The following is a 72,089-nucleotide window of genomic DNA, read 5'->3' as shown; positions in this document are numbered from 1 at the left end:
TTTATTATTTTTTATTAAAAAAAAAAATTATTTTTAGTTTTTTCAATTTTTTGATTTTTTTTATTTTTTTTATTTTTTTAAATAGAATTTTTGGACTCATCTTTTAAACAAAAATTCTTCTCCCGCCTCCCGAATTATGAGTTTAGGAGTCGAAAAAAGTAGGGGGTCCCCATTCCTAGTGAGGAATGGGGCGTGTGTTGTGGACACCACAACAAAGCCCAGCTGGAATGGACACATTAATGGCCATTATAAATGTCCAACACAATTGTTTCATCGATTATATAAGATAATTTTTTTTTTTGATGAATAGTCTTATTCTATTAAAAAATATACTTAGAATACAATTCACAAAAAAGGGGTCGGGGGATACATGATCACCCCGTGAGAGAGTTCAAGTGGCCAAAGCCGAAACTAAACACATGACATCAACTGAAAGAAGCAACTATTCATCAAAAAAAAAACATATAAAGCAACCTTAGGCTGCCAAAGCAGTGGCAGCCGAGGGGGGAGGATCATCTTTATCATTGAAATCCCAATCATTTCTGGGATTGGGGGGTGAGTTGGGCATAGACTAGCAATCATCAGGAGCTACAACAGTAGGGGGATCAGTGGTAGCCTCTACATCTTTGACCTCAGGCCATGGAGGGGAAATTACTAGCACCAGGAAGGGCCATTTGCCAACAGTATCTCGACGAGCACCAAGAGTAGGACGCGGGGACTAGCCAAAGCCACCACAGGGTGGAGAGGTAGAGCGGCACCGCCAGCTACCAGCCCCACCACTAGGAGAACGGTGGCGGGAGGCCTGCAAGCGCAGAGTGTGTGAGTGGCGGCCTGAGGAGTGGTGCCGCTATCAGTTGCCACAAGGCGTCGAGTTGTCTGCTAAGGCATCTAGAGGTACTCAAGCCATAATGCAAGGGGCATTGCCCCAGTGGTTGAGCAGCTCCTATAGGTGAGCAACTTCTAGCATCTGTATCTACATAATAACATTGTTACAAATACAAGCTTTAGTGTACATTGCAATGTTAACATCCAAAAAGTTGTGTGTGAATAAAACAACATTTCTATCTTTCCACAGAGTAAACTCAATTTCCATCCTGAATGTATGCCAGATCTAGGAGTACTTTTTGGGAATTCTTGGTGAATCACCCAGTAGGATCATGTGCCATGAAAATGGTTCAGACCTAAAGGGCTTGAAAAAATCATAAATCTAGTGCTAGTAATTTTGCACATGTTTACAAAGCCAAAAAATATGCAGAAAGGACTCAGGCTGGCCACAGAAGGGGCATCTAGGATCAGGAACCCCTATGTGCTTGAGCCAAGGCCCTAGGGGAAGACCTTGGAAAGCAAGGCACCAAGCAAAGTGTGCAATCTTGGGTTCAGTAATAGTGCACTAGATGGTATCGAAGCATTTTTCGCCATTGAGAAAGCAAAGATTGCAAATGCCATCTCTTGTTGAGCGTGTCTACCATCGAAAGATGGGGTGAAAGCCATCGTTATCCCTGATTGGGCTTGTAGTTGGCAAAAGGAGTGTTAGGATACCACTTCCAATCATGCCACCAAGGACAACCAAACTAAATTCCAACCTTGTGCACCAGATGTACAGGGATGGAGGAAAGCAATAGGTCAAAAGTTTGCCAATCTGCACGGACAAGACGGTACTGAACCTGCATGTCTTCCTAGGTCCTGAAACTCATAGTGGCCCTAGAAAAGAGATCTTTGATAGTTTTGATGCCACGTTTGAAAAAATGAAGAGCACTTGCACCTTGGGTCTTAGCAAGAGGGTTACCCTGAATGGAAAATAGGGGAGACCACCAAATATTCTGTTGATTCAAGGAGAGACCATTACGAAAGTCGTCCCCAGCCCAATGAAGCTAGGGCTTGATAGACTCCTAGGATTTCCAGATGCTCTTGATAAAAAATGAGCCCTAGATGACAACAAGATCATGCATGATGAGAAGGGTTTGAAAACCAATCCCCTTCCACGTAGGTCTGTTAACAGGGAAGCTAGAAGAAATACAATGGCGAACCAAAATCTTCCAAGCTTCATCTAGAGTAATAGCTTGAATGATCCATTTGGCACAAAGCACAAGGCCTTTTTTGTGAGTGGAAAGAAGATCGAGGCCACCAGATTCTTTAGGGAGGCAACAAAATTCCCAGGCGATTCTATGAAATCCATGATGATCGGAACCAAAAGTCCAGAGGAAATCTCTGAGCAGGCATTCCAACTTAAGATAGGAAGCTTTGGAAGGAGCCCAATAGGAAGAATAATAAACATGGGTGGCCACCAGACTCTTAGAAAAAATTTGGAATTTACCAGCAAGAGAGTGGCTTGGTAATCCAGTAATCAAGCTTTTTGACAATCTTAGCAAGGACAACATTCCAAAGCTCCAGAGGGAAAGCCTAAAAGGTAAAGGGGATGCCAAGAAAATGAAAAACTTCACTGTGAGTGACCCATTTCCACTCAAACTGGCTGAGCTAGTGTGGTGCTGGCGAGAAAGACTAGTAGTAGTAGAGCATTTTATGCCATTGAATGGTAGAGCCAAAAGCTTGACAAAAAGTCTATAGACAAGAAAGTGCATTGTTGATGATTTCCTCCTCCTCAAGGAGAATAAGGAAGGAATCATCAGCAAAATGCCCATTGACAAGTTGGGAAGTAGAATCAGGAAAGGTAATGCCACGAACTAATTCTGAGGAAATAGAATGAGCAAGCAGGTACCCAAACCCTTCAGTAGCAAGAACGTAAAGTGTTGGAGCTAAGGGGCAACCTTGCCTGATGGAGCAAAAGAACCCAAAGGCCTCAGACTATGAATTATTAATGGTAATGCAAGCATTAGCATCACCAAAAAGCATCTCCATGGATTGAATAAAGTTGGGACCAAATCCCAGGGCTTGGAGCATAGCTAGGATGAAGGGCCATTCAATGCGGTCATAAGCTTTGGCAAAATCTATCTTCAAAAAGATAGCCTTCTGTTTGGACTTGTGAGCCCATTCCATCCCTTAACAGATGGCAATAATGTTATCAAGAATGTATCTAGACACTATGAAGCTATTTTTCTCAGGCCACACAATTAGAGGTAGCATGTGCCTAATTTTGAGAGAGAGTGCTTTGGCAATTATCTTATAAGCCACATTCAGAAGGGTGATGGGCTTCCAATTGCATATGTCCTCCGGATCACCAGCCTTAGGTATGAATTTAATATTTCCTTTATTTATAATGGCTCCTAAGCTTTTAGAATGATATGCTTCAAGATAGACTCTATATAGATCAGGGCCAATTTTCTCCCAGAGGTGCTTGTAAAACTCACATGGAAATCCATCACACCCAGGGGACTTGTCATCTGCCATAAAAAAGGTAGCCTCTTTAAGATCACTAAGGGAAAGAAGTTGCTCATAGAAAGCACATTGTTCTCCCACAAGGTAGTTGGGAGTAACAAAGATGCATTTTTGGAGAGCATCTCCTAGGCAACCGAATTTCCCTATGAAGCAAAGATGTTCTCATAATGATGAACGAACACTTGCAGGATGTCAGGGAGACTAGACAGAATAGTCATGCCCTGTTTGAGCTTCTGAATCCCAACTTTGGTATGATAGGCTCGAAGAGCATGAAAAAATTCCTTTGAGGCTTTGTCTCCAACATTCAACCAGTGGAGATGAGCCTTGAGTTGAGCTCCACGGGCACCATAGTTGTCAGCAACTTGCTTGTTATGATGAATCTTGGCAAGATGAACTTGCAGATCCGTATCAAAGGGGTTAAGAGTGAGAGCCTTAGAGGCTTTCCTGAGGGCAAGGCTGTTAGCTACATAAGCCCTTTTTCTGAAAATGGTTGTTAGAATGCCTTCTTTGTCAGATGCCACTTCAACCATATTGAAGTCCCCACACATGACTGAAGTAGCTAGAGGCAAATTGTTAGTCAGTCGGGCCCACAAATGGACTCTTTCAACAGCATCATTGGGAGCATAAACATTAATGATGCCAAAAGAGTGATTTTTAATGGAAAGTAAAAGCCAAACAATTCTATGTGCAGGGTCAGAATTGTGCGAAATAATAGAAGAATGAAGGTGAGGTGATAGGAGAGTAACTACACCACCTCAGCTAGCATCATGGTGTGAGGAAAACATAATGCCATCCAGCCAAATGACGTGTCAAGTAGCATCAAGCATGAAACCAGAGATCTTAACTTCTTGCAAACACAAAAAATCCAAATTACCAAGTCTATGACGGGTATCCCGGACATAGTACTTTCTGGTGAGGTCTGTAAGACCTCTAACATTCCATGAAAGGCAGTTCATGAGAACTCTTCCATGTCATTTCTAGTATTGGGAGAAGACCCAAGTTTGATGTTCCCACATTTTTGGGAAATCAACCTAGAGGAATTGATTGAATAAATAAATGAATTGGAAAAGTACTTTGAATATGAAGATGTTGGAGATTTGGATATGGTCAAGTTTGTGAAGGCTAAACTAAAGGGTCATGTAAAGATCTATTGGCAAGTGATCCAAGTGGATTGAAAAAGCAAGAAAGGACAAAATCATCAAATAGGATCGGATGGTAGCTAAAATGAAGTGATAGCTCATTCCTGTGGATTATGAGCTTGATCTGTTGAAGAAAATGAAAGGGTTGAAGCAAGTGGGAAAATTTTTTCAAGAGTATACCAAAGAGTTCTACTAAGTTCTCATTACAACTAGCCATGCAAAAGCTAATAAGGAGAAAGTGGCTAGTTATCTTAATGTATTAAGGCCAAGTATTTAAGAGGAGACGAGTCTTGTTTGAGTGACCACTATTGAGAAGGCATAATAGTTTTCCCTAAGAGTTGAGGAGAAGCTAAGAAAATTTTTTGATAACAAGAATAATGGTAGAGGTTGCGGTGGACGATTCTATGGATGGTCTTATGGAGGCCAAAATGATGATGAGAAGAACAAGGATGAGCCCTAAAGTAGTAGCCAAAACAAGAGGGGAAACAATTCTAATCATTTCCATGATAAAAAAAATAGATATTAGAGATGAAGAGACAAAGAAAAAGGATGTGGAAGAGGAGGCTTCTATGGGAAATGTTTTCATTGTGGAGAAGAAGGACATATAGAATTTAAATGTTCCCAATGCCAAGGAAGGATAGATCAAAGAAAAGAAGAATAGTCTAGAGTTGCACATGTTGATGAAGATGCCAAATCATCATATTCTGAAGATGGTGAAAGAGGAGAAGTCCTAGTTAACAGAAGAGTCCTGCTGAGTGATGAGAATGAACCTAACCAAAGAAGGAGCTTGTTTCACACAAGGTGTAGATATGAAGATAAGTGTTTTGATGTGATCATTGATGGTGGAAGTACTAAATGTCTAGTTTTAGAAATGAAGGTCACAAAGTTGAAGCTGAAGAGGAAAAAACATGTGTCCATACCATATTGCTTGTGTGCAAGATGACCATAAGGTCATGGTCAATGAGAAATGCTTAGTGAAGTTCAAGATTGGAAGCTACCAAGATGAGGTGCTTTGTAACATCACACTGATGGGCATATGTCATATATTGATGGGTAGGATGTGGCTAATTGATAGACATGTTGTACACAATGTATGAGAAAATACCTACAGTCTGACCAAGGATGGAGTGAAACATAAATTTAAGCTATTGAAGGAGAAAGAAGAAAAGGTATGTAGTGCTGATAGAATATGTTTTGGTGATGGAAAGGAATTGCTATAATGTATGAAGTGTGAGCATGTGTATTTTTCTATAATTTTAGAAGACGGTAAAGAAGAAGTAGAGGAAGTACGCACAAAAGTTGTATATATGTTGGGAGAGTATTCTGATATTGTGTTAGATAGAGTACCTGATGGATTACCCCTAGTGAGGAAGATGTGTCACCAAATGGATTTAATTCTAGGAGCCAGCTTGCCAAATAAGGCAACACACAAAATGACAATAGAAAAAAGTGAAAAGTTGAATAGACAAGTTCATGAGTTGTTACAAAGGGGGTTAATTTGAGAGAGTCCAAGTCCATGTGTTATACCAAAAATATTAGAACCAGAGAAGAATAGATAATAGATGATTTGCATATATTCTCACACTATTAACAAGATCACAATCAAGTACAAATTTTCATTGCCAAGGATGGATGATATTATGGACTATTTGAGTGGAGCTATGTATTTCACAAAGATAGATATGAAGAGTGGATATAATCAGATTTCCATCAGAGAAGGAGTTGAATAGAAGACTTCTTTCAAGACAAGGGAATGATTGTATGAATGGTTAGTCATGCCTTTTGGGCTGACTAATGCACCAAGAACTTTCATGTGGCTCATGAATGAAGTACTAAATGAGTTTCTAGGTAAGTTTGTCATTTTTACCTAGATGATATTTTGATCCTTAGTAAGAAATTGGAGGAGAATTTGATGCATAATTTAAAGGTGTTTGGTAAGTCGACGCAAGAAAAGTAGCTTATAAACCTAAAGAAGTGTTGTTTTGTGAAGGAGTTTGTGTACCTAAGATTTGTAGTCTCAATAGAAGGTTTGAAAATTGACCCAAAGAAAATGAAGGCTATCCCTGAATGACCTACTCCAAAGAGTGCTATAGATGTAAGATCTTTTTATGGACTAGCTATTTTTTTACTAAATTTCATGAGGTTTTAGCAGTATTTGTTGACCCTTGATAGAAACAATGAGGGGCAATAGGAAATAATTTTAGTGGATTGTAGGAACAGATAAGAGTTTTAATCTATTTTAGCACTTCTAGCTTTCATAAAGGTGTTTCAAGTAGATTGTGATGCTAGTAGTGTATAATAGGAGTTGTTTTGAGCCAAGTAGGTAGACTTATTTCTTATTTCAGTGAGAAATTGAATGATGCAAAAATAAAATAAAAAATTTATGATCTAGAATTTTATGCTATATATAGTTTAGGCATTGAAGAAGTGGATACACTATCTTCTTCCTAAGGAGTTTCTTTTGTATACTGATCATCAAGCATTGCAATATTTGAATAGTCAATGAAAATTGAAACCAAATGTACTTGAAGTGGGTTGATAGATTTGTTTTGAAGCACATGAGTGGGAAGTCTAATAGAGCTATAGATGCTCTTATTAGAAGACAACTTTTACTAGCAGACATTTAGATTGAGGTGGTTGGGTTCAAGGAACTTAGTAATTTTTATCTAGAGGATCCTAATTTTGGTAAAGCGTGGAAGGATTGTACACAACTTATTACGCTTGACAATAAAATGTGGTTGGATTTCATAATGCAAGATGGTATGTTGCTCAAAGGAAGCTAGTTGTGCATTCCAAGAAGTTCAATGAGAAAGAATCTCATCAAGGAGAAGCATAGTGGAGGATTAGTAGGACACTTTGGTAGAGATAAAATCATTTCTTTGGTTGCTAAGAACTATTATTGGCCATAGTTGCAGCAAGATGTGAAGAAGTTTGTACATAGTTATAGAGCATGTTAGATAGAAAAAGGTGTAAATAAAAATATAGGGTTATGTTAGCAATTACATGTACTAGAGAAGCCATGGGAGGATGTGAGCATAGATTTTTTTTCTTGGATTACTAAGGAATAAGTGAGGTTGTGATTCTATTTTTGTGATGGTTGATAGATTTTCAAAGATGACACATTTCATTCCCTGCAAGAAGACTAGCAATGTTGTTTATGTGGCAGAGTTATTTTTCAAAGAATTGGTGAGACTACATGGTTTGCCCAAGAGTATAGTTTCAGATCAAAATACCAAGTTTGTTGGGTATTTCTAGCATACATTATGGAAGAGATTGAAGATATATTTGAAGTTCAGTTCATCACATCATCCACAGACTAATGGTTAGATAGAAGTTGTGAATCATATTTTGGGAAACTTACTGAGATGTTTGGTTGGAGATAAACCAAAAGGATGGGATCTAATTTTACCACAAGCACAATTTGCATATAATAATTATGCAACAAGAGTATTGGTATATCACTATTCTAGATTATATATGTGAGTAATCCCAAAAATGCTTCTGAATTGAGGTAGTTGGATAAAGGAGAGATAAGTAGTGCCAAAGTAGAAGAATTTTTTGAATATTTGAAGAACATCCATGCGAAGGCTAGGAAGTACATTACAAAGATGAATACACAGTACAAGGCTAAGTTAGATATGAAAAGGAGTTATAAGGAATTTTAGATTAGATATGAAGTCATGGTTCATTTGAGAAAGGAGCATTTTCTAGTTGGTACGTATAATAAGCTAAAAATGAAGAAGTTTGAACCATGAAAGCTAGTGAAAAGGCATGATTCTAAAAATGCCTATGAAGTCGAGTTGCCTACTAAATTGAATATTTCACTTGTACTCAATATCTCATATTTAATAGAGTATTATGAAGGAGATTTAGGAATTACAAGTGTAAAGAATAAACTTCAGGGGTGGGGGTGAATCAATAGTTTAAACATGGTCCCATAAAACTTTCACCATTCATTCAACATATGCATTAGAAGGCAAGTTGAAATAAAATATAAAGCATATGCATCTAAATCATGTAAACATGAAATCAATCACACACACAACACTAGATATGATTACTCAAAAACCCTCCAAGTGAGAAGGTAAATCTGGGGTGGGAATGACATCCATAAACCTTGACTGCTATAGCAATAAAGTGTATCCCACGAAGGTTACAATGATTTGAGGCTCCTCCCATGAATCATGGTCTACCCTATGAAAGGTTTTCCCTATTAAAGGCTTACAAAGACTATTACATCTCACCTTTTGAGAGGATTTCAACACCCTATTAGAAGTGTGCCTAGTCAAAGGACTTCAACTTAAAACTAAGTAAGCATCTTACCAAAGGTTTTCATACAACCTATTAGGACTACTCTATTAAGAAATTTAACTAAAATCTCTTGTTAAAATTTCTTAGCATGGATCATGTGATTGGCACTTTCTTGACTGATGATAGATCACCTCTACACAATGTCTAATTGATCCTTCATGATTAGATCTCTCAATGTTGTATCTTTCTCTGTATCCTCTATTCTTCTCTAACTAATTTTACAATTCTCTCTTAATTCTAAGTCACCTTGAATGCTCTATAAACTATCTTGTTCACTCTTCCAATTTGATTACTCACTCATTGCAAATAGTTTAGGGATTCATCCTCCTTAAGAAGACTTAGGTGGATTAGGGTTAGATATGAATCTATGGCTGAGATTCATCCATATTGTCACTTAAACCATCCCATTTTCTGATTGTCTGCATGCAATTGCATAGCAAATCCAAATATAGAATTTTTCTTATCTCCAAAAGATCATAATCTATCCTAAAGTCAGCTAAAAAATAGTTTACATAGCTTTTTTTTCCATTACAAATAAATATGTCAAAACTATGTCACTCCACATATGAAGCCTCTGATGCTCAGCATGCATTTTTTTGTATACTATAACTTGGCACCTACATTACTAAGCATCCACTATTTACTTAGATCCTAAATGGTCTATCTTCTTGGCACCTGAGTGACTTAGCACATGAGTGAATTGATACTAATTACAACTTGAAATGGTTTAACATTTACATGTTGTGCTTGTCATCTATTACTAGTTTGGCATGAACTAAGTAAATGGCTTAAGTGTGTTGACACTCACTTGTCAAAACCAATTTGAGATCAATAATCTACCCCCTTGGCATGAGTGTCAACAACACTTGAATTTACATAATCAACCTTAATCTTCTTGAGCATAACATATCCACGACTTGGCTTATATACAAAACTTTCAAAATTTCCAAATTCTACAATAACCTATATACCTCACAATTGATAACTCCCCCTAAGTTAATGTGTATGTTTTGTATCCAAAATATGTGCTCCCTTTGACTTAAATGCACTGTATCTAATACTCTTTCATTTGATATGCTCTATCTTAACTAATATATGCATTTGTTTTCTTGTTTCTTTATTCACTGATGTATCTCCCCCATTCTTTATCTTCCTCTATTTCTATCTCCCCCTTTCTTTACTCTCCCCCATTTATTGTTATATATCCCTTTTTCTTTGTTCTCCTCCTCTTTGAAACTTATGTCAAATGGGCTATACATGTATAGTTTGTTTGTCCAATAAAGATTTATGGACATCCATTATGATCTTGAGGGCTACATCCAAGTTGTCACATGCAACATCCAATGACCTAATTTTGATTGCAAGCTTGTAAGCAAGGTGCACTAGGCCATCTAAAATAGAAAGATTTGGGTCTTTCTTCAATAGGGTCTCGACATAACATAGTTACTTATGGAGTATCTCCATGTGCGGGGTAAGGGATGCTTGTATACATGTCAATTTGTCTCTTATGCTAGCCTCATCTACTATCAGCACATCTAATTGACTTTGTTTCTAAAGAAATGTTATGAAATGATTCTCACTTTGAGTTGGGTTCTGAGGTAGCTTAGTACCTGATATGTTAAGGTTTCTCTCTAGACTTAAAATATGACTCCTAATCTCTTGAGTGAAGAGTGTAGGATCACACAACTTTTTGTATAGTGAGAATATATTCTCAACTACCTTCTTCACCTTTTTAACCTTAGTTGCCAATGCAACTTGAGTTAGTGCCATCTCACTCAATATTTTCTCATTCACCTTTCCTTGAAACTTATTCTTAGACCATTCTAAAAAAAATTTAGTTGTATCAATGTGTTCATTACTGACCTTTTCCACTATATCTATCAGTTGTTCTATTAGTGGTTTGGTCTCTTCAGGAGTTGGCAAGCTGAATGCATCTAAAAAGATGTCCTTTATATCTTAGAGTGTCGGCATCTATCTATGTTCTCTACTAAGAATTTCTTGATGCTTTTTCTTCTGTAAGGCTTGTTGTAATATGCCTATTTGCTCCAATGTCATAGTATCATAGTCATACTTTGGAATAACAATCTCTTCATCAAGGTTTATGTCTCCAGAGTAAATTACCTTATGAACCTTTGATGAGCTAGGGCTTAGCACCAAGATTTGTAATGGAATTGCTTATGTGCCCAGCTTTTGAAGAGCTTGTGCAGAAGGAGTGCCAAATACTAGTAAGGCTACCAGTGCTTGGATGGCTTCATGTTCCTTCACCTTAGGTGTTGACTTATGATCTTTAGGCTTGCCCTGATCTATCACTATGAATTGACTAGTACCTTGTTCCTATGTTGTATGTATAGATCAACCCATCTTTCTTGTTTCCTGTTGTTGACATGTACTAGTGTCTTTCTCTTCTGCCTTCTTCTCAATAGTATCAAATTTAACACTTGTGTCAACCTTAGCAGATGTATGTACTATTGTTTGAACCAAAGGTTGTACACTATTAACTGAAGGGATGATAGAAAGTGGTTCTTTTGGATTCACCTTTTCCCTTGTGACCTCAGTTACTACCTTTTTCAATTCTTCTACACTAACCAAAATTGGATTTTCATAGAGTTTAGCTTGGAGTGTAGATTGGTCTAGAATAATCTTTAGTTCTTCTGTAGTAAGTGGATTAATGTTTTCAGCTGAAGCATTAGAAACATCCTTCATAGTTATAGTCTTAGTTGTCACACTTGTTTAATGAGGAGGACTGATACTCTGCATTTGTGTGTCCTGCACACTTTGTTGATCTTGTGCTGCTCAGTTGTTACTTTGTCATTATCTTGCTTTTCTGTTTCCTCCCCAACTATATTGTCTTTACCATCATCTTTCTTACCATCATCTTCCTTGTCATCACTTTTGTCATCATTTTTATCATCATGTTTACCCTCTAAAGGGTTAGCTTCTCCTTCCTTCATAGTGGTCAACCAATAGATATAAGTTTCCATATTTGAGTTGATTTCTTGACCACATCTTCCATGTTATTTTGAAGAATGTTGAAGGCTATATATTTAGATGTAAACTTGATTGCATATCTCTTGATAGCCTTAGCAATATTTCCCTTTGTCAACTCTAGTGTCACTTGAGCTAATGTTGTTTCCCTAATCTATTTTCCCAAATACAAAAAATAATGCCATTTTTGCTCAACAATATCATATAAATCTTTTGGTATTGAGTTGTCAAATTCTAGTGGAGTGCTCTTAAACTTTGACATCATGGCATATAATGCCTCTTCCACTTGATTTTTCTCTTCTCTTCCAAATCAAAATCAATATATTTCAAACCAAATCAATCTGCATTGCTTTTGATATTTTCATATAAGTTTTCAAGATCAGATGGGGGATTGTGACTTGCCACTTTAAATTGCATCTAATTCTATCCTTTCTTCATCAAAATCTTATTGTTCCACATATTTTATTCTTTGTCTTTTCTACTCTTGGCCACCTTGCTCTATTTGCTTGGTCTTTTCTTTGGCCTTCTGAGTTGTAGCACATGTGCTAGCTCTAGTAGTATGAGCAGTAGGCTAGGCTAGGTTAGGTTTGACAATCTTCTTTGCCTTTGCCACTGTTTGTTCCTTAGCCTTCCTCTTCTTTGGCTCAAAAAGAGTAGGTGCTTCCTTGGCTTCTTCTCCCTTAGCAACTTCAGTTTCCTCTTCTTCCTTGTCTTCTCCCATGCCATGGTTAATGCAAGAGGTTCTTGAGTTTGTGTTTCTTCATCCTCCTCCTCCTCTTCTTCTTCTTCTTCTTCTTCTTCTTCTTCTTCTTCTTCTTCTTCTTCACCTTCTCTAAATTTTTCTTTTAGTTTCTTCACTGTCTTATCTTTCTTCTTAATGGCTAATGCAATTTTCAATTCCATGGTAATCTTTGATTTTACCATCTCATAGTTGCCAAATATCTTTGCACCATTATCTATTTCCTCTTCTAGTAGTGTAGTGATGGCTGCTAAGGCTTCATCAACATTAATTTTATACCCAAGTGGTCTTAACCATCTTACTCTTGGTGTGGCAACTTGCACAAAAGTGTAATCAACATCAACAAGAAATAATATGTCATTATAGTGTTGTTCAACCAAATATATCCTCATTCTTTCCATCATTGATTTCTTAAAATCTTCAAAATAACTTGTCATCAAGGTTTCAAAGTTTTATTCCATCTGATCAATGAACTCATTGATTTGCACTACAATTGATCTATTTGTTTTCCACCCTATAGTACCAAAAGAGGGAAATGTATCATGTACATAAAATAATATGCAAACTAGTATTGAACCAAACTTGCATTGTGCACTCTTGGTTTTCTTGATAGCTCCAAGATTCTCCATCAGTTGTTGTAATTGTAGCCTTGCCAGATCATATGTATGATTTTTCTTTACAATCTTGTAGCCAACATCCACAACTATATAGGGTACACTATTCAATCTACTGGATTGATAGAATTTTTGTGAGATTGCCCTTACAAAAAATTTCAACAATGGATCAGCAATAGTATCAATTGTCATACCTCTCTTATTCCATTTTGCTCTAGTGTTCTTCTCAATTAGTTCCTTGGAGTCACTTCTGAATGTCTTTGGCTGATCTAGGGTTGGGTAGTTTGTAACCCTATGAATTATTCTATTGATAATCTTGATAGGTCCTCCCTCTAGCCATAAAGAACCATCATGAATTTTTCTTATACCAATTTTTATCCACTAAGTTTTAAAAACATTAGGAAAATCAAGGGCTCATGTTAAACTCTTTTTCTAAAATAATTTGTATTCCTCTTTCAAAACATCATTCTCACATAGTTTTTTATATGCATCTCTTATCTCCATGTCTCCTATACTTCCTATCTTGCAATTGTAGCACTTCCTCACATCTTGCACCATAATTATGTTTGGCGAGATCATTGACAATCTGTAAAAAGGATCTTGTTTATAGGAAATGTTAGGAATGGCTTTAAATATGGGTTTCTTAACTTCATTACTGACAAGTTGAACATTCAAAACCTCCTTCCCTTCAACATTTTTTGAACTAGATGCCATTTTGTTGAACTAGGGTTTATGCAAAAGTAAATTGTGTAGCTTGGCTTGTGATAAATACATTATGAAATCTGATAAACTAATGTGAGATCATTGTTAAAATATTTGCAAATGCTTTGAATAGGTTTTTGAATCACCTTCTTCTCTACTTGCTCTTGCTTGAATTCAAAATGGTGAATAATGAGCAGAAATTGATCATATACCCTTTGAAAACCTTGCATTTAATGTTGAGTGTTGACACAGTTGTAAGCTTAGTATCAACCAATTTTAGGTTCACTCAACGTTCATTAGAGGTTTCGACCACTCAGTAGCTACTATGAGCTTGGCATCAACTAGATCGTCTAGAAGCTTGGCATCAATTAACATTCCACTTGACACGCATAGGAAACATTTCATGCTTGACAACATCTTGCATCTTTATTCATGCTAATGTAGACTTTTTAGTACTATCTCCTTTGGAACTGATATATGATATGACACTTGAATATCAGTCCCACATATCCCTTGATTACCTAGTTTGATGACATGTGATTACCTGACCCATTGAGTGAAGCGATCCCTTCTCCATTTGATGTGCTTCAATCATCTTTCCTTTTCCATGTCTTATTCATCTCATCTCTGATGTATTCAACATATGCCTTGCCTTTTCCTTTATAAAATTCACAATCTGGTGCCTTTGTCCTATTTGGACAATGCTTACTAGTGTGACCAATCTTCAAATAGCTAAAACATGTGGTTTGACTCAACCACCTTTTGTAGTTACCACAGAATTGTGTCCTAATAAAAGTCTCAAGAACATGTCTATATTCATGACAATAATGATAGCTATATCTTGTATTATAATCCCAGTTATAAAAGTTCCCATTATTTCTTACCTTTGATGGCTTGTTTGATGCCCACATGGGTTTGGATCTACATTCAAAAGCTTTATGTCCATACTTCTAATAGTTGTAGCAATATCCTTCAAATCTTTGTTTATGCATGGTCCTCCTTTTGTATTCATGTGCTTGATGGCCTTTCTTGTTGCACTTATGACAATGAGTCATGTTCTTAGCTTGACATTCTGATTTGTATTCTTGGTCCAACACATATTAGTAGTATGTCCTTTCTTACCACAATTATGACAAGTAGTTTTGAAGTTCTTACCTTTGATGTTCCTTTCTTTGGAAGCTTTAGATGATTCTCCTTCTTTAGTGCTTGTGTAACCCAATCCTGATGTATCATTGTTGGATCTAGGGGATTTCAATAATTTCTCAAAGTATTTGATGACTTTATTCGGCTTGTTAAAACTCTCAGTAAATTCCTTTTCTCTTTTCAGGTCACTCTACAATTGTTCATTCTGTAACTTCAATGTAGTTATCTCAATGTCCTTGACATTCAGTTCATAGTTGGCATTCATCATTTGACTTAGTGTATCGAATTACATGTTGGAAATCTTAGTTAGTTCTATTGGCTTCTCTTCCTATCTATTAGCCAAAATTGTTTTATCTTCTTCAATCATGGCTTTTGCTTCCATGGCTTTCTTCTTCTATTCAACCATTTCACATATGAGTATGGCTTGTGATTCTTGTGAACTAACTTAAGATTTCTAATTTCCTTAGCTTGGATTCTGTTCTTTTCCATTAGATATGCAATTATTGCATCAAATTCATTTGAGTCTCCATCTACAAATAGCTTAGTATGTCTATCTCTTTTAATTGTGTGTCATTCTCCGCAATAGCAATTTCTTTCCTTCTCTTCAAGGATTTCTTTAGTTTCTCTTTTGCCTCATTCAATTGATGTAGTATGAGATGTATTCCAATCTCCTAGTTTTCAATAGTCTTTCCCAACTTCTAGACTTCCATTTCAAGATCTTTCCTCATAGCTGCAAAGCTTCACTTTTAGAGAACAAGGCTCTGATACCAATTGTTGGAATTATAAGAGTAAAGAGTAAACTTCTTAGATTGGGGGGGGGGTGTCGTGAATCAGTAGTTTAAACTTGGATCAATAAAACATTCACCATTCATTCATTATATGCATTAGTAGATAAACTGAAATTACATATAATGCATATGCATCTAAATCATGTAAACGTGCAATCAATCACACACATAACATAAGATATGATTACGTAGAAACCTTCCAAGTCAGAAGGTAAAATTGGGGTGGGAATGATACCCACAAATCTTCATTACTGCAGCAATAAAGTGTATCCAATGAAGGTTACAATGATTTGACCATGAATCATGGTCTACCCTATGAAAGGTCTACCCTGTTAATGGCTTACAAAGACTATAGGTCTCACCTTATTAGAGGATTTTAATACCCTGTTAGAAGTGTGCCTAGTTAGAGGACTTTAACTTACAACTAAGTAAGCACCTTGTTAAAGGATTTCATACAGCCTATTAGGACTACTCTGCTAAGAGATTTAATTGAAATCACCTATTGAAATGTCTTAGCATAGATCCTATGATTGGCACTTGCTTGCCTGATGACAAATCACCTCTACACAATGTCTAATTGATCCTTCACAATCATATGCTCAATGTTTTATCCTTCTCTCTATCCTCTATTCTTCTCTAAGTAATTTTGCAATTCACTCTTAATTCTAAGTCACCTTGAATGCTCTGCAAACTATCTTGTTCGCTCCTCCAATTCAATTACTCACTCGTTATAAAGATTTTAATGCTTCATTCTCCTTAAGAAGACTTAGGTGGCTTAGGGTTAGGTATGAATCTATGGCTAAGTTTCATCTAGATTGCCACTTAACCTTCCCATTTTTTGATTGGTTGCATGCAATGGCATAGGGAATCCAAATATAGATTCTTCCTTATCTTGAAAAGACGATAATCTATCCTTAAGATAGCAAAAAAATGGTTTACATAGTTGTTTTTACCATTACAAAAAAAATGTCAAAACTACATCACTCAGCATATGAAGTCTCTGATGCTCAGCATGCACTATTTTGTATATTATGACTTGACACCTGCATTACTTGGCATCCACTATTTACTTGGTTCCTAAATCGCTCAGCATGGTCTATTTTCTCGATGCTTGAGTGACTCAACATGTGAGTGACTCAAAACTCATTGTAACTCTGCATGGTCTAATATTTACATGTTGTGCTCAACATGTATTACTAGTTCAACATGAACTAAGTAAATGGCTTAAGTGTGTTGACACTCACTTGTCAAAATCAATCTAAGATCAATAGGTGTTAGTGTAGTTTTTTATTTTTTTATTTTTCCTATTTTGCTAGGTTTTTCCTACACTTTTGATAATCTCACTTAGGTTAATAAAGCATGTCTTATTAGGTGAATGGTTGGGAGGTGTCACCTTCTTACATGTGAGCATCCATTAGCTATCTTGGGAAGATACTTTGCTATCTTTAGTCTGATAGATAGTTGCTCCTTATTGGTTGGTGTTGCCACCTCCTCTCTCTTCCTAGCCTATATAAGCATGCTACCTGGCTTGTATTTGCATCTCTCATTTTTGCATCCTCGTAATGCTATTTTTCTTCTAGCATTTGCATTACTCTCTTGGAGACTAACTCTATGATGCTATTTTGATTTTGTATCATTTGCATTCATAGTTTAGATATTTATTCTTTGCACTAGTTTTCTAGGTTATTAATCTTATCAGATTCTAATATGGTATCAGAGCTTTTCTATGTGCAAGAGTAGATTTTAGTTTCCTTATTTGAGAGATTCGGGGGGGGGCAAATAAAATTTATTGTAGTTTTTTGAAAAATGAAGTATGCTCTTCTCTTGCATCTTTGGATGATCCTGAGAATTAGAAAAGTTTTGACAAAAACAGTTTTTCTCTAGGGTTTCAATCTCAAATCTGACAACCAACTTGCATATTTGGAGTTTTCAATCAGTTTTGTAGGTTCCAGCATGTCATTGATGGACTTAAGAAGCTGATCCAACATTTGCATGTCATTTTTTGGTTGTTGAGGTCATTTTTTGATTTTTGGAGTCATTTTTTACTGTTAAAGGTGTTTGATTTACACTACAGCAACATCTTTTGTACATCAACAAAAAAAATGCTTTCTAGGTTTTGTTCGCAGCCTCAAAAAACCATATGGGTATCTTTTAAATTTTGCATGCAAGCTGTATATTTTGTAGAATTGAGCATGCAAAGCTACAGGCATACCCCTCTCCATTGGCAGTCACAGATTTGAACGCAGTTTTCAAATGTCTCATTCTTGCTCATACGAACTCTGATTTTGATGATTCTTGTTATGAACTTGGCTATTTTTTTGTGCTCTATCCACTAGTGGAGTTGCTTTTGGATTTTCATGCATGAATTCTTCAAAAATTGTAGATTCTCGGCCGTGACTATGCACAGTTCTCGTTTTGGAAACTTCAGAGGATCATAAATTTCTCATACGACCTCGTATCAAGGCGATTCTTTTTTTGAAAGTGCATGATTTTTCGAGTAGATCACAGTGGTGCTATTTGTTTCCTTGATTATTGTGCCCAAGTTTCACTTTTAGCATATGCTCTTCATGAGGGTTTGTAATGCATTGAAATCAAGACCACTAAGTAATTCTTTCTAGTGGTAGTTGTAAATGCACTAAAATAAAGTGCCAAATCATATTTCTTTGGGGGGGGGGGGGGGGGGGGGGGTTCTTTGATTGAGTAAAAAGTGGGGGGCATTGTCGTGGCTGGATTCTCTTCTTTTAGCATTTCTTCTCTGCATTTCTTCATCATGGATCAAACAAATATGCTCATCTTAAATCCATACAATTACTTTGAGTGGAAATCACGCATGACAATTCACTTAAGGAAAGCTCAATTAAATAGGATAACTATGGGACTTGAAACTGAACCTGCTAAAGATGAAGATAAGCCTAAGTGGTTTAACAAATGTGATGAGGCATTTGGAAAATTGTGTTTGTCTGTTTCTCCTGACTTGCTATTTCACATTGAGTCTTTGGATACACCAAATGAAGTATGGACAAAGCTAGAAACACTATTTGGCACACAAGATTCAATGAGGGCTCATATGTTGGAAAATGAATTAATTAGTTTGAGTCCAGGCAATTTCAACACAATCCAAAATTTCTTCACCAAATTGAAATCACTAAGGCTACAGTTAAAACAATGTGGAATTGAATAGAAAGATGAACAACTGATTCTTAGTATTCTCTCTAAGCTAAGTTCAAAATATTCTGTGTTTGTCTCTACCTTCTATGCTACTAAGGGTGCACTTGGTACTCAATTCACCATGCCATCTTTAGATGATTTTACTTTCAATCTCACTCGAGAATAGGAAAAGCTAATCCAGATGGGCACTCTTACATCCTCTAAGTCACATGCCTTGGCTGCCAACCAAGGCACAAAAGAACAACAAGGACAAAGTAGTAACAACAATAGTAAGGACAAGAAACAAAAGAATATCGAGGAGAAGAAGGATCAGATATCAATTTCTTCAAAAGAAACTATTGATACACCATCTTCCAAGCGTGATAAGCCTAAGAAAGAAAAGGTCAAATGTGCCTATTGTGAAAGACCTGGTCATGATGAACATAAATGTTTGCAGAAACAACTTGATCACTTGACATACATTCTTGAGAAGAATAATATCAGTGTTCCTGAGTCTATCAAACAAAGTTCTACTGAAGGGTCTAACAAAGAAAAAGAAAATAGCAAGGGGAAAGGAAAGGGCAAGGCCCTTTTTGTAGTTGCTTCCTCACCATCCACTTGGGTTCTTGATTCGAGTACTTCACACCACATGGCTTCATCTAAGGAAGAAATTTCATCCTTGGAGCCAAGTACTATGCCTTCTATGTTGATGAGTGATAACACTCCTATTGAGGTGTGTGGGAGAGGGTCTGTTGATGTGGGGGATGACACATTCCATGATGTTCCTTGTGTACCCTCATTGTCAACTAATCTCCTATCAGTAGACCAGATCACTCACACAAGTTTAGGCAAGCGGGTTGAGTTCACTCCTGATCCAATGGAGATATGTGAGTTGCACAATGATTCTACAATTGCATTTGGGAGAGCCGATCATCAGTCACGACTCTATATGTTTTCTCACCTTATTCCTGATCCTCCTTTGACTGTTTTGCTCACTCACTCTAATGATGTGAGCAGATTATGGCATGAGCATTTTGGCCATCTTAACTTCCACTACTTGCATCAGCTTAACCAGTAGAGCATGGTCACAGGGTTGCCTTCTACTTTGACATTAGAGTCACTTGGAATACATGATAGATCCTCTAATGGGTCAGATTCACTTGAGCAGTCTTCTACCTCCACTTTTGATGCAGAGAGTGATTCAGAGGACTCACCTCCTTCCTCTCCTAGTCATCATTCATTGGTTGATGATTCTCCTCTAGATTCTCCATCTTTTGGTCCACTTTGGGCTAGACAGACCTTGCAGTTTGCAGGTGATTGGGTTGGGGATACATCAGACACCAAGCAGACTCATTCACAATTCTAGGATGCTCTACATATCTTCATTACTACTACCTCAAATCCACAGTCCTTTCATGAGGCTTTTGGTATTTCTGAGTGGGATACAGCTATGCAGGAAGAGTATAGTTCCTTGATGAGGAACCACACTTGGGATCTTGTCCCTTTTTCTAAGTGAAGAAAAATTGTTCGATGTAAGTGGATCTACCGAACAAAATTTGCAAGCTTTGCTGGGGGTATGGGATGCTTCATCTTTTGGGGCGGGGTGCTTCCTCTCACTTGGAGTCTTAATTTTCTTTGGGGAGTCTCTTTTCTCTCTCTCTTTTGGGACAATTTTATGTACATGGGTACCTCATCAGGCTTGACTTGCCAGGACCTATTTCTACATCCACCTAAGCTTCGCTTATGGGGGGGTGTTAGTGTAGTTTTTTATTTTTTTATTTTTCCTATTTTGCTAGGTTTTTCCTACACTTTTAATAATCTCTCTTAGGTTAATAAAGCATGTCTTATTAGGTCAATGGTTGTGAGGTGTCACCTTCCTACATGTGAGCATCCATTAGCTATCTTGGGAAGATACTTTGCTATCTTTAGTTCGATAGATGGTTGCTCCTCATTGTTTGGTGTTGCCATCTCCTCTCTCTTCCTAGCCTATATAAGCATGCTACCTGGCTTGTATTTGCATCTCTCATTTTTGCATCCTCATAATGCTATTTTTCTTCTAGAATTTGCATTACTCTCTTGGAGACTAACTCTATGATGCTATTTTGATTTTGTATCATTTGCATTCATAGTTTAGATAATTATTCTTTGCACTAGTTTTCTGGGTTATTAATCTTATTAGATTCTAACAATAGGAGGTGATGAGGATGAAGTTGCAGAAGCACAATGGAGTATTCTAGTAGCTAGTTCAGCTACAAAGGAGATTGAGGAGATACTAGATAGCTATTTTGGAAAAAGTACACATAACATAACTTATGAACAATGCCTAGTCAAGTGGAAAGTGAGGTCAACAAAAGATTCATCATGGCTAGCAAGGGAGGAGGTTAACAATCTTGGTTTTTCTCTAAATACCTGACACATGATGGGGTCACTTCTCAAATTACCCTAGATGTCTAATGTAGGAGCATCCTAGGTGTAAGGTGCTATTTTTTTTTAAAAGTGCATGATGTTAGAAATAGGGATTACTAAGAGCGGGATTGAATTAGTAATCTACAAACTTTAGTCACCAACTAGATGTTATTACTTACTTTAAACCATGCATAATAAAGTAATAAATTAATCTTGAATAGTAACACTAGCAATACACAAAGATAACTCATAGCACCATATTTTGTTAACAAGGGAAACCCTGGCCAAAGGAAAACACCGATGGGGATGATACCCACTAGATAATATATTGATATATAAGTTCCTTGTTAGAGGATGGATCCTGTTAGGAGTCAATGAGAAAATTCAATATAAGGATTCCATGTCAGGAGACTTTGAATCCTTGTTAGGAGATTCCAACCCTGTTAGGAGTTGTACCAACCCTATTAGGAGTTGTGGTATAATGTATGCAAGAAGAGCCCACTACCAAAACATGCAATTTCAACTATAAGAAGAGCTCACTGCTCAAACAAGTAATTTACTATTTTTTTTCCTTTCTTGTCTGATCTTTGATCTTCAGCTCAATATCAAATCACTAGATAGCTCATATAAAACTTTTTATATATCACTTTCACAAAAGTTCGCTCATCACAATTCACAATCCACAATTATACAATCTTACAAGATACCCCTCTTCTTATCATAAGAAGTCCTTTGCATAAATATCATGCCTTTACAAAAATTACTACTAGGTCAGCTAAGAACACAATTCACTTTTCCAAGTTAGAGTGAACATCTAGGATGTCAACCCTAATTGGACAAGTAATTGTTTTGTAAACAAAACAATTGTTTCCTTCAATTTCGCTATCCTACTTCATCACAACATGATTATCTCTATTTTGTACAATCTGTACAAACTTTTGAGATTATACACATCATCACCAACATGTATACAATCTCCATGTAACCTTTCTAGTCATAATATGATGTCAACAACATGTTATAAAAAAAATAAACATTGTTGTAAACCAAATTCTATACTTAGACAATTTTTTGATTACCAAACACTAAGTATCTTTATTTTTGAGGTTTCCTATTAACTTTTACATCATGTGTTTTCATAAATGATAACAATTACATATCACTATTATCCAATTTTCAACAATCTCCCCCTTTGGCATTGATGGCAACAAAATAGGGAAATTTGGCTAAGTGACAAAAATAAACTAAACAACATATAAATATTACAACTTGTTCAACTTTACATATGCTACCCCTTACAATATACTTTACTACTTTTATTTACATTGTATCTCTCCCAATTGTATCTTCTTCTCATTGTATCTCTCCCAACAATCTCCCTTTTTGACATGTATACAATTTTCACATGTATCTCTCGACCTTTGACATCAATGACAAAGGTCAAAATGTCAAGATTTTGTCCAAAAACTATCAAAATTGATGTCATTCCTTATGCTAATATTATCTACATACAATCATCAAAAATAGCCTTTAGATTGTCTATACCTTCAGTCCATGTTTCTTTGGTAGACTTAGCTAATGTGAGAATTGCACATAAAGCATATGATGCAATCTCAACTGCATTAATATTTGAATATAAAAAGTTTGAATATGTGTCCTTGGCCTTGACACATACTTCTAGCTATTTCTCAACAAAAGATAATTTTAGACCAATGGATTCTCTAAAATCATATGTTCTCTTCAAAATCTGTTCTTTCCAAAGTTCCAGCTTCTTGATGTCACTCTGAACACTAGCAACTTGACTTTCAAAATTATCTACTTTGCTAGATCAATGTTGGATCTGGCTAGATAAAGCCTCTAGATCATTCATCTTTATTTCTATCTAACTAACAATGTCTTTAGTCAACTTGTATGATAAGGTATACTTAACATACAAAGTTTTCCCTTCCTATTGGCATTTCTGAAGTTATTTTATACAAGTATTAAGATTGACTAAGTCATTCTTGATATTTTGACAGATAGTGTTAAACAAGTTAGCATCATGGGAAATTTGAGGCTTCACCTCAGCAACATTCAACAAACTTGTAAATTCTTCATCAAAATATTTTAGAATTGCCTATAATCTCTATTTAGGATCTGATTTTGAGTGCTAAACTGCCAATGTACTGTGTAGTTTGTCTATCACTTCCATTAATTTTTTGTGCAAACTTTTCACTATCTTGTTATTTTGTATAAGTTTAAATAAGGATGAGATCAGATCTGTTTGATCATCATCATTAGTAGATAAACTAGCAAGAGAGAGTAGAGTAGATGAACTAGATGGTTTAGTCTTATCCTCCCTTTGTTTCTTTGTTGCTTCTTTAGTTCTTCTCTCTTCCTCTTCTTTCTTTTCCTTTTCTTCTCTTTCTCTCTTCTTTTCCAATCTTTTCTTCTCTTCTTCCTCAGTTCTTTTCCTCTCTTCTTATGCAATTCTTCTTTTTTCTTCATCTTCCTTTCTTTTCCTATCAGTTTCAAGCAATTATTTCTTGGCTTCTTCTATTTTCTTCTTTTATACTTCCACTAACCTCTTCTCTTCCTCAATTTGTTTCAACTTATCCTCAATATCTTTAGTGTCTAGTTCATTTGGTTTGGAACCGCCAAATGGATTGGTATCATCAATGTTAAGAGTAACATTGGTTTGATCAATGTACATAATGTCACCAGTTATTGACACTTTCAAGGTTCTAGGAGCTAGAAGGGATGTTGAATATGATTCTATCAACATTTGACTGATTGTTGCTACAATCTCTCTTCTTAACTTATCCTTTTCACAAACCATGAAAAAAAATTGCCTCAATTTATTCCTCAAGTATGGTGCGAGGTTATTCAATGGTATTTTGATTTCATCTTCATCATCAATCTTGCAAATTTTTCTTAGCATAGACTTTTGAAGTTCAAGGTCTTCTTCCCTTGCAGGAGCCTTTTCCTGAATAAGTATCTCATAGAATTTTTGGTTTATAATGCTCTCAAGGTCCTTCAATCTCAAATTATTTGACACAATATATCTCATAGTAGATATATCTATCTGATCTTTCTCAAAATTGTTATACAAATTGTAAAACTTGTCAATTTAATACAAAGTTACCTTTATTTGCAATAGCTATATTTATCTTTTCTATCTTTGGCTTCCAATGTTGCCAAGCTTTTCCTGCTACTTGCTTAGGCGAAGTCACCTTTTCTACTTGCTTGGTTTCATGTTTCTCATGTTCTTCATCATTGGAGTCGATTGTCAACAATGTTTTTTGTCTTTTTCCAGATCAAGTGGCCTTTTATTTGACTCTTTTAGTCTTAATAGATACTACTTCAACCAATCTCTCAGACTTTCTTTTCTGTTCATGAGGCTGAACATTAGACACTGTTGCATATTGAATGGTCTATTCCAAAGATTTCTTAGCAACTAATATTAACAAAGGTTGTATGTTCAGCATGCCTTGCTTAGTTATTTTTCTCACAGCCTTAGATTCACTCTATATCATTCTAGCCTCTTATATTGCTTTCTTCATTATAGATTCAACCTTCTTGTGCAATGCCTTCTCAAAGCTTGCTTGATGAGCATGCTGAGTGATCTCATCATATGTGCCGAATCTATATTCTACTTTGTCTTCATCTAAATTTAAGAACAGACTAATATAACCAACTGCTACATCATCATTCAATTCATAGCTCATGGGATCAAGAAATGTTTCATGAAGTTCCAATTCTTGAATATATGTATGATCTGTATCAACCAAAATACAAATTTCTTCCTTGAATATGTCCACAATTGTAGGAGTAATTCTAAATCTCTATTTCATCTCATTCTGAAATGTTCTCATTATTAGGTTGCCATTGTTCAATATTTTGTCTACAGGGTGCCTTCTACATACCTATGTAGTCTTCTCCATTGTGCATCTATCACTACTCATTATATCTATGACTGATAAGTAGAAAAATATCTTAAGTACATGAAAGAATATGTGATTTATCAATGATTGGAATCTAAACACACCATTCTTTGTTTTCTTAATCTTTTCTAGGTTTTCTAGGAGTTGCATTCTCATTATTTCACTTAGATTCAGTTGTTCTTTCTCTATAGATATCTTATATGCTACATATATGAGTCTTGCTAAAATTTTATCAATCTTTGAACTTGTACAAATAGAATAAGCAATAATTCTACTTATAAATCTCACATCATCTTTCTTGATGGTGTAGATTACCATAGCCTTACCATTGTATATTGCCTTAGTATAGCTTTCAACTTTCTTCTTAACCATCTTCTCACCTATAGGTACACTACCTTGTTTTCTAAGACCAGTTACCTCATGAATAAGGTCGGCAAAAATGTCAACTATATTATCTTGCATCCACAATTTACCATCATGTGTCCTGCTCAGTATGATTTGAGTCAGACATTCATCTATGTTTAACTAATGGTAGAAGTGATACTTAAACAATTCGAATTCCCTTAGATGTTCATATCTAGGCTTCACTATCATGTTGTGGTTAAAAACCAATTCCATATCTTTGTTCATGAATTCATTACCAATTGACTCAAACTTTCTATTCAAATAACTTTCTATGTCTTCAAGATAAACTATGTTGTTTGGAGTGATAGACAATGTTGAGTTAGGGTTTCCTTCATTAGATTTTATAGAAACAATCTTTAACTTAGGTATATCCTTGTTCTCAACACTGTGTACTACTGAAATATCCATGATTCTTATCAAACAATATATTTTACCAAACAAATTTGTAGATAAAATGATAACATACCTCTTTTTGAAAATGGATTTTTCTTCAAAATTGCTCTGACAAGTAGATTCTAAAATGCTATTTTCTTCGGACATGTTCGCAATGAAGTGAAAATCAATTTTGTAAACATTAATTCCATCAACTTGAACTTGCATTAATTTCACAAATATGAAAAACCTATCAATTATGTTCTGTAATTAGACAACTGCTCAAAAATCATCTATCTAATCTTTAGATGCCACCTCAGGTTTACTATACCCTCCTTCCATCATGATAAACATCCTCAAGACTTTGCATCACAAAATTCTTTGCAAAAACATACATTTCATATTCTATTACAAAATTAACCTTTAATGTAAAACCAATAACTTTGAATTCCTTCATAACTTGTTTAGATGAGCTCCAAATAACAAGTGAGATTAGGTGCCATATAAACATAACTAGATACATTTTTTCCCAACATTGCTACCTCTAATTCAGTCTCTGACTGAAGTTTTTAAATTCGGATGCTGTGAAAAAGCTTAATTCAACTTAATCTAATCAAACTCAACAACTAACTTTGATCTTCATGTCTCATCATCATCTAACTTTTGTTTTGAGATATATGTTCCTTTTACAAATGCTTCATTAAGTTCTTCTCGAAGTTAACACACAATGTTTCTTTGTTCTTCATTGTCTCTGCTAGTTTTGAAGTTCCTTTCCTAATTCCTTCTACCATTTCTAATGTTTCTTCCATCATTCCTTCTATTCCTAAAGTTTCTTCCATTATTTCTTCTATCTCCAAAGTTTATGTCCATTCTGCAGTACTTCACTATATGTCTAAAGTTGTTGCATAACTAACATACAAGTGCTCTACTTCTAGGATTCTACTGATCATCATGTGCATGACAATTCTGAGCAATGTGTCCTAAGTTGTTACACTTACAACACAATCTATCTTCATTCTTCATAAGATCTTCCTTCTCTCAATGTCCTCTCATTAGATCTTCTTCTATCTATAGGGTTAGTATTTCTAGACATTCTACTATTTCTTCTATAATTATCATACTTAGGTTTCCTATAATCAATTGCATTATGATCCATACCATGACAATTATGACAATAAAAGTCCTTAACATGACTAAATGACTTATTAATACAATCTCTTTTCATATGACCTATTTCATTACATAAAAAGCACTTACCTCTAAATTCATACCTACTTTCCTTATGAGTTTTCACTTGCTTTGGTTCATCCAAGATTTCAAATTCCTTGTTTTGCTCAATTTCTTTAGGTTTCTCAGAAGATTGATTGGATTCAATATTATCATCAAATTTGTCTTTTTCTTTCAGATCTAATCTAATATTAGGTTTGTTCACAAACATGTTAATTAGATAACCAAGACTAGTCTTATCATAAGTAGGTCTCTATATAGACATTGAATCATCAAGCTTTTCTCTACTAGAATAAAGATTCTCAAGCTATTGTTTACACTTTTTCAATTCACCTTTCATAATAGTATTGTACGTATGGAGTTCTTCATGGTCATCTTTCAATGTTTAAAACTCAGATGTTTTCTTTGCCAAAATTTCTCTTAGATTTGCATTTTTAGTCTTCAAATCAGATTTAACTTTGCTAGGATCATTTCTCAAAGTCAATTTCAAATTTTTAATCTTCAACTCATGCTTCAAGATCTTGTACTCTGTCTTTAATTTTGAATAATCATCATCATTAGTTCTAGATTCAGTTGATTCAAGCTTGGATTTTAGATGATCAATCTTTTCCTTCAACTAACCAATGTATACTTTGGAGTCTTCGTATCTATCCTTAAGCTTATCTCTTTCTTCAATAAGGAGATCAATTTGTTCAAAAGCTTCTTCAAGTTTCTTCATCAATTGTTCAATATCCATAGGGATTGTACTTAAGTTGTTAAGAATGTTAAAAGCAACTACACTCTGATACCAATTGTTAGAAAGAGGGATTACTATGTGGGGGGTCAAGGGGAATCAGTAATCTACAAACTTTAGTTGCCAACTAGATATTATTACTTACTTTAAACCATGCATAACAAAGCAATAAAGTAATGCTAAATAGTAATAGTAGAAATGCACAAAGATAACTCATAACACCATATTTTGTTAACTAGGGAAACCCTGGCCAAGGGAAAACCTCAGTGGGGATGATACCCACTACATAATATAATGATATATAAGTTCCTTATTACAGGATGGACCCTATTAGGAATCAATGAGAAAATTCATTATAAGAAGTCCCTGTTAGGAGACTTTGAATCCTTGTTACAAGATTCTAACCATATTAGGAGTTGTGCCCACCCTGTTAGGAGTTGTGGTATAATGTATGCAAGAAGAGCCCACTTCCCAAACATGCAATTTCAACTACAAGAAGAGCTCATAGCTCAAAAAAGTAATTTACTGTTATTTTCCTTCATTGTCTGATCTCTAATCTTCATCTCGATCTTAGATCACCAAATAACTCAAATAAAACTTTGCATATATCACTTTCACAAAAGTTTTCTCATCACAATTCGCAATTCACAATTATACAATCTTACAAGATAGCCCCCTTCTTATCACAAGAAGTCCTTTGCATAAATATCATGCCTTTACACAAATTACTATTGGGTCGGCTAAGACCACAATTCACTTTTCCAAGTTAGAGTAAACATCTAGGATATTGGCCCTAAATGGAAAATTAATTGTTTTGTAAAGAAAACAATTCTTTCCTTCAATTTTGTTGTCTTACTTCATTAAAATATGATTATCTTTGTTCCATATAGTCAATACAAACTCTTGAGGTTATACACATCATCACCAACATGTATACAATCTCCATGTAACTTCACTAGTCATAATATGAAGTTAGCAACATGTTATAAACAAAAAAATTCATTGTTGTAAACCAAATTCTAAACTGAGACAATTTTCTGATTACCAAACACTAAGTATCTTTATTTCTAAGGTTTCCTATGAACATGTACATCATGTGTTACCATAATAAGAATAATTACATATCACTATTAGCCAATTATCAACACATGATTTATTGTCTACTTTCCAAATCTGGTATCAGTTTGGACTACTATTGAGTGGACATAGTGCTTTTAGCATTTGGTCATTTTTTGGGCTACAAAAAATGGGTATTTGTGATCCATATCTAAATCTTTTTTGCTCTTCTCTCATTTACGCATTCCTTCTAACAACTAGGGTTCAGTCTTTTGCATTGTGAGGGTTGTTTTATCTTTTTTTTCTATTATTTACTTATGTAAACCAAAACTACATTTAAAAACACTTTAACACCTTCTAAAACAATAGTTGAGACCTCTTCTTGTCTAGAACTTCTGACCCCTCATAATTATCACAAATGGAAGACCTTGATGAGAAAACTTCTCCAATCAAAAGGATTGTGGTTTTGTTTAGATATAGTACAACTATTTTTACAAAGGCCTTTTGAGGTCATGTAGCATAGGAACAAGATGGATGAAGCAATAGGATTGATTTCCTTATAGGTCTCTAATAGTCTATAGTTTCATCTTGATGGGTACAATACCACTCTAGCTATGTGGAGCAAGCTTGAAGGCTTGTTTGGTATAGTGAATGAGTTCAAAGAACTTTAAATTATGGTGGAGCTTATCTCTCTTGTACGAAATTATTTTCCTTCCATTTAGGACTTCTTGATGAAGTTTAATCAACAAGGATCTTTATTGTAGGATTGTGGAAAGATGAAGAATGATACCGAGTGTATAGACCTGATTCTTTCTAAGCTTCATGGAAACTTTTAGATTTTTACTTCTACCTTCTATTCCACCAAAGATTCTTTGGGTAATAGATTTTCCATGCCATCCTTTGAGCTTTTTTGTGATCATTTGACTTAAGAGAAATCATAGCTCTCTCAACTAGTTTCTCTCATAGGCTCACAAACTCATGCATTAGTAGTTGTACCATCTTGAGGGATGAAGGAGAACACTCAAAAATATCATTCTATAGAGCCTTAGATTCATTACATCACTCAATGTTCTTTAGGGACACCTCCTCCTAAGGGCAGTAAATCAAATCTAGAAAGACCAAAGTGTGCTTATTGTAAAAATCCTAATCATGATGAGTCACATTTCTATCAGAAGAAGTTAGATGGCTATGCCAAACAAGTTTTAGATTTAACAACTCTCCTTCAGAAGAGCAACACTGATATGCCTTCTACTTCTCATAGACCTTCATCATCATCATCCTTTCAGTTAGATGGTAAATATATAGGAAAGGGTCATGCACTATGTGCAACCACTATTCCTCATTCTTCTAGATGGTTATTGTATTCAGTTGCTTCACACCATATGGCATCTTCTTAGGATTTTTTCTCTTCTTTTTGTTGGAATATTCAAATATGGAAAGAATACTTATGAGAGGGGGGGTGAATCAGAAGTATCATACTTTAGCCAATAAAACTTTTAACTGAAAGTAAATTGCATGCATGTAAATACATCAAGAGAATATAAAACTAAAACATGCATCAACCACACATAACACTAGAATTTGGTAACCCAGAAACTCTCCCAGAATAAGAAGGTAAAACTAGGGTGAGGATGATACCCACAAAAATTACTGCAACAATATTGTTCAACCACTTCTGATGGTCTACCTTGTTAAAGGCCTGCCCTGTTAAAGGCTGTACACTGTGTCAATAGTGACCTGGTTAAAGTATTTCAAACACTTAACATGAAGTGTCACCCTGTTAAAGGATTTAATCACCTTTTGATAAGGATCTACAAATAGCTGTTAAGCCAACCTATCTACATAGGATTTTCTTTCTAATACAATGGTAAGAGAGTATTAGGTATTATAAACTTGATTTTTTGCAATCCTTGATTACTGAATGCAGGTACTTGTTCTAGCTCTATCTTTGATTTCGATCCTCTGAGATCTGATTTTTGTTTTTCTACCTTCCTCTGTTCTGATCAACCGATTAATGAATTGCTACACTTACTTTTTTAAGTCTCTTCTCATTTTCTGTTTAATGAAACATTCGTCTTCCTTAAAAAGACTTCGAAGACTTAGGATTAGATATGGATCTATGATCCACATTGAATCTCAATTTCCCACTCAATACTTGTCTTTTGTTGATTGGTTGCATGCCTTTCCAAATTTCCAATTGGTTGCATGCAAATTGCATAGGAAATGTAAAAGATTCGATCCTATCTCTATATCTTTCAAGATTTCTCTTATGTTGGCTACAAAAATAGTTTACATCATATTTTGTGCAATCACAAACTCTTATGCTGATATCCTGAGTTACTCGGCTCTTGAAGCATTGTTGATGCTCAGCACATGTTGTTTCTTGGATAGCTTGGCACTTACACAAAATTGTATCACTTGGCACCTACTGTTACTTGGCACTTGTTAACACTCGACACTTACTGTTACTCAGCACTTTACTATTACTCGACACTTATTATCACTCAGCACTTTACTGTTACTTGGCACTTATTATCACTCGGCACCTGATGTAGCTGGGCACTTCATATTACTCGGCACCTACTCTTTGCTCGGCATTGTTTAGTGGAAAATGGTTAAGTGTATTGACACTTAGTTGTCAAAATTATTCTTTAAACTAACACTTTTGAGGCTTCTCCTACTCCAGACATTTTGATGGGGAACAAAACTATTATGACTATATGTGGGAAAGGTTTTATTTAAATTGATGATAGTACATTTCGTGATGTACTTTGTGTTCCACGAGTAAAAGTACAAAGTTGTATCACCTTTCAAGCTGACTTATTAGAATGGCTGAATTTGAGTATTTCTATCTAAAAAATAAATTTGTTCAAACATATGATCCTGATAAACTTATTCTAGCTAAGTTATATATGGTCTCACACTTTTCCAATTGGAAATGTCTATTAAATGCATGTTTTATACTAGTTAGTATCCAATCAGTGAAAAAATACAATTATTTTAGAAAATTGATGTTTCAATAACTCTTACTATTTGTTATGATATTTTTTTCATAAAATATAAACATCATTTTATAGATCTCAAACTCAAGAATATTCTTATATATAGTTCATAGTGTTTTAATTAGATATAGAATATTGTATTTAAAAGATTCTACAAGTACATATTTTAACACTCGAGAAGATGTCAATTTTGAGAAAGAAAAAAACTACTAAATCATATTAATTTTTTTTAAAAATTATATGATGTTCTAGAGGATAGATTCCTCTTCCTAAATCCATAATTTTTCTCTTGGTTGGAATAGATTTGTTTTGAAAAATGTGGTGGGAGATGAAAACTATCGATTTGAATAAGTTGAAATTTGAATCGTTATAAAAGAGAAAATATATGTCTAAAGCCAATTTTTATTTTTGATTGTTCTAGCTACACATGTTATCTATAACATAATATAAGATCTAAGGGAAATAAATTTATTTCCATGTAGTTTTGTGGTGGGAATTAAACCCTTAATTTCTAGTGTTTTTTCAGCAACTAAAAGTTATCTTTAAAAAAAAGGAAAATATGTGATTTATTTTTCCAAATAATTATTAAAAATTATAATCTTAACCTTTATCCATTTCTACACATATTATTAGTTTAGTTCATTTTCAAATTCTAAATAATATTACTAGTTTTATGTCATTGAGGGTGAACAACAATACTTTCATTAGCCTTTTCCTTTGTAAAAGGGTGACACAATTTTGTGCTTTTACCACCATATTTTTCCTCTCACTTTCTCTCTATTTATCATATTGTACATAGTGGGATAGAGAAGATAGTTGAGTTTGTAGAGGATTCAATGCACATCAAAGATAGCGAGACAAGAAATATTATTGCTATAGGGACTATTGATTATGCTTCCCACCTATATTCCTTCTCACATTTTGGTCGACCATCTCCACTATTGGAGACTCACTCTTTTTTTCAAAGAGAGTCTACTGAGGTGAAGTCAGGTTGCTTAAAATTATGTGTTATTCTTCAGACTAATGTTGTGACTTCTATGCCTCCACCTCTTGTTCAGATTCCATCACTTGCATGGGATTAGTCTTTAGCATTGCCAACTATTGGAGCTCTAGTCATCAAGTGACGTAGGGAAGGATGAAAAACTAGGGCCAAAGGCACACCCAAATATCCAAACCACCTTGCAAGAGTTAACAAAACAAAAAAACAAAACAAAGAACAATAAACAAAGGAGGACGAAGAGAAAACACTTATTGATTCATCATTAATTAGCATACATGCCTAGCTATAAGGCCTTCTAGGTTACGGTAAGATACAAAATACATTCAAATCCATAATCCAACTTCAACTTTGGATTTCTAGACACATATGCCTCCAAATTTTACATCCTCTAAGTTTTGCCTCTAAAACTCAATCACAAAATTAAACCTTACATTAAATATGCATAGCCACAAGTCATCTCACATTACATATCAACTACCAATATCAAAATCAAATATGTGCAAGGTTGGCCCAAACTCGAACCACATATAGACAACTCAGTCAAAGAAGGACCAAGATAAATACTGGCACTTGGCACCAACAAAAACACTCGGCATCAACAGTAACGCTCGACACCAATAGATTCCCTCAGCACAAGAAGGAACACTCGGTCAACACTAGATTGCTATAGTAACTTTGCATCCACTAGAGCTATAGTAACTCGACATCCACTAGAGCTATAGTAACTTGACATCCATTAGAGCTATAGTAACTTGACATCCACTAAGGATTATGGAAGAAACATAATATTGGAAATCACTAGCACTTGGCTCCAACATAAAAAATGTACAAAGATGAGCAAGATAATAAGGCAACCCAAGATACTCCTACATCATCAAGCCACCTACTGCAGTTGTTGAAGATATATCAAAGGGAACATATCTCCTCTTAGATGATAGATTACCCACACCTATTATTCCAATTCCATTGGAGATTCCATTTTAGGATTCTCATGCTTTCTACATAAGATTGGAAATCACTGGCCCTCACCTTCAACATGCAGAATGAACAAAGATGGGCAGGATAATAAGGCAACCTAGGATGCTCCTACATCATCAAGCCACCTATTGTAGTTGTTGAAGATATATCAAAGGATAGATATCTCCTCTTAGATGATAGATTCAACACACCTGTTATTCTACTTCCATTGGAGATTCCATTTCAGGATTCTCATGCTTTCTACTTTGAGCATCAGCTAGGACTTCTAGCCGCACCTTCCATACATGGGTTTTATCATCCTTGTCCACTACTTTTGTTTCCTCCAGATTGGAGCCACATTGGTATGTTCATCAAAATAGGAGTTCTACCATTCTAGAGGGGCTATGGCATCTCAAGCTTCTATCATGGAGGCTTTCATTGTACTTATGGTCTTGAGACAATCTCTTGAGATTTTTTATTTCTGCTTTCTTTTCTATCTCTTTCTAGAGTAAATTTTTTTCCCATTGGGTTTTCTCTATGTTTTCGTTTTGTAGAGATTTGATTGTGATAGGGTACCTCATCAGGCCTTGTTACTAGGACCCAATGTTAGAAATAGATAATATTGAGAGGAGGGGGTGAATCAGTAGTTTCAATCATTTTAACCACAACTGAATATTATTGGTTACTTTAACATGTGCATAAGAAAATAAACCAATAATGCTAAGGAATGTAAACAACCATACATGAAGAGAGATCATAACACTATATTCTGTTAACTAGGGAAACCCTAGCCAAGGGAAAACACTAGTGGGGATAAAATGCACTAGATGATTCACTATATATAAGAATCTGATTAAGGATATTAACCCTATTAGGAGTCTATAAAGAATGTATAGTGTCTTGAGTCCCTGTTAGGAGGCTAGGCCTTGTTAGAATCCTCAAGCCTATTGGGAGTTGCTTTAACCATATGCAAATGTGTGCAAGAAGAGCTCACTACCCTAACATGTAACTTTATAATAAGTTCCTCAAGAAATAAGTATGCATACAATACTGACTTGTTTGTTGTACTTCACAAATATTTTGATTGATGATTCTTCACACAAGAGCAACTATGTACCTATCAAACTGCATCATGCTTCACATCATATATCACAATGTTGCATTCACTTGTTACTCTCATTTCACAAGTTCATATGAACTTCGCAATCACTAATTACTCATCATCCACATCATATCTCTCATTTTTACTTTGCACAAAACATTTTAGTAAATTCTTCCTTATTCAGCTCATATATCTTCATTAGAGTTGGCTCAACAAGAAATTATAACTCAAAACAATAAACCAAATTAATAAACATATTCTATTGATGTGCTATGTTCTACACTTTGTCATTACTACATCACTAATTCCTTCATAACATGAACTTGGTTGAGTGTACGTACATGTGCACTGATATACATCATCATTACGACATCATGCATCTCTGGTCAACTATGCAAGAGAACATTCCAAGGGAATATTCTATTATCATCAAAATTGTCCTACTACTGTAATATTGTATGATACTTAGACAATTTTCTTCTGCAACTGAATGAGGCTAAGCTGTAAAACAAATATGTTGCCATAAATGACAATCATAACTTACCTTAATAGATTGATTGGTCATATTGCCAACAATCTCCCCCTTTGGCATTGATGGCAATATTTTGGGAAAATTGGCTAAGTCCCAAAACATGCTGTCATGCCAACCAAAAAAATAGTCATAAAATAAAACATTAAAGACATTTGTATTTATGTTATGAAAGATTACATCCCTTATAACTTCCTATTACAACCTATTGTTCCCCCTTACATATTATACACATTACAATTTACAATTTGCCATACATCTCTCCCTTTGACATTAATGACTAAGGTATCAAAAAGATTGTCAAACTCTACATATCAAAACTTGGAAAAAAAATAGGTGAAACTAGTCTTTAACTACTCAAAATGTTTCTTCCAACTGTCCTTCAATGCATCAGATATACTGATAAGCGTACATAAAGCATATGCTACCAATTCTATTGCATTGAGGTCTACAGCCACAAACTTGTCATATGAACATTTTGTAGACAAACATTCTTGCAATAGGTTTTCCGGCAATGTTATCTGAGGGAATAAATATATTCTCAAAAGAGTGAACCTCTCTAGAATTTTCTCCTTCTACACTTGTATTTCCCTTATATTATCATGAAGTAGTTGTATTGTAGGCTTAATGGTGTCTACTTTCTGATTCTTCTTCAAAAAGTTTTTAGATGAATGTATGCTAAGTTATACTTAGCATATGCATGTTTTCCTTCCTCTATTCACTGCCTTAGTGTTTAATACAAATGTTTAGAATTTCTATATCATTCCTCATGTTAGTGAAGATGGTGTTTAGAAGTTTACCATTGTGCTTAGTCTATGCTTGAATGGTAGCAACATTCATGAGTGTAGAAAACTCATTATAAAAATTCTTGCAGAAAACTATTGTGCATTGTTGAATGTCTGCTAGGGTGTCAATAGTGCTTACTGCCTTTTGCATTTTGTCCAAAATTGTGGTCAAACCCTTCTCAAGTGACTTGATTGATTTCTTCTTTTCAATAAGTTTTCTCAATGACGATATAAGGTTCTTCACTTCATCTTCTTCATCAGATTGAGATGGAACTACTACTACTATTGTTTGAGTAGGAGTGGAAGTTCCTACTACTACTGTTGCTGAAAAAGGTGCACTTGTGGTACCTACTTTAGTACTAGTTTCCATCTTCTATTTAGCTTCTTTAGTAGCCTTCTGATCCTCTTCATTATCAGAGCTATTGTAATCCATAATATTGCCAACAATGCTGGCACCAAAATCCTTGAATGGATCTTCTGATTTATCAATAGTCACTTTGGTGTTGTCTACTTACATAGAGTCACTACCAATAATGATGTATGGAGGAGAGCTTGGTGTAGCTATTGGTTCAATACTTTGAGAAGGACTGTAAGTTGTAGGACTATCCTCCTTTGTCTATCCACTCTCCTTGGGTGTTTGACTAGCTTCCACTGACTACACACTTACTTCAGGCTTCTTACTTGCCTCTTCTGTCTGCACACATAATCTAGACATCTGCACACCATCTCTAGGAATCTAGCTTGCCTCCTTAGTCTATGCACTATCCTTAGGCATAGTGGACATGAAAGAAACTATAGCCTCCTAAGTTTCTTTATTGACTTCCTTATAATTTCCTCCCATAATGAGAATTGATCTTTTCTTATGCCTTAGCAATGGTGCTATACCTTTCAAATTTTCTTTTATGTCTTCTTCACTATTTAAAGTACATAACTTTCTCACCATGTTTATTATTGTTTGTTTATCCTCCTCTATTACTCTGCTCTTCCTACCTAGCAATATATTGTATAAATGTTCAGGTATTCTCCCCTTTATAGTATCAAACCTCTTATCCGTCAAAATCATATTTCTAACTACAGTATTTTCTAATTGTCTCCTATCCATGTTATTATACAAGTCATAATATTTATTTAATTGTAAAAAATTGTTATCATTAATAATTTGCATGTTAAGGTTTTCTACCTTTGGCTTCCATTCTTTGCATCCTACTAATGTCTTGGCTTCCTAATCAGCTGCTTCAATTGCTCTGTCACTAGTCTCTTCCTTAGACTTAGATGAGCTGATCTATAGAGTTTTTCATCCTTTTTCTTGGGGTATTGATGGTCTACTTTAGTCTCCTTTTAGGTGGGGTTAATGTCCTTGTATATTTCCTTGATGCAGATGTTTCCTTCATCTTCACTAGTTTGCTTGGTGGTTGTTGTTGTGCAACTGCTAAATAAGGCACAGAAGGAGTCTATACACTTGTTTGGGAAACTATGACCTCTTTAGTAGGTCTTGGCACTGTAATGGGTGTAGGAGTTAAGATCTTTGTTTGACTACTAGCATTCATCTCCATAGCTATTCCCTTTACCTCATCAGACTCTTTCCTTGACATTCTAGATTCTTTCAAGATGGAATCAATAGCTTTCTCCACCTTTTTCTTGGAGTCCTTCATGAATTGATTGATTTTCACTTCTCTCATTTTCTTTGTATCTGTTCCCCATATGGGATAGTTAGAATCAACTTTAGAGTGAAGGATTATCTACCCATATCCTTCAATTAGATCTTCACTCATCTCATATCCCATAGGTTCAATAAACTTCACCCTAGGAACTACTACCTCCATGCATGTAAAATCTCTCTCAACCATGAAACACAACTAATCTTTATATTTTTTCACTAGTGCTGGAGGTATTCTATACCTTTTCTTCATTTCTATTTGGAAAGACTTCATGATCCTATCTAGGTCACTATCTCTGACTATTTTAGGTCTTGACCTATAAGCTCAAGTGATCTAAAGCATAGCGCACTCATTCTCTTTCCATATTGTAATACTAGGAAACTTCTTAATGGCATAGAAGAATATGTGTGTCAAAAGGGATTCAAATTTGAATACTCCACTTCTTGACTTCTTGATTCGTGAGGTATTATCCAATAATTGTGCTCTAATTATATCACACATGTTCACTTCTTCACCTCTTACTACCAAGTAAGCTGGATAAAGAAATCTTGCATGGATTGAATCTATTCTTGATCCATGATTATACTTGTAACCCAAAATATTGCAAATAAGTCTCACTCCATCATCTTGGATAGAGTTGACTTTCATGTTCCTTCCATCAAAATATGTGTTATGATTTGCCTCAACAAGTTTGCGCACATTCTTGATGTTTATTAGATTGTTAATCTGATTGCTCAATCATGTGACCTTATGAATTAGGTCATTGTCTATGCTAATGATAGAATCTCCCAGCCATAGAAGATCATCATGTACTCTGCTAAGAATAATTCTTCTCTAATCATTATTATTGAAATCCATGTAGAACATATGCTTAACTAGGTTAAGATGTTCTAGATACCTATGTTTAGATTTCAATGATAAATCATTGTTGCACATCTTCTCCAAATCCTTGTGAATTTTTAAATCACCTATACTTGCAATCTTGCAATGAATATAACCTCTAATATCTTCCACATGAAGAACATTTTTTGGAACTTGTGAAAATGCTCCAATGGGGTCATCGAGCAAAGAAACAAATGGGTGTCTCTTGAAATTATACCTAGGCCTATTGCTTATGTTATAAGCTTATTGCCTTTCCATTCTTGAAGGATTATACTCAAAAATTTTAGAAAAATACCTTAATTTTGCATGCTATGGTTTCCAGTGACTTCACTCCTTAATTCTCCAAATCTCACTTCAATCATGCACACAAACTTTGCACAAGTAAGTGATGTATACAAGTTAGTTTGCATCCTTTAAATCTTTTGCAATTTGTATTACACAATAAATGCATATCTAGCACAAGTTCAGTATATTGTCTATGTGCAACAGAGAGTTTGATCCTTTCATATATCCTCATCCTCATCATATCAGGAAATGTGCACTTTACTGTAGACTTCTCTCAATGTCTACTACCTACTACCCTAAATACCTTCTCTAGCATCAATTATCAACAACCGATATTCTATTCCACTAAGAATGCTCAATTCTAGTGAGAAGAGTCAGAAATAGTAAGTGACCTCATCATCTTGTTAGGTGCATTTTTGCATGAGAGCTTCCTAGTTCTATTACCTTCACAAATGAGTCCTTCAATTCATTAGGTTGTTCTTTTACTTCATTTATTATATTATTCCTCCTATAATTCTAATTCCTATTTAAGTCTCTTTTGTCCATTTTGCAAAACCTCACTATGTGTCCAATGTTGTTACACAACTGACATATAGGTACATCTATTTTTTGTTCATTTAGTTTATCATCAGGTGTTCTACAATTCCTTTCAATGTGTACATGATTATTGCATCTATAGAAAATAATTTGTCTTCTTTCTCCACTTTCATTACTATGAGATCTTCTTCTGGTTGCTATATGGTTAGTATTCCTATGCATCCTACTATTTGTATTATCATTATCAAATTTAGGTTTCTTAAAATCTACTTCATAGTGACCATATCCATGACAATTATGACAATAAAATTTATAAATAGGTTTGAAAGACTTACCTTTGCTATTGACTTTAGTGTCTTAGGTTCATTACACCAGGCAAAAGATTCCTTTCTTTTTTTATTTATATCTTGAACATCATTCACTTTGTCTTTAGATGTATCATCTATCTTTTTTAGGTCCTTATTAATTTCAGGAGTAACAAGTTCTTTTAATTCAACAGGTTTCTTGGTGGATTGACCAAGAAAGAATCCAAGTCCAATTGTCATAACTGGGTCTTTGCACACATAATTGTTCTTCAATAATATCACTACTGCTATATTATTTCTCAAGTTTCTACTTGGTATGTACCAACTCACCTTTCACAATGGTGTTGTATTTCTCTAATTTTGCATGTTCTAACTTAATAGATTCTAGTTCTGATGTTACCTTTCTTAACTGGGATCTTAGATCTTCATTTTCTGCTTATATTTCAAAGTCAATTTTTCATCCATTTTTGTTAAGACTCAGCTTAAGTTCAACTATCTTTAACTCATGTTTTAGGATATCATTTTCTTTGTTTAGTTCTTCAATGTTATCATCACTAGTCTAATTAGTATATCCTTTCTTCTTTAGGTCATCTATCTTGTCTTTTAGTTCACCAATGTAGGCTTTAGCATCCTTGTATCTATCTTTGAGGCCATCTCTTTCATTAGTAAGGAGATCAATCTATTTAAGTGCTTCTTCAAGATTTTTCTTCAGTTGTTCCATATACATATGGATCTTATTCAAGTTGTTAAGCCTCTTTTGAATAACTAGACTCTGAGACCAATTGTTGGAAATAAATAATACTGCCTTTTAACCACAACTGAATATTATTAGTTACTTTAACATGTGCATAATAAAATAAACCAATAATGCTGAAGAATGTGAATAGCCATACACAAAGAGAGATCATAGCACTATATTTTGTTAACTAGGGAAAAATCCAATGGGGATGAAACCCAATAGATGATTCACTATATATAAGAATTTGGTTAAGGATATTGACCTTGTTAGGAGTCTACAAAGCATGTATAGTGTCTTGAGTCCCTGTTAGGAGACTAGGCCTTATTAGAAGCCTCAACCCTATTAGGAGTTTCTTTAACCATATGCAAATGTGTGCAAGAAGAGCCCATTGCCCTAACATGGAACTTTACAATAAGTTCCTCAAGAAATAAGTATACATACAATACTGACTTGTTTTTTGTACTTCACAAATCTTATGATTGATGGTTCTTCACACAAGAGTAATTGCACACATATCAAACTGAATCATACTTCACATCATATATCACAATATCACATTCACTTCTTACTCTCATTTCACAAGTTCATATCAACTTCACAATCACTGGTTACTCACCATCCACATCATATCTCTCTTTTTAACTTCACAAATGAAGTTCTTACTTATACAAAACATTTTGTTAAATTCTTCCTTAGTCGGCTGACATATCATCATTAGAGTTGGCTCAACAAGAAATTATAACTCAAAACAATAAACCAAATTAATAAACATATTCTGTTGATGTGCTCTGTTCTGCATTATGTCATTAGTGCATCACTAATACCTTCATAACTTGAACTTGATTGACTGCACGAACATGGACACATGTATATGTCATCATTATGACATCATGCATCTCTGGCCGATTGCACAAGAGAATATTCCAAAGGATTATTCTGTTATCTTCAAAACTATCCTGCTGCTATAACATTGTCTGATACTTAGAAAATTTTCTTCCACAACTGAATGAGGCTATTCTACAAAAAAAATATGTTGCCATAAATGACAATCATAACTTACCTTAATAGATTGATTTGACATATTGCCAATAGTTTGATTTTGACATTGCATTGTAGTTTTCTTGCTCTTTCTGCATTATTCTTAGCTACTTTATTTCTCATCTTAAGGGGCTAGGGGGTATTAGAGAAAAAGGTTAATTTAATTTAATTTATTAAATTAACTTTTCTCCCTTCTTAAGATTTCACTTTATGCACCTTTGTCATTGTCATTTAATAATTAATTAGTAATTATTAAATAGAATTTACCTTTTAGGTCACCCTATTAGAAAATGTATGAACAAGATGTTGTATGAACTATTGTTTGGTCATTGAGCATCAAGTATTTCAGAATATTTGGGAGCAAATGTTAGATTAAGAGAGATGATGACATTGGTAAGTTTGATCCAAGAAGTGATGAAGATATGTTTCTTGGCTATTCATTGAAAAGAAAGGCTTACAAATTTTTTAACTATAGAACTAAGACAATAGTTGAATGTACAAATGTAAGGATTGATAAAAAAAAATTGGAACTAAGGAAAGTATGGTAGATTATAATTCAGATGAAGAAGAAGATAATTCTAGAATCATTAGACCGAATGCTAAAGTTTTCTTTAAGACCAACAATGATTTGTAGAATGATGTGTTAACTATTGAGAAAAGAGGAGAATAGATTTCTGAACCTAGAAATGAGATAAGAGTTGAGATGTCAACTCCTAACTCTAATAGGAATCTGATAAAGAATCACCCTCTTGAGCAGATAATTGGAAGTAGAGACAAAGATGTGATGACAAGGAACAAAGTAAATGAGGAGATATGTCTTATATCTCAAGTTGAGCCCAAGAGTGTAGATGAAGCATGTAAAGATGATCATTGGATTCAAACAATAAAGAAAAAATTGGACCAGATAGTGGAGAATGATACATGGGACTTAGTTCCTAGACCTAAAGACAAGAATATGATAGAAACCAAATGGGTATGCATAAACAAGTTGAATGAGCAAGGCGAATCTGTGAGGAACAAGGATAGACTTGTATGCAAGGGATATTCACAATAAGAAGGTATAGACTATGAGGAAACATATGCACCTATAGCCAGAATGGAAGCAGTAAGGATATTCCTAGCTTATGCAACAACAAAAAAGTTCAAGGTTTATCAAATGGATGTTAAATTAGCCTTTCTAAATGGAGAACTTGAAGAAGATGTATATATTGAGTAGCCTGAAAGTTTTCCTTTATCAGAAGACCAAGACATGGTATGTAGACTAAATAAATCCCTTTATGGTCTGAAGCAAGCACCTAGAACCTAGTATGCAAGGTTAGACATTTACTTGGCAAAGCTTGGATTTTCTAAAGGTACAAAAGACAATAACTTGTATTTAAAAGAAGTTGAAAAAGGTTTGCTGATTATTCTATTTTTTTTTATGACATCATTTTTTAAGGTAATGATGAAGCAAGTGATAAATTTTCTAAAGAGATGAAGAATGAATTTAAAACAAGCATGATAGGAGAAATGAAGTTTTTCTTAGGATTGTAGATCGTGCATAGTAGTGATAGTATCTTCATTTCACAAGCTAAGTACTTGAAAGATTTGTTGAAAATGTTTGGTTTACAAATTTTTTAACCTATTGGTACACCTATGGTAACTGGTCATAAATTATCTAGTAAAGATGAGACAGTTGTAGTAGACCAAAAGAAGTATAGATCCATGATTGGAGGTTTGCAGTATCTGACTCACACTAGACCAAATATAGCAAATACAGTTGGGATTGTAGCTAGATTTCAACATATCATAAGTAGTACCATTTTGTAGTAGTGAAGAGAATATTCAAAATTTTGAAAGGGAAATCTGACTATGGAATTTGGTATGACAATTCAAGAGATTTCACTCTATGTGCATATACTGATGCGGATTGGGTAGGTAGTATGGATGGCAAAAGGAGAACCATTGGTGAAGCATTCTTTCTTGGATGAAGATTGGTTTTTTGGGTAGGAAAGAAGCAAGATTGTATCTAAAAAAGGTACAGCTAAGGCATAGTATGTTGCAGTATCAAATAACTATAATTAAGTTATGTGGATGAACCAAATGCTGAAGGATATTAGAATTGATTTTGAAAAAACTGTTATCATTTACTATGATAACACAAGTACAGTGAGTATGTTTAAGAATATTGTATTGCATTCTAAGAGTAATCATATATCCATTAAGTGTCATGTGTTGATAGAGAAAGAAGAAGAAAAGGAAATTAGATTGTAGAATGTAAGTACTAAAGATCATATTGTAGATATTTTTAAGAAGCCTTTGCCTAAAGATACATTTGAGAATGTGAGAAGTATGCTTGGGGTTATGTCCCTACCTACTTTTGAGTACATGATGCTGAGATTGCATCAGTCTAGTGGTATAAAGAACTATTGTTTGACTAGAGTAAATTTTTATGCTTCTCGTATGGGGGAGTATTTGTGATGAACTAAGTCATTCGGGATTCTTGGTATTTGGTATTGAGCAATGTCTTTACACTCTAGCTGATTGAAGACTTCGTGCAACATATTAGCAATTGGTAGTTAACAATTGGTATGTTGCAACATTGAAATTGAGGCCTTTGACATTTATGTCTATGGGGGAGAATATGCATCAAAAACATCTCCTAAGACATGGGGGAGAGTATGCATGAGGAAGAACTCCTAAGTAATGGGAGAGAGATATCTCTTTAGAGAGATTTAGAAAGATTCCTAAAAGGAAGCAGGCATATGCACCAAATGTATTGCAAATCATTTAGTATGAAGTAAACAATTGATGCCAAAGAAGCACAAGAATGAACCTATTGTGCACCTTTTCTGCTGAGAGTCTTTTTAGCATGTGGATGACTAATGCCAGTCCTAAAATCAAGTGGAGAGGATTTGAGAAGATGAGATCAACAATAGTAATAGAGTATTACTTTGTATTCTTGGAACTTAGATATTTTTTCATTCATGTTGCTACCAATGCCAAAGGGGGTGATTGTTAGCATGAATGCTAATGATACTACATTAGGGGAGTATCAAGTGAGCATTGGAGAGTCCTGAAGTAGATATTGATCTTGAGGGTATGGAAAATGGTTTGATTATCTAGTGATGTACAGTTGTGGACATGTTTTTCACTATGTCCTAATGACGTGGTCATGTGCATAGAGTCTATGTTGAAGATGTACCGAATTTATAAAGAGCAGTTTAGAGACAGAGTATTGGGAAAGCAGTTCCTAAAGGTTTTTCACTAGATAATAGCACAAACCTATGTCACCCTTTTTTCAAGAAAAAAGCTAACAAAAGTATAATTGTTCACCTTCAATGACATAAATCTAGTATTATTATTTAGAATTTGACAATGAAGTAAACTAATGAAATGTGTAGAAATGGATGAAGTTTAGGATTATAATTTTTAATAATTATTTGGAATAATAAGTGATATATTTTTCTAATTTTTATAGATAATTTTTTAGCTGCTGACAATTGATGAAAATTAGGGGTCTTGTTCCCAGCAAAAAACTATATGGAAATAAAATTATTTCCCTTTGATCTCAAACTATGTCATAGATAACATATATAGCTAGAACAATCAATAATAAAAATTGGCTTGAGACCTATATTTTCTCATTTATAATGATTCAAATTTCAACTCACCTAGAATTTATAGTTTTCATCTCCCACCACAGTTTTCAAAACAAATATATTCTAACCAAAATAAACATTATATATATTGGAAGAGGGCTCTCTCCTCTAGAACATCATATAATTTTATTTTATTTTTGATATCATTTAATATTTTTTTCTTTCTCAAAATTGACATCTTTTTGGGTATTAATATACGTGTTTGTAGATTTTTTTTTAAAAAATATATAATATCTAATTAAAACACTATAAACTCCATGTGAGATTATTCTTGACTTTGAGCTCTATAAAATGGTGTTTGTATGTTATTAAAAAAACATCATAAAAAATAGTAAGAGTTATTGAAATGTTAGTTTTCTAAAATAATTTTATTTCTTTATCATTTGGATACAAACTAGTAGAAAACATGCATTTAATAGACATTTCCAATTGGAAAAGTGTGGGAGAATATATAACTTAGTTAAAATGAATTTATCTTAGATCATATGTTTGAAAAAAAAAAATGAATTTTATAGAGAAAATTTAGCTGTTCTAATAAGTTATCCTAAAAGGTGACACAACTTTGTACTTTTACCCCACTATCTTTCATCTGAGATGTAATGAGGAGATGCGCAGTCAAGTAGTGACAGAAGAAAGGTAGTTGATGATGTTAGCAAATGCACAAGCTCTAGTATCACACATGTGAAGTTTTTGTATAGACTATGAGCTGATAGTGCTATTGTAATTGTAATTAATTAATTATCTTATCTTAATTAATTGGGAAAGCCTCAAGACTGACTCAAGGAATTATTACAAAGATATCGTATAAAGGAAAGATGTTTTCCTTGATTATAAAGTGTATCTGTTGTTGCAAGAAGTGTGAAGTGTAAAAAGAAGAAAAGTGTTTGGGGAATATGTGTAAGTGATCCAAGGGAATATTTGATGCAATATTTGTGATCTAGTTACAAGATCAAAAGGAGCAGAGGTTTGGTTGACTAGATAGAGAAAAATGAAGGAATAATACAATATAATTATATTATTTTGTAAGGAAAAATATAGAGATCATTTGGATAGTGGGTTCATTGGTCTTGCCCTTGAAGCTATTTGGGTAGTGGTTCTACTTGTCTTCCACAAATCCTAATAGTGTTTGCACAACTCCTAATAGTGTTGGAATCTCCTAATAGGGATTCAAAGTCTCCTAATAGGGACTTATATGTACTGAATGTATTCATAGAATCCTAACAAGGTCCATCCTCTAACAAAAAATATTTATATTAGTACATCATCTTGTGGGTACCATCCCCACTTGGGTTTTCCCTCTAATCAAGGGTTTCCTTAGTTAACAATTCTAATGTTATTTTGTATGAGTATCTTGTTATGGTTTCAATTTATACTAATATTTTTTTTTTTTCTTTAAGGTTGATAATTGTGATAATAGTTGGATAACTAATTCAGCCCCCACCCACACCCCTCCCCCCTCCTACCCCATCTCAGTTATATCAATGGACTATATATTCTAACAAGAGTAATACTTGATGTTGAGGATGTTAGAGTGAGCTTCAATTGAAGTATATAGGAAAAGGAGTTGTTTTAGTTAGTTCATCTACTTTGATACATTATTCTAAAGATTGTTTAGTGAAGATAGTCTTGTAACCATTTGGACACTAGGTTTAGTTGTCTTCCTATCAACACCTATCATGATTGGCACAACTCCTGATAGGGTTGGAATCTCCTAACAGGGATTCAAGGTTTTCTAATAGCGACTCAAAATTAGTGATCATACTTTATTGACTAGAGTCTATCCTTTCGCAATAAACATGTACATTAATACATCATCTTGTGGGCATCATTCCCATTAGTATTTTCTCTTTGATCAAGGGTTTTCCTAGTTAACCAATATGGTGTTACTTTGTATGGCTACTCTTCCATGGTTGTTACATCTTTTGGTTACATGTTTTAGTTTTGATAAAGTTATTACAAGTTATTTTTAAGACATTATTTATTAGCCCCACACATGCCCTATATTGGTATACTTTTTTCCATCCATGAAATTCCTAGTGGGAAACTTTCTACATGTTGCTTACCAATTGCACATCCTTCACATACCTTTTTCCTTGGTGAGATTTTTATGATCCCACACACCATATTTATCTTCTCCATAAGCTTGGAACTTTAATAAATAATGTGCCCCATACATTCATGCCACAACCTTCTTATATTATCATACTTAGTAGTAGCCTACCCATCTTTATTTCCTAGTAATTCTTAAAATTTATATAAACCATTCTCCACTTCACCCATTCTAGTCACTTCATAACTATTGTTGACATCGTTGACTAAAAATTTGTTAGTGTGAAATTATACCTTACATCCTTCATTGACAATTTGAAATATAGAAAGAAGATTTGTTTGTTAATTCAAGATCAAGCTTCACATTTTTGAATATTTTATTATTCACTCATACATTTCCATTTCCCTTAACTTCTAGAGCATAGTTATCTCCCGAATATATTTTCTCACCATTTCTTTTAGTTAATGATTCAAATTGGTCCTTATTATTTGACATATATTGTGTAGCACCAAATCAATTATCTATTCATCCTTAAATAGAGTTATTTTCTTGAAGAGCAACACAAAAAGAATTTCTTTTGGAATCAAATGATTTGTGAATTTATTTCTTTTCTTTTCTATAATAGCAATCCTTTTGTAAAAATCATTTTCTTTGTGTCCTTGTTTGACATGGTAATTACATTTGCACTTGCTTCTATTTGCATTCTTGTGAATAGTTTTTATTCACATACTTCCAATTCCTCTATTTAGATTCATTATCTTGATCCCTTTTATGACATCATTTCCCTTTCATTGTAAATGCTTAAGACTTGAATTCAATAGTAAATGAGCCTCTTTCTTTTATTTGACATTTCGCTTTCTAAATTAACCTAGCACATAACTCATTATATATAATATCTTTTAATTTATCTACAATATTAAGTCTCCTTATAAAAGATTGATCATAAAAGACTTTGTAATATAGTTTGCACAAAATCTTTATCATCTATAATCCTTCCAAGTGAAACCAACTCATTTTTCTTTTCCTTTAATTTATTAAATGAGAGACTATTTCTTGTAGATTTGATCTTTTAAATTGTACATCTCTATGGTGAGAGATATGATCCAAACATCACTTGAATTTTGAGAAATTTTTTTTTAAGATTTCACATTCTTCCACTCCACTTTCTGAAAGTGCTAGCTTGATTACAGAAGCTACCTTCTTGTCCCTCTAATTCTAATCTCCTTGTTATCTTTCAAAATTTGTCGGCCTTTGTTCACTACCAATAGCAATATCATAACAATTTTGTAGATTTAGAGACATCTCAATTTGTGAAAACCAATCATAATAATTCTTTCCATTTAATTTAAATGTGGGCAAAGTAACACCAAAAATATCCATTAATCAACTTCCCTTTTTATTGGATGACAAATAAAAAAAATCAATACCCAAATTAAGAAAATAAAAAAATCTCACGAAATATGTGTAAAAATTACTTGACATCTAAATAATTATTTCATGCTATGATTATAATGGGCAATAAGAAATCAAAATTTTACACAAAAAAATCATTCTACTACACAAAGCTCTGATACTATAAAATAAAAATAAAAAGATATATCACAGCAGCATAAACAAAAAGGTATTGCTGCAACAAATTGGAGAAAAAGAAATATTTTATTGATTGATTAATTGCAATGCACTTGTTCATCTTTCTAGAATTAACATAATCTTAACTTATTCCATAGGTGGATAGAGAAAGAAGCTTGACAAACTCAAGCTTTCCTTGGTCCAAGTTCCCTGATAAACTCATTATTTCCCCACAGCCTCTCAACATCAGAGATTTTATTGACTTTACCCGCGATAGATGAACTTCCATTAAATCTGGCATGTTATCAAGAACCAATTTCTCAAGGCTTGAACAATACTCTCCACTGATTTTTACTTTAGATAGCGATATTACATTGCCGATTTCTACACTTCGAAGCTTTTTCATGTATCCACAGCTGCCCAATGTCAATTCTCCTTTCACATTGCAACTCCTTAGAACCAATCTTGTAAGATTAGTGAGTTTTATAAGCCATTCAGATAAGACTGCCCCATCATATGGCTTTCTTCTCCACGTATGTTCTACAATGACTAGGTCCTGCAAATTATTTAACATTCCTAATTCATTTAACATTCCCAATTCATCTCGATAGTGTAAGAACGGGGTTCGATAGGGCAGCTCTTTCAACAGCGAAGGGTTCTGAAATTTACAATAAATTTCTGATGAACAGTTAGATTACATTGGCGAGAAATATTCAAATTAAGTAATAATCTAGAATGCGATCTCCAATATTAATATAAATAGATTAAATCAACGGTGAAGAAGAAGAAGAATATACCTGTATATCTTCATGCGGCAATCCCGGAAAACATCCGCACATGATTCTAAACTCTGTATCCCGATAGAGCTTAAACTCAATCCATAACAGTTCAGGAACTGCCTGCTGATGATCATCTGAATCTCCTATAAGTATTTAGAGCGGCAACCGAAGGATGTGTCAAAAATTGAACTGAAACATCTAATTTTCTTCTCCCGCATTTTGGTGAGGATGTCTTTCAGGGAATCAGTTTCCTACATATAAAGATCCAGATCAAATGTTGCTTCAGTTTGATATTGTTTTAAAAGACAGAATAAGTCTAAGAAAAGATTTAAACAAACAAGATTAGGATAGATCTTATAATTTCAAATATGAAGAGCTGGGGGAGAGAGAAGTCAACCAGAGAATTAAGATGTCGGGGTCGCCACAGGCGAATCGGAGACGTATGTTGATCCGCCATTTCTCTTCCTAAATCTGGAAGGTGATCGTGCATTTTGAAAACCAGAGGATCATCGTACAATAATTCCTCTGAAGGGGTCCATTCTGTTTCAATAAGACATTTATGTTTGAGAATTTGAACTGTGTGCTCCGCGTTCAATCCTGATCCCTTCCATATCCGGACGCCTATACTTTTGACTGTCCCAATAAAAAAACATGCGATGTCCATAAAAATCAGTTTTTGTTCTGTGTCTAGTCTGTCGAAGCTCAATTTAAGTCTCTCTTTTATGTCGAGATGCAGAGTGCTCCTAAATTTCTCCAATTCTGACTGCCAATCAGCTATGTCTTCAACCCCATAAAGATTCCCAGCAGAGACCTGTATAGAGAGAGGTAATCCTCCACAAATGTCCACGAAACTGTCGACTAATGCTTCATACCCTTGGGGTGCTTTTGGCACACCGAAGGCATTCCAGCAAAAGAGCTGTTTTCCGTGAACCCCATCCATCTCTTTTAATCTGTAACAATTAGTAATACCAGCTTTTCTTAACACACTTTCGTCGCGCGTTGTGACAATGACAAAACCATCTTTCCTTCTGACCAAGAGAGCGTCCAGCTGCTTCGGATGATCAACATCATCGAGAACAATAAGGAAACTATTTCTAGCTCTTCCCATTCGATCCCTCAGAATAGGCGTTCCTTCGTCTACACTCCAAAATTTGTGATCCTCACTGAACAAGTCTTTGAGGAGCTGACTTTGCAAACATGGCAATTCATCTTTCGCAGATGCTTCCCTTACATCAAACACAAAACTGGAGGCACCGTAATTGGATCTCTTACAGTTAAAGAATTCTTTGGCCAGGGTTGTTTTCCCGGAGCCCCCCATTGCAAAGATGCCAACAATGTTCCCAGCTTGGTCTCCAATCTGTCTTTCAAAATCCTCTACTAGTTGATCAAGCGCTACCGGATGTTTTGCAACTTCTAGAAATCTTGTCTTTTCAATCTCTTTCTGTACAGCCTCGGCAATCTTTGTACACAACCTCTGGACATCACTGGCAATTTGATCAAGGTAAACAAGTTAACTTCAATAATAATATGGAGAGGGTAAAAAGATAAAAAAGACAGTTGAGTTATAGCCAGTCGAAGCAACCAATCGAAATAAACAAAGAAATACTATGTGGAAAACAAATAGCCTACGTACTCATGAGATGTGTTGTGTCTGTGGCCTAAGATGAGTGACGCAGACTTCAGTGCCTCTTTCCACTGGCGAATCCTCTCTTCACTGAATCTGCCGCTTTTTTCATGCTTTTTGAATGCGTTTGCATAAGCTCCCTTGTTAGGGTGGCGAAGTTCAAAAGGCTCCACATCACAAAATAAAGGAATAAAACGAGCCTCGGTGTTTAACATGAGGACCAGCTCATCTAAACACCAGGAGGACTCGGCATATCGCGGCGAGAAGATGGCTATTTAAACTCGTGAAGATAATATGGCGTTTTCTATCGTAGAGATAATTGGATCTCCAATTTCAAATTCTCGATCATCAAGAAATGCCCGGCACTTCTTTTCCGCGAGAGATTTATGGAGTGCTTCAGCCACTGTTTCTTTCACGTCAGGACCGCGGTGATTGATGAAGGCATCAAACAATTTTCTAGATGCAGGGAATGGTTTCCTTTCAAATTCACCGAAAGGACCATTTCCCATTTTTTGTTGGCGCGATGAGGAGGAAGACGCCATGAACTCAAGCGCCAAAGAAGATGGAAAGTAAAACTCAGAGTGCACAGACCTTGATTAAAGCGTATGAGATCTCGACTACATAAATTTACAACCTTTGTCTATAGAGCAATCATTAACGGCAACTGCTGCCCATCCAGGCCAGTTCGTTGGACATGGCTGGGTATGCCCATGGCATGTGATTATAAACAATCGTACCTCACTGTCTGGCATATTATGTCAGCTTTTTCTGTGTTTGGGAGGGGAGTCTTTGAGTTTGGGGAAAACAATGATATTTTAAGCCAGCTTTTTTTCTCGACATTTTGTGGCACTGGCTAAATAGCCGAATATTTGCACCGGCTATTTAGCCAGTGCCGTTACCTCCGTGACTCGGCACGTCAGTTTTGCTGGATGCCCTGCCGCCTATGTCTGCACGGTACTCCGTTCCGTCAGACTTGATCGTTCCAGTTTTGACGGTGACATTATCGCTTGCCGTGCTTCCACACGCCACATGTTTTGGGCTTTTCTTTGTGGTAGAAAGGGACCCCACTTCGATTGCAACGCTCGGACTATTTCTCTCCACCATTTTCATTCAGTGTTGCCAGATTTTTCCATTCTTCAAGTTTAATCAATTTATGCTTTTCTAAACACTCATTTTATTTGAACTATAATATATCTATATATTCAGTTTAATCAATTTCATTTAAGTTATTTAAATTCATTTCAATATCTTATAATTCTCTTGTTGATCAACCTCTCAAGCTTGCATAACATCATAGTCATGATTTTTTCTCTTTAGATGTGATGTGCATTTTGGTTGATGGTAATATTTGGGAGTTACATGACTCACTATTAACTCCAACATGGTAGAAGAGTACCAAATATGTAGCTTCCTATCCAATTTCTAAGAGATCAACACAAATGTGGGATGAGAACTTTTACTCAATGTATTTTTAAGAGATAATTTTTTTTAGGTTTTTCCCATAGTCACAATTTTTTTGAAATGAATTAGATTTTGCAAATAGTGGGAAGATCTAGTCAAATATATTGTTGGAATAGCACAACAAGGTCATATTTTCTTATAACTTGAAATTAGTAAACTTGATGTTTGAAATCTAAACTTATAGCCATTAGATTGAGATTAGATGGTTAAGTTTTGTTGATTCACTTTGTTCCGTGAAATGTTGCTCAGAGAAGGGTTTTTCATCCCTAGGTAACATAGAAGGCCACTTCTTTGAAGGCTTTGAAAATAAAAAGTCAGGTAACTTTAAAGTATGAATAACCTTCAAAGATGCTCAAAAGATACTTCTAGAAAAGTTGGTTGTGAAGATGCGACCTAGACATAAGGAAAGAAAGTGTTATATGCCTAGTGCAAAAAGTGCAAGAATGAAGTGTGCAAGTCATCAAAGGATCACTCCCTAGGATGCAATTCTAAACAGAAGTAAAATGGGCTTACGAAAAAGCTATGTTTCTCTCTCTTCCCCACATATGTTAAGTTATTGAGTATTCATGCATTCTGGATTTTGAAAAGGGCACTTCCCTCAGAACTAAAAGCACTTATTTTGTAAAGTGATTTCTAGTAATATGAATTTACTCTAAGTAAAGTAATAAAGCTTCTGGGAAGATGAGCTTTTATGTGAAAGTGAACGAAAAGTTTAAATAGTCGTTGATCATGGAATTAAATGCAAATCCTACCATTATAATTGTTGGCCAAACTTAATTTAGTTCATGTAGTACAAATGTTCGAATTCCTATACCTATTTCATTAGAATTGCCTGAAATTAATTTCTTTAAGTATATTAAAATAACTATTTATTGAGAACTGTATCCTATTCAATCATAGCGAATGGAAATCAAAGATGTGAGTTATGATAAGTTAATAAGCTTGGAGAGTGAATTGAAGAATCTTACAAACACACAATTCAAATTTAATGATTTGGGTGATCTTCATAAAAGACTGAATTCTCAATCTATTCACCCAATCACACAGAAGTTAAAAGATAGCAGATTGGTAAAAGCAACTGGTTTTCCAATGGTAGTACATGCACCGGAGCTTGTGAGGGAATGTATTAAGAGATATGACCTAGAAACAATGCAGATTTTGTTCCCCGACCAATCCATCCTCATCTCACTCGGTAAGGCTTTGATGCAGTCTACATTTGGCATACCCATGAAAGAAGAGTACTGTGATATTGACTTTAGCTCTTCTGCGTCAATGTTCAATGAAAAGAAGAACCTAAAATGGGAGGACATGCAGAGAACATGGTTCCAAACTCCCTGCTCGAAGAAGAGCAAGATGCCCAAGACTCTTTTCAGGACCAATTTAAAGAGGGAGATCATGGATGTCCTCGCCTTTCTACTCAGACTAAAGGGTAAGGAGGAAATTCTAGAGTTTATTAAGCACCATTTCTTCCTGGTGCAAGCTATATGTGTTGAGGGTATGCAAATTGACTGGGTGCAAATCATCTATCATGAACTTGCCTCATGGTTGAGTTTGGCCAAGGTATTCAAGCAGTTCTATATGTTGTCTTAGATTATATATGCCTTAGCTACACACCACTTATGGCCCGACCTTCCCAGCATCTAGAATTATGATAAGAATACAAAGGTGTAAGAATTTACCCAAACCTCCAGTTGTAGAGATGCTATGAGAAGTACGTGATGGTAAATGATGCCTTCATAATGAGGTTGTGTCAGGAATTACAAGGATACCCTAAAAGGAGATTCTCACTAGAGGCAATTTTGGATATCAATCAATTTGGGTAATAATCATCCAATTTCTAAGTTTCTCATACCTGCAGGTAGATGCCTTTAATGGTTTTCCCAAAAGATTCCCAAGTACCTAGAGGACAAGGAGATTCTTATCAAATTATGTCGACAAATTCTTGAAGTGAACAACTTGTGTTCAAATGTGAAGAAGATTGTCATGATACCCTTCCCCATAGTGGTTGAACCCTACTCCTATGCTTCTAGATCCAATGCTTAGAATCTAGTAAAGAGTTTTGAGAGAAAAATCAAACTAGTAGACTATGAGGTAATAAGGCCTCAATATGATCCAGTGAACTTCGTTAGGGACCACTTGAAGTTGGGATATGCCTATAGACACATTCTAAACATCAAAAATTACTAGGCATGATGTCTTCACGAGTACCAGACTTAGGATAAGTTTTGGTCCCAATTGACTATTGGTGAGATTGCATTGTATAATAATTATATTGATGTTTTTGACCTTGCAGATGATGGCTCCTACATGCATCCCTCATCTTAAGAGAAGATCAAAGGCACTCCTATTGTGTTTACCCTACCCACAGGCCCTATTGTTGACACCATGGAAGTCCTCATGCACATAATCATCAAGAGGACAAAAAAGTGGGTAGAGTGGACCTAAGAAAGGAAGAAGAGGATGGGAAGCACTAGTTCAATGGGTGGAGTATCTTCCAGAGATGCCCAATCCAATGTAGCAACAACCACTACCTTCAACATTTGTGGGCCTAGCTCAATCAATTGGGTAAGGTGCAGATGAGCCTCCAGATAAAAATGTGTCAATTACTCCTACATGTGGAGATAGCTCTCTCTTAGATACAAAAAAAATTGGGGACAAAGAAGGGGAAAAGGACAAGGAGAAGGAGAAAGAACAAGAAATTTTTTTGGTTGTGCCTCCCTCCCCTATTCAAGTGATCAACCTGGATGGTGACACTAATCCCATGGACGACCAAGAGCAGGACACATCATAGCAAGGGGACACCTTGGCTCTCTTAGTGACTAAGGTTTTTTCCTTCCTTGCTACTTCTCAAGGCAAGAAAATGCCACCAACTACTAGGAATTTGTTTGATCCTAATGCCCTATAGTCCGCTATCAATGTGCTCTCTATTGAGTCATGTCTCAAGGAGACCATTGATAGGAAGAAAAGAAGGTATAAAGAATCTGTGCCATCAAAAGATTTCATTACATAGGCTACCTCTTCTTAGCCAACCTCTAAGAAAATGAAGAAGCAAAGATCAATTGTAGCATTGGCTACCGATCCATCTAATGGCCAGATGCTAGTAGAGATTGCAGAGCCATAAAAGGAGGATATATTCCATGAGCTTTCCATGGACAATTTCTAGATCAAAATAGTGGATATTGGTATCCCTATTCATGACTCCATGGTGAACAAATGGAAGTCCACTAATGAGAAAATTGAAGATAGGCTAGAAGAGATGAGAGCGAAAAAGGAGGTCCTAAAGGCTTCAAATAGAGAGTTGATGGAATTCATCAAATCTACACTTGGGAATACATCATCCAACCAATTTGACCTGAATGTAGAGGAGAAAAAGAATTTAGTCCTAAAGCTACAACAAGAGAGAAAATTTGGGCAAATTGGTTGTGCGTGGGTAGACCAGATGAAGGCACAAGGTCCCCTACTAATTGAAAATTTGGAAAATCTAGTATTAGATGCTCATAAGCTTTAGGAAGCAAATTCCAATCATCAAACCACCATACAAAAATCAGCAGTTGGGTTGACAGAGCAATTGGCCCTATTGCAAGAAGAGATCAACATGAAGACTAATATTGCTATCTCTCATGGGATCCTGAAGCCAGGCCAAGAGCCATTGTTTCATAATAAAAAATCTCTAGAGTTTATTGTAGAAATCTTTGTTCATTCTGTAGGTGAGCTTAAGGATGTGCAAGGTCACTAAGAAATTTTTTGAATATTGTAAGACACTGCATATGGAGTCATATGTATTTGGAAATGGTAAGTTGGTCAATGTCAAGCACATGAAAGGAAAGTTCCTTGCATTTGTTGATGAGGTCGCTAACCCAAAAAATTCTAGATGTATAAAATCTAAGTGATTTCATCTGTTGAGTCGATCATAAGGAGGGCATCAAAGAAGTTCTAGTCCAAGGTTGCCAAAATAGATGAGTTAACATAAATGCATGACTACTGGATGATTCAAGCTAACAATATCATCATCCCAGGTGTTGAGGACTTGGACAAAATAATTGATGCTATGAAAGCCTACATAGCTAAAGCAATTACTCTTAAAAAGACATGATCATGTTTGTCATTCTTCCAGACTGCTATCTTTTGCTCTCCCTCTTTCTTTTTGTATCCATTTATGGAATTTTGTCAGTCTCTGTAACAAACAATGATTTAGGCTTGTCCTATTTTTAGCGTATTCTGTTCAGAGATGGTCTGCGATGCAATCATCCATTGTAGCTAGCCATTTTGAGAAGGCCTATATATGTATTTTTTTGAGAAGTTAATAAGATTTTTAAAAAATTACTTTTGGGCAAACCCCTATAGCTAGGACTACTTTGTGTGACTTTGAGTCCAATTTTAATTTTTTTGTTCATTTAGTTGTAGTGTAGTATTTGGAGTGAACTATCTTTTTTTGACAGTTGAGTGAATGCTAACGAACTTGGTTTTATATCTTTCATTCAATACATTGTATGCCTTACTTTCTTCAGCATAAGTTTTCTTTGTTCTTTCTTCTATATCTCGTAGTTCATATGTGAACTATATTTCATTGTATAAGGAGGTTGGAAATTGGTTGATGGAGTGGCTGAGATATAGACAATCTGGGTATTGTCAAAATATCAGTTAAACTTTATAATCTGGAAATTACCCATTCTGTCATCTTTTCCTTTCTCTCTTACTATTGTACTTGGTTATGCATGTTTCCATTTCTTACATTGAAGTCAGAATATGTTGCATTTAGTGGGTTAGTCCCAAATTTACTCTCGCGTAGGTTTTTTAAAGTGTCGAGCAATCTAACTGTTTTGAGTAGGGGAAAGAGTGTAGTTGTCCATTAAAATAGATAATGAAATAGTCATCTTGAAAAAAATTTAGAAGAGGCCTAGCTCTTAAGTCTCTCCACACAACCTACCAAGCCAAACAATTTTTAAAAATATTTTTAGAAGAAAGAAATAATAAGGTTACTCAATAAGCCACCTAAGGGTGGTAAAACTCAAGATCAAAAAATAGAATGAATAACTCATCAATATCTTACATTTATTTTTATAGATCAAGACACTTGAGCTAGATCTAGGTAATAAGAAATATATTCACAAAAACCCAAAGAAAGGAATATACATCTAAGATGATGATCATATGTAAACTCATTCGTTATTACAAAAAATGATCAAATCTAAGTGAAAATCAAGGTCCTGTTTGCATTAGTATCAGGAAGGAGGATTGTATACCTCCCTTACACCCATCCTACAATATAGCAACCTTGAACTAATTAGAAGGGATACCCTACTTTCAAAATTCAAACCAACCAAGTGACATATTTGACACTCATAATTGAATGAAGAAAATCCAATTTGATCTTTAAATTTAAAAACTATCCCACCTAGTTATTCGCTCTTTCCTAAGTATGAATAATTGGGAGTGGTGTTTGAAGTGAAATCAACAAAGAAAGCTCTACATGTTTGGGGGAATTATTCATTCAACACACACCCCATTTTAGGAATGTAGTTTTATTATTTGAAGGAGCCTTTAGATCACATAATCACGACACCATGTTTCAATGGCCTCCTAGCCTCCCAAGTTTAAGGGAGTACAAATCACCTTGCATATCAAGATGTATATTTTAATGAGAATTTAAGAACTTCCTCCATTTTATTTAGTAGTTACTTGAATTTGTTTAAAATTTTTGGAGGTTGTTGTCTTGGATTAGTACTATATGATTCCTAAGGCCTCAACTCATTCTTGAGTTTTTCACTCTCGTTGACATAAATAAAATAACTAAAATAGGTATTTGGGTATGTGCAGGATCATGGTGTGCCAAAAAGTGGCGATGTGAAAAAAAAAGAGTTTGAAGACGCCTAAAAGCGCTTCAAAATCCGCTCTGACTTTTTTTTACCTATCTAGGAACCAAACCTAGAAGGTTAAGCCGAGCCTTATCAGATATCCGATATCATATCAAATATCCGATATCATATCGGATATCCGATTTGATATCGGATATCCGATTTTAAATCCAATATCCGACTAATAATTAAAATCATATAATAGTATGATATATTATTTAATATTATTATTATTGATATAAAATAATATTATTATTATTAAATAATATATCATACTATTATATTATAATAATAATATTATTATAATAATCATTATACTATAATATAATAATATTATTATAATTATTATTATACTATAATATAATAATATTATTATTATTATTATTATTATACTATAATATAATAATATTATTATTATAATAATTATTATACTATAATAATAATATTATAATAAAATATTATATTATAATAATATAATATAATATTTCATATATTATAATATATAGTAATGTAATATAGTATATATATATATATAATATAATATAATAATATAAAGTAATATCTTATAATATAATATAAAATAAAAAAGTATAATATATTATAAATTATAATAATATAGTATAATAATAATATTTTATATTATAATATATAGTAAATTAATATAATAAATATAAAATATAATATAAAAATATATAAAATGTAATATATATGTTATATTATATATATTATAATATCGGATATTCGATACCTGTGCATGGATTAAACACAAAATCACAGACCCGCGGCCCTTATTTTCACGCGAATTTGGGCCAGTCAGATTAGATATTAGATAATAAATCGGATATCAGATAGCAAATCGGATATTAGATATCAGGTATGTTCCCCCCCCCCCCCCCCCCCCCCCGACTCATTTTTAACCTAAATTTAATAGATTTTAACAAGATTTTGTTTGTTTTAGTTGAATCTAGGGTTTTTTTGACAAAAATGGTTAAAATTTAGATTTTTTTTTAATATATATTACGTTTTGCAATTCAATAGGAATGGCTGATCAAAATGATGACACTGAGGCAGGAAATAATATTCCTCGCAACCCACCACCAAACGATCCAGTATCCCCACAAAACCGTCCACCAAATGATCCTCTACCTCCTCAAAATCCTCCTCGAATCGAGGATTTGATAAATGAAAATCTCACTGAGTTGAGAGGTTTGCATAGAACATACAATAATGTACCTGCACTGGCTCCTATGTTATCCACGTTAAACACCATAGTGGATAAAATTGAAACTCTTACAAACCAACAAAATGCCGCTCTTCGTTGGCGTGATGAAATGCACCAGATGTTTGATGATGGTTTGGATTATGATGAGGTCGCGGCCCTCAACATAACCAAAGATGATTTGGCAAGCCTTTTTGCTAACCCAAAAACGGGTATACCAGTTGACCCAAAAATAACCAAACTATCGATTAAATGGTGCACAAATGACGCCATACGTGCAAATTTTTGGTACCGTTGGTGGATGGTCTTTGATATCCCTCCACATGGCCATTTAGACATACCATTTTATTTCCTTAAAAAATTATATGCAGAATTTGTGTTGAAACTTAAAGTGAACTATTGGAGCATGAAGCCCAACATGGGCTTAGGACTAGGAGCTCCTCAGGATAGACCCTCTTCCCAGCAGAAGAAACTTGGCACTTTTGTCCCCCCGCCCCCTGATATCTCCCCCCCTCCTCGAGTGCAGCATCCAGATATTATGGCAGAGGCTAGCTCTCAGACCATCAGAGCCATTCATAGGCTGAGTAGCCTAATGATATCTCAGGCTAGGTCAGTCTTGCCTCCTCGTGTTGATGATGTTGGTGCCAGTTCATCATCAGCTAGCTCATCACACGTTTTTGTGCCTCACACTTGCATTACATGCAAGAATATTTTCCTGGGTCCCATAGGTGATCTTCCTGAGTATCATTTTGTATTAGACGAGGATACACCAGACGCACGTGCAGAGGCTACAAACCTTGATGTGAGAGAGGAGGGGAATGTAGAGGCATGGACTCCTTCGGTGTCGGTACGTATATACATTTTTTTGTTATGACATATGTGATTTAAAGTTAATTTTTATAATAGAGTAATTTTAATTTTTAAGCCATACTGACTTTTACATGTATGTGATCTTCATTCATGTTTAGTTGATGACCGAGGAGGAGCTCAGACAAATAGATGATGCTACACTCTCGGCCATTTCATTTGGCCTTGAGACATCTACGATACATTATGTTGTGTTCGCATTTCTTTTTTCTATTTGATATCGTAGCATATATGGTTGCTAATCTTTCTTTTATCTTGCAGATACCACCTGCCCTGGGGGGACAAAGTGCGGGGGGTGAGCCAGCATGCATTGACAAAGGAAAGGTAATTAGATGTTTTCTAATTGATTAAATATTGATGCATTCTTGTAAAATTTTTGTGGTAATCTCATTTAATTACATTATTTATTGTATATAGGGTGTGGCTACTGGCGATGAGCCTGTACAGATTCGGCGTCCTAGATCATCAGGGATTTTTATTCGCACAGAGAGCCCCATTGTATGTATAAGTATCATTTATTTTTTATTTTTTTAATTGATGCAGAGGAAAGTATGATTGTTGTTCTATACAATTTCTATGATTTTTTCCGTACCAATAATGATTCATGTCTTGCATATGTTCATTACAACTTAAATAGGCTTATATGCACTTGTCCAACCGACCAAGTTGGTTACAAAGGTTTATTTAATCAAAAAAATACCAAATTACTACTTTCCCTCCAAAACTAATATGATCGTTTGAATTCGAAATTCAAATTTCAAACTATAGTTTTTATGCATTCCCTAACTTTCTAAACTATTCCATTGACTCAAAATTGGTCATATGAATTTATTAAATGCAACTAAGTAAATTTCTAGAAAATTGAAGTTTTTATTATTTTTTCTCCAAACCACTGTACACTCTAATCTCCCCCTTTCAATTGAGATCACATATGACATATATAAAGGTCTACATAACCGTTGGAACAACCATATAGGCGTTCCCAACCATAAAAAAAACAAACAACCACTTTTTGCTAATACTGTTTAGACTCTAAATACCCTATTATAAGGCCTTTTGGTCCCATGGAGTCACTTGGTTTATAACCACACCAAAATGCTTGTGGGCCTTACATGTGCCTTTATTACAAAACATAGACCAACTTGTAAAATATGGACCAAACCTTTATTCCAACTTCCTAATCTACTTGAATCCTCGCTTTCATGGAGTGGCAAGGTGTCTGGCAACAGAGATACTTGTTCCCCCCTGCCACATAGGTTAGGTGCCCTGCACCACCTTTCCTCTCTCTCATTCTGAACACTAGTCCACCAAGTGAGTGATGTTCCTCTCAGTCTTGTTGTTGCTACTTTTACCTTCTTATCTGCCTCTATGTCTTCAAAATGAAAGTAGTTCTCAGGGGCCTCTATCCACCCTAGCACTTCTTCACTATCCATTTTACCCTGGTATATTGGAAAATCAATATGCTTCTTCCCACCATTACCTTGTACTGCCTTAATGATTCTCATAAATCTCCTTTCTTCAGGATCATCTTTTGTCTCATGCTCTTGCCTTGCATTACCAACCTCTTCTTCTTCATGGTTCTCTCCATGATTTCTTCCTCTAACCTCTTCTCCTCTAGGTTCTTGCCTTTCCTTTTCTAAGGATTCTATCCTTGCAATAAGCTTCAGCCTCTCTCTTCTCATCTGTCTTTCTTCCCTCACTCTAGATGCTTCAAGTTCTCTCCTCTCTCTTTTCTCTTTTGCCAACTCTTCTCTCAGTTCTTCAAGTTCTCTCGCGATTTGATTTTTAGGAGGCATTTTCACAACAAGTTTTCTTCCTTCCCAAGGGCCAACTCACTGATTCTCTTTCTTTCCTCACCAAGAAATCTCTGGACACCACTTATGTACCTTTCAACTCTGGGACACACAAGGAGGAATTAGACACACCAAGGCTTCAACTAAGGGACCAACACACTAAGGATTTTCAAGTTTATAGGTCTTGGTCACACTCCTAAACACCCAAACTTCAAAACCCTCCTTAAAATGGCTTAAAAACCAGGGCTTGCTTGTTCAAACCCCAAAACTCAATTATAGAACATTTTGACTTGTCTAATGACAAGATATGATCATGACAACCTACATGAACCTATCAAATGACACATCTACCATATGAAATCCTAAAATCCTATATCATGCCCAATTACAACTTTCTGCCACATATGAGTCCAACATTATAACTTTGTATGCTTCCATGAGCCATAATTGGTGCAAGGATTGCCCAATTGACTTCAAGAGATGTTCCATGACCTCTGTAATGCCTTGGATCTTCAATGTTCCCCTGATGAGCATGGGATGCTCTTGCATCACTTATCTTCATAAATAAATTCAAAACTAATTTTCGTGATATTAACAACTACTATTTTGTATCTCATAGGAGACTCCTAGTGCACATGAGGTTCGACAGGACAGTTATGTAGATTTGATGACGCGGCCACTCACTCCTGAGGAGGAACCTACAATAGTAAGTTGTAGTTTGAATTCATGATTAAATATGTTATAAATTTAGCATGCTATGAATTATAATGTTATAGTTTAAATTGTAGATTCATCTGACAAAGGTATTTGAACATATACAGTCCACAATCACAGAGGTACCAGCATTGCTGAGGGCATACGAGAGGACTCTTGACCAGCGCAGGAGGTCAACGAGAGAGGTATTTATTATGAAATTTTGATAGTATTAATCTCCAATACGGAAAAGATCATTATGCATTTGAGTAATTCAATGTTAGATACGTAGAATCATATAAATTTAGTAGTCTAACTTTGGGTTTTCCTTTTTTGTTTATGTAGGAGGCATCCGATCCACCTAGTGCAGCGAAGAGGCTGCATTTTGATCATCCACCAGCACCCTAGGATAGTATAGTTTTCGTAGGATGCATCATGAGACATTTTGAGATGGCATATGCCACATTGTATATAGAAACATTGATATTATACACATTCTGATGGCAGGATCAGCCACATTTTGTATATGGATCTATGTATTTTGATATATATATATTTGAGTACTTTGTCTATGGATACATGATCTTTGATATATATTTGTGTAAAATTTTATCTATGGATACATGTATTTTGATATATATTTTTATCATTTACGGGCACAATGATATACATATTAATTTAGTATCTAGTATTGTTCAATTTATCATGGATCATGTGTCATGCCCTAAATTTTACTAGTAAAAACACAAATTTTTTTTTTTTTTTTTAGCTTATGAAGTCGCATAAGAAATTACATATTGTAAAACAAGGTTATCATTGAATAGGAGTTCAAGACTCATGTGAATAGTGTGAAGGTGTTAACATTTTAATCATAGGTGGTTTTCAAATAGATTGGATGACAGTCTAGTTCAAGTTAGCGTCACGAGTCAAACGAGCAAGTTCAAGATACAACACTCATAAATTAGTGAGGTAATTCATATCGTAACAAGCCTCTAATACTAATATTCTATTAGGGTCTGTCAGTTGTATCATATGGACTAGGTCGTGATTCTAGCATGTAAGGGAAGGGGATCAGAATTACTTATTATCCTCATTACCAATGTACACACATTCATTAATCATTACAATATATATTAATGTGACAATTAGTATATTACTATATCCTCATTATCTATCAACATTGCTTCCTCACCAAATTATTGAGTGCACAACAAGATTGTAAGCAATCTACTAAGTTTTAAATTTATACAATCAATGGTATCACATAACATCTATGGATTGTTATTATCAACTAGTCATTTACAATACCACAAGGAGAAAACTTTCTTTCACATTTTCAAATGATAACAATGATCTCAAAGAAAATCTGTGACTCATACCAATGCTTTCATAACAATATAAACTCCAAATGAAACATGCATATACAACCTTATCAATATTTTCTTCTACACGTACATTAGGTAACAATGATACAATCTCCTTCCATCACAATGGGGCAACATAAGGGACTTTTCAAAATCATAAGGAACATGGACATTGAAAGATATGGACAATGAGTAGCATGAACATTGTCCAACATGATCGTTGAGAACATGAACAAGCTAGTGAATCCTCCTTCACAAATGAGGGCACAATGTCAAGTTTTCTCATCCAACATCAATCTGCAAGATGATCATTCCAAGCCATTTCCATTGCTCCCTTGGACACAAATCTGCATATGCAACACAACAAAATAACAAGGACCATGGGTTCTTTCCACCCAACCATAGGCCTCAAAGAGACCACCCCCGCGCTAGGGAACAAGGCTCAAATAGGGATACACATACAATCTTTCCATGCATAAACATTACATTTCAAACTTGAACAATTTCCCCCCAAGACTATTTCACAATGGCTTCACAGATAGAACTATAAACATAGGGTGAAGGTGTGTTCTAAAATGGAGACTTGCCATAACAAACCATATTTGCAATAAACAATTTTCATGCCCTGTCGGGGCTATCATAATTCACCAAATTTCATGCCCTCTTGAGGCTATCATAAATGAACCATTTAATGCCCTCTCGGGGCCTCCACATTTCCTCCTCCAAACCCACTACCATTAGCTGTAACTCCTCAAACTTCCTTTGTACACTATACTTTCCTTATCACCCCCAGCAAGATATGAAATGTTATGGCATACAATGGAGCCCATACTCCAAGCTTCTCAATACATTTTTCGAACCCAACTTAAGCCCTTCACCCTAGACTTCTCTTCCCTTCCCACAAGGGTGAGTGTAAGTCCCAATCCCATAACAATACTCAAGAACAAAACAAGAAAACAAAACCAAGTAGAAATAAAACAAGAAATTTTGGGTCAAGAGGGTCATAGGTCACCCTATGACCCCCTTTCACCCATATGAACGATTCGAATATGTCCCTAGGGGTCCTAGGACCCCTAGAGACATATGTCGTCGTTTAATGGGTCAAAGGGGGTCATAGGTTACCCTATGACCCCATTTGACCCATATTACCCATTCGAATATGTCCCTAGGGGTCCTAGGAACCCTAGGGATATATTTGAATCGTTCATATGAGTCAAAGGGGGTCGTAGGGTGACCTATGACCCCCTTCGACCCATTAAACGATGCCATATGAGTCAAAGGGGGTCGTAGGATTACCTATGACCCCCTTTGACCCATTAAACGATGACATATGTCCCTAGGGGTCATAGGACCCCTAGGGACTTATGTCATTGTTTAATGAGTCAAAGGGGGTCATAAGTCACCCTATGACCCCCTTTGACCCATATGAACGATTCGAATATGTCCCTAGGGTCCTAGGACCCCTAGGGACATATGTCATCTTTTAATGGGTCAAAGAGGGTCATAAGTCACCCTATGACCCCCTTGGACCCATATTACCCATTCGAATATTTCCCTTTGGGTCCAAGGACCCCTAGGGACATATGTCATCGTTTAATAGGTCAAAGAGGGTCATAGGTCACCCTATGAACCCCTTTGACCCATAATACCCATTCGAATATGTCCCTAGGGGTCCTAGGACCCCTAGAGACATATGTCATCGTTTAATGGGTCAAAGGGGGTCATAGGTCACCCTATGACCCCCTTTGACCCATATTACCCATTCGAATATGTCGCTAGGGGTCGTAGGACCCCTAGCGACATATCTCGTCGTTTAATGGGTTAGAGAGGGTCATAGGTCACCCTATGACCCCCTTTGACTCATCTTACCCATTCGAATATGTCCCTAGGGGTCCTAGGACCCCTAGAGACATATATCGTCGTTTAATGGGTCAAAGAGGGTCATAGGTCACCCTATGACCCCCTTTGACCCATATTACCCATTTGAATATGTCCCTATGGGTCCTAGGACCCCTAGAGACATATATCGTCATTTAATGGGTCAAGAGGGTCATAGGTCACCCTATGACCCCCTTTGACCCATATGTACGATTCAAATATGTCTCTAGGGGTCCTAGGACCCCTAGAGACATATGTCATCATTTAAAGGGTCAAAGAGGGTCATAGGTTACCCTATGACCCCATTTGACCCATATTACCCATTCGAATATGTCCCTAGGGGTCCTAAGACCCCTAGGAACATATGTCGTCGTTTAATGCATCAAAGGGGGTCATAGGTCACCCTATGACCCCCTTTGACTCATATGAATGATTCAAATATGTCCCTAGGGCTCCTAGGACCCCTAGGGACATATGTTGTCGTTTAATGGGTCAAAGGGGGTCATAGGTCACCCTATGACCCCCTTTGACCCATATGAACGATTGGAATATGTCCCTAGGGTCCTAGGACCCCTAGGGACATATGTCGTTGTTTAATGGGTCAAAGAGGGTCACAGGTCACCCTATGACCCCATTTGACCCATATTACCGATTTGAATATGTCCCTTGGGGTCCGAGGAACCCTAGGGACATATGTCGTCGTTTAATGGGTCAAAGAGGGTCATAGGTCACTCTATGACCCCCTTTGACCCATAATACCCATTCGAATATGTCCCTAGGGGTCCTAGGACCCGTAAAGACATATGTCGTCATTTAATGGGTCAAAGGGGGTCATAGGTCACCCTATGACCCCCTTTGACCTATATTACCCATTCGAATATGTCCCTAGGGGTCCCAGGGCACCTAGCGACATATCTCGTCATTTAATGGGTCAGAGAGGGTCATAGGTCACCCTATGACACCCTTTGACCCATATTAACCATTTGAATATGTCCCTAGGAGTCCTAGGACCCCTAGAGACATATATCATCATTTAATGGGTCAAAGAGGGTCATAGATCACCCTATGACCCCCTTTGACCCATATGTACGATTCGAATATGTCCCTAGTGGTCCTAGGACCCCTAGAGACATATGTCATCATTTAAAGGGTCAAAGAGGGTCATAGGTTACCCTATGACCCCATTTGACCCATATTACCCATTCGAATATATCCCTAGGGGTCCTAGGACCCCTAGGGATATATGTCGTCATTTAATGCATCAAAGGGGGTCATAGGTCACCCTATGACCCCCTTTGACTCATATGAACGATTCAAATATGTCCCTAGGGGTCCTAGGACCCCTAGGGACATATGTTCTCATTTAATAGGTTAAAAGGTGTCACAGGTCATCCTATGACCCCCTTTGACCCATATGAACGATTTGAATATGTCCCTAGGGTACAAGACCCCTAGGGACATATATCGTCGTTTAATGGGTCAAAGAGGGTCATAGGTCACCCTATGACCCCATTTGACCCATATTACCCATTTGAATATGTTAGGGACATATGTCGTAATTTAATGGGTCAAAGAGAGTCATAGGTCACCCTATAACCCCCTTTGACCCATATTACCCATTCGAATATGTCGCTAGGGGTCTTAGGACCCCTAGAGACATATATCGTCATTTAATGCGTCAAGAGGGTCATAAGTCACCCTATGACCCCCTTTGACCCATATGAACGATTCAAATATGTCCCTAGGGGTCCTAGGACCCCTAGAGACATATGTCATCGTTTAATGGGTCAAAGAGAGTCATAGGTTACCCTATGACCCCATTTGACCCATGTTACCCATTCGAATATGTCCCTAGGGGTCCTAGGACCCTTAGGGAAATATGTCATCGTTTAATGGGTCAAAGAGAGTCATAGGTCACCCTATGACCCCCTTTCACCTATATTACCCATTCGAATATGTCCCTAGGGGTCCTAGGACCCCTAGAGACATATATCATCATTTAATAGGTCAAGAGGGTCACAGGTCACCCTATGACTCCCTTTAACCCATATGAATGATTCAAATATGTCCCTAGGGATCCTAGGAACCCTAGAGACATATGTCATCGTTTAATGGGTCAAAGAGGGCCATAGGTTACCCTATGACCCTATTTGACCCATATTACCCATTCGAATATGTCCCTAGGGGTCCTAGGACCCCTAGGGACATACGTCGTCGTTTAATGGGTCAAAGGGGGTCATAGGTCAGCCTATGACCCCCTTTGACTCATATGAATGATTCAAATATGTCCCTAGGGGTCCTAGGACCCCTAGGGACATATGTTGTCGTTTAATGGGTCAAAGGGGGTCATAGGTCACCCTATGACCCCCTTTGACCCATATGAACCACTCGAATATGTCCCTAGGGTCCTAGGACCCCTAGGGACATATGTCTTCATTTAATGGGTCAAAGAGGGTCATAGGTCACCATTTGACCCCCTTTGACCCATATTACCCGTTTGAATATGTCCCTAGGGGTCCTAGGACCCCTAAGGACATATGTCGTCGTTTAATGGGTCAAAGAGGGTCATAGGTCACCCTATGACCCCCTTTGACCCATATTACATATACGAATATGTCCCTAGGGGTCCTAGGACCCCTAGAGACATATATCGTCGTTTAATGGGTCAAAAGGGTCATAGGTCACCCTATGACCCCCTTTGATCCATATGCACGATTCGAATATGTCCCTAGGGGTCCTAGGACCCCTAGAGACATATGTCGTAATTTAATGGGTCAAAGAGGGTCATAGGTTACCCTATGATCCCATTTGACCCATATTACCCATTCGAATATGTCCCTAGGGGTCCTAGGAACCCTAGGGACATATGTCGTCGTTCAATGGGTCAAAGGGGGTCATAGGTCACCCTACGACCCCCATTGACTCATATTAATGATTCAAATATGTCTCTAGGGGTCCTAGGACCCCTAGGGACATATGTCATCGTTTAATGAGTCAAAGGGGGTCATAGGTCACCCTATGACCCCCCTTAACCAATATGAATGATTCGAATACGTCCCTAGGGTCCTAGGACCCCTAGGGACATATGTCATCGTTCAATGGGTCAAAGAGGGTCATAGGTTACCCTATGACCCCCTTTGACCCATATTACCCATTCGAATATGTCCCTTAGGGTCCGAGGACCCCTAGGGACATATAACATTGTTTAATGGGTCAAAGAGGGTCATAGGTCACCCTATGACCCCCTTTGACCCATATTACCGATTCGAATATGTCCCTAGGGGTCTTAGGACCCCTAGAGACATATATCGTCGTTTAATGCATCAAGAGGGTCATAGGTCACCCTATGACCCCCTTTGACCCATATGAACGATTCGAATATGTTCTTAGGGATCTACCCCTAGAGACATATGTCATCGTTTAATGGGTCAAAGCGGGTCATAGGTTACCCTATGACCCCATTTGACCCATATTACCCATTCGAATATGTCCCTAGGGGTCCTAGGACCCTTAGGGACATATGTCATCGTTTAATGGGACAAAGAGACCTATGACCCCCTTTGACCCATATTACGCATTCGAATATGTCCCTAGAGGTCCGAGGACCCCTAGAGACATATATCATCGTTTAATGGGTCAAGAGGGTCATAGGTCACCCTATGACCCCCTTTGACTCATATGAACGATTCGAATATGTCCCTAGGGGTCCTAGGATCCCTAAAGATATATGTCGTCGTTTAATGGGTCAAAAAGGGTCATAGGTTACCCTATGAACCCATTTGACCCATATTACCAATTCGAATATGTCCCTAGGGGTCCTAGGACCCCTAGCGACATATGTCGTCGTTTAATGGATCAAAGGGTGTCATAGGTCACCCTATAACCCCTTTTGACTCATATGAACGTTTCAAATATGTCCATAGGGGTCCTAGGACTCCTAGGGACATATGTCGTCATTTAATGGGTCAAAGGGGGTCATAGGTCACCCTATGACCCCCTTTGACCTATATGAACCATTCGAATATGTCCCTAGGGACATATGTCTTCATTTAATGGGTCAAAGAGGGTCATAGGTCACTCTATGACCCCCTTTGACCCATATTACCCATTTGAATATGTCCCTAGGGGTCCTAGGACCCCTAAGGACATATGTCATCGTTTAATGGGTCAAAGAGGGTCATAGGTCACCCTATGACCCCCTTTGACCCATACTACGCATTCGAATATGTCCCTAGGGGTCCTAGGACCCCTAGAGACATATATCGTCGTTTAATGGGTCAAGAGGGTCATAGGTGACCCTATGACCGCCTTTGACCCATATGAATGATTCGAATATGTCCCTAGGAGTTCTAGGACCCCTAGAGACATATGTCGTCATTTAATGGGTCAAAGAGGGTCATAGGTTACCCTATGACCCCATTTGACCCATATTACCCATTCGAATATGTCCTTAGGGGTAGACCCCTTGGGACATATGTCGTCGTTTAATGGGTCAAAGGGGGTCATAGGTCACCCTACAACCCCCTTTGACTCATATGAACGATTCAAATATGTCCCTAGGGGTCCTATGACCCTTAGGGACATATGTCGTCGTTTAATGAGTCAAACCTATGACCCCCTTTGACCCATATGAACGATTCGAAAATGTCCCTAGGGTCCTAGGACCCCTAGGCACATATGTCATCGTTTAATGGGTCAAAGAGTGTCATAGGTCACCCTATGACCCCCTTTGATCCATTTTACCCATTTGAATATGTCCCTTGGGGTCCGAGGACCCCTAGGGACATATGTCGTCGTTTAATGGGTCAAAGAGGGTCATAGGTCACCTTATCATCCCCTTTGACCCATATCACCCATTCGAATATGTCCCTAGGGGTCCTAGGACCCCTAAAGACATATATCGTCGTTTAATGGGTCAAGAGGGTCATAGGTCACCCTATGACCCCCTTTGACCCATATGAACGATTCGAATATGTCCCTAGGGGTCCCAAGACCTCTAGACACAAATGTCATTATTTAATGGGTCAAAGAGGGTCATAGGTTACCCTATGACCCCAGTTGACCCATATTACCCATTCGAATATGTTCTTAGGGGTCCTAGGACCCCTAGGGACATATGTCATCGTTTAATGGGTCAAAGGGGGTCATAGGTCACCCTACGACCCCCATTGACTCATATGAACGATTGAAATATGTCTCTAGGGGTCCTAGGACCCCTAGGGACATATGTCGTCGTTTAATGAGTCAAAGGGTGTCATAGGTCACCCTATGACCCCCTTTAACCCATATGAACGATTCGAATATGTCCCTAGGGTCCTAGGACCCTTAGGGACATATGTCATCGTTCAATGGGTCAAAGAGGGTCATAGGTTACCCTATGACTCCCTTTGACCCATATTACCCATTCGAATATGTCCCTTAGGGTCCGAGGACCCCTAGGGACATATGACGTTG

This window comes from Cupressus sempervirens, chromosome 7, assembly GCF_028749045.1.
Source record: "Cupressus sempervirens isolate cs-2001-9-10 chromosome 7, ASM2874904v1, whole genome shotgun sequence".
NCBI lineage: Eukaryota > Viridiplantae > Streptophyta > Pinopsida > Cupressales > Cupressaceae > Cupressus > Cupressus sempervirens.
Note: the sequence above shows the minus strand (reverse complement) of the source record.